Source organism: Emys orbicularis, chromosome 2 (assembly GCF_028017835.1).
Source record: "Emys orbicularis isolate rEmyOrb1 chromosome 2, rEmyOrb1.hap1, whole genome shotgun sequence".
NCBI classification, from domain to species: Eukaryota; Metazoa; Chordata; order Testudines; family Emydidae; genus Emys; species Emys orbicularis.
The window spans coordinates 258,729,501-258,785,374 of NC_088684.1; the positions used below are offsets into that span (position 1 = coordinate 258,729,501).

General features: G+C 41.2%; 1 protein-coding gene across 1 annotated transcript; it reads left to right on the top strand.

The window, feature by feature from the left end:
* The first annotated feature begins 1,833 nt into the window (after positions 1-1,833).
* On the top strand, positions 1,834-54,988 carry LOC135873635 (macrophage mannose receptor 1-like). The gene is made up of 28 exons (XM_065398277.1): positions 1,834-1,894; positions 4,541-4,702; positions 5,528-5,641; positions 8,422-8,568; positions 9,848-10,030; positions 11,319-11,473; positions 15,516-15,629; positions 16,815-16,930; positions 19,161-19,309; positions 20,430-20,629; positions 21,696-21,823; positions 23,656-23,743; positions 24,676-24,820; positions 28,433-28,468; positions 28,566-28,729; positions 29,513-29,580; positions 30,805-30,905; positions 31,099-31,241; positions 34,777-34,891; positions 35,518-35,699; positions 36,318-36,420; positions 38,657-38,886; positions 41,143-41,308; positions 43,725-43,874; positions 48,277-48,393; positions 49,955-50,122; positions 53,733-53,774; positions 54,762-54,988. The coding sequence occupies exons 1-28, from the start codon at positions 1,834-1,836 to the stop codon at positions 54,986-54,988; spliced, it is 3,774 nt and encodes a 1,257-aa protein (XP_065254349.1).
* Positions 54,989-55,874: the final 886 nt, after the last annotated feature.

A 55,874-nucleotide genomic window follows, 5' to 3' on the forward strand; every position in this document is an offset into this window, starting at 1 on the left:
TCACCTCACACATGTTTTATAATTTCATGTCCCAACTTCTCTTAACTTCAGTGAAAGGAAAGAAACTGGTGGGGTTTGTCTCGATGGAGAAATTAACTGACATAGCTATGCCAGTATCATTATATAATACCCCAGGTGGACACTAATTCTGGAAGAATAGTTCCTTTTTCCGATTTAGTTTAATATGCTTATACCGGAAATGCAATGTCAGTAAATTGCACTGTGTAGACAAGACTGTAGTTTTGTCTGACAAAAGTATTCTGGTACAAAGTCCAGTCCTCATACATGTACTATGGGAGTGGGATTGGCCTGTACAGTCAGACTCACCCCTTCTACCTCTACCACTAGGAAATGTGGTGGTAATGTTCACCAGTTCAACAATATAACGTACAGAGCTGTTGAATATTCCCACTGCAGCAGGGCCCCAGGCAAAAAAAGCCTCCGGCCGCCCCCCCCCCCCAGCGGGGGGGGGAGGGCTGCCGGAGCCCCGGGGGGAGGGCGGCTCTGCTCTCCCCCTGGTGGCCGGGGGGAGGGCGCCGGGGGGGAGGGCGGCCGGAGCCCTGGGAGGAGGGCGGCGAGCCCCGGCCGGGGCTTGGCTCTCCCCCCGGCGGCCAGAGCGCCGGGGGCAGGGCGGCGAGCCCCGGCTGGGGCTCGCCGCTCTCCACCCGGCGGCCAGGGGGAGGGCGCCGGGGGGGAGGGCCGCCAGAGCGCCGGGGGGAGGGCGGCGAGCCCGGCCGTGGCCCCGCTCTCCCCGGTGGCCGGAGCGCCGCGCCGCCCCCCTCCAGGTGCCGCCCCAAGCACAAGCTTGGTGGGCTGGTGCCTGGAGCCGGCCCTGCACTGCAGGTATTTAGATAAATGTCATGACCTTTCTTGAAGAAAGCCCTTGGAAGTGGTGTATGACAGTTGTCTAGTCCCTACACAGGAAATCTAGAAATTACCTTTGAAGTGCACTGTTTCTGAGATCCCTTTTGGCCAGATACCCAAAATGTGTATGCTGAGGCTGGCACATCTGACCATCCTAATTCACCAATCTTTGTTTTCAGAATTAAAATTCTGCTTGTCCTGCAGGGTGATTTTAACTGAATAACGCTGTAAAGTTAATTCCTTATCTTCCAGACAGGTGGAAATGTGAGCTGCTACCAATTTTACTGGAATACTGGGAGTGTTGTCTCACTATGTATCTGAGGTATACAGTTTAAATGTAGCGGCTGAGCTTTTATCTAAATAAAATAAAAAAATTATTATAAATTAATGGAGATATCCCATCTCCTAGAACTGGAAGGAACCTTGAAAGGTCTTCGAGTCCAGCCCCCTGCCTTCACTAGCAGGACCAATTTTGATTTTGCCCCAGATCCCTAAGTGGCCCCCTCAAGGATTGAACTCACAACCCTGGGTTTAGCAGGCCAATGCTCAAACCACTGAGCTATCCCTCCCACCACCACTGAGTTATCCCTGACACTGTTAGCTCCCTAATATCTTTTAGCGATTTCATTGGCCTGGAAACCCAGCAACTGACCCAACATTGTCCCAGAAAACTGCACTGAATTGTAACCACTTTGTTTATCACCTGCATTTCTATGGAAAGAGACTTTGCCCTCAGTAAAGAGCGATTCACGTACAAAAGCAAAGTTTGCTCTGTTAATTCCTGCTATTTCAAAATGCCACATGTGACAGGATAGTTCCTTATTTAGAGCCCAGAGCTTTCCCCTGATCTGTCAGCCCTTTGAAACATAGTAGGACCTGCCAGACGGCTCCTTACAGAAGGATTTTATTGACAGCAACTAATTACCATCATCACTTAGTGGAAAGGAAGAAAGGAATGAAACATTTGCCATGACATTCTCCACATTGCTTGTTTTCCTCTCTCTCATTCACAGTACTTTGCAGCTGCTGGGTAAGTCTCCATTTTGTAAAAATTGGATATTAAAGGTCTTCACCTCATGCTTTTCCTTGGGCATTTTGCTGCTCTGTTTGGTGTAGAGTCTGGCTATTCTTTCTTTGTTATTAACCGTATAGCTGTGATGGGTGGGACCCGCCTCAGGGAAAGTTGCAGATTCACATAGGATGCAGGGGAAGGCACAGGGCCTAGCAGGATATCAGAAACAGGTACAGAGGGAGAGAGGGGACAGGAACTTTAATTCTGAATGTCATGACTTGCAAATGGATGTGGCCAGCTTATTGATGGCTCTGCATGGGTGTGCAATGGGGGAAGAAGGTGTCAATAGCTTTCTCTGCCTTCCCTTGCAATTGCACCTCTTGTGCAGTGATCCCCCATAGGACAGTTGCTTTGTGGAGCCATTTCTTCATGGCAGCATTATCCAGGTCTCTACCCTCTTTGAGGAAGAGACTACAAGAGCAGGAAATTGCTTCCCTCTTCCCCCCACCTCCCCGACATTAAGCTGGAGTCTCATTTCTGATCTGGTCAGTGTGTTTACATGATGGATGAAGGATGAAGGAATGGATGTAGATGATAAAGGGAATCCCTTTATCATCTACACTGCAATCGGAGGTGTGAATTCAGCTCAGGTAGGCATACCCATTCTAACTTTAATCTAGCTAGTACTGGTAAAAATAGCAGTGAAGATGTGGCCGCTCAGGCTTCATTGCAGACTAGCAACACGAGTACATGCCTAGGGTTCCAGGCAAGCTTGTTCAGCCTGAGCAGAAGCCCATGCCACTGTGCCTTCACTGCTATTTTTAGCTGTGCTAGCTAGATTAAAGCTAACACAAGTATGCCTGCCCGAGCTGGAATCACTTCTTTGATTGCAGTGCAGACATACCCAAACATATAAAGTGTGTGTGTGCGTGCGCATAGATAGAAAGAACCTACATTTTAAAAAGTGACATGATTTTGTGTGCCTCTGTGTTTTGAGTGCCCAACTTGAGGGCTGGATTGGGGCAAAAATCACTAGTTAGATAAGAAATCTTAAGTCATATTGTAGGCTGAGCTGTTAGGCTGACCTATTATTAAGATTGCCCAACACCCTCCAATAAGACCATACTTTTAGTATGGAAAGCGCTAGCATCCCCATGCTTTGGGGAAGAGATTGTATAATTGGCAGAGGCTACCCTTTGTGTCAGGGATCTGGCTTATGCCATTCCTGTGGAAATCGGTCTGAATTTGGTCAAGTTATAAGCCTTTGGAAAATCACAGTTGGCACATATTCCATGGAGACAACGTATATTTTAGTAACTAAAATCTCTGAAGATTCTGTCTTCACAGAGCATATTTGAGCCTCTCACAGCTCCTAGTGTTGACTAAACTGTGCATGAGCCATCCCCACCAATCAGCTGAGCATGCTCCATCCTCTCTCAGCTCTTACAGCTGATCAGACTGCTCATGCACCATTCCCATAGCATAACATCATCTCACAATTCATACATGTGACCAGACTGCACATGCACCATCCACTCAGAGTGACTGTGGGGGAAGACCAGTGCATAGAATGAGACATGGGACTGGCTGGGTGAAGGTAGGCCTGGGAGCCAGGAAAGGAAACGGTTGGAGATGGAGATAGTGGATGGTGAACTGAAATTGAATGAGGAGCCAGGGGAGAGTGGGACTGACAGGGCAAGGAAACTGGCAACTGGAACCAGTTGGAGGGGGGAGGAGGTGCAGGGAGGGAATACAGATCTAATGAGGAGCCAGGTTGCATGGGGGATAACTGGGATAGGCTGGGCAAACAGACTGGGACAAGAAGCCAAGGGAGGGGAGAACAAGGAGTCTGGAGAAGGAGACTGGCACTGGAAGCCAGTGGGGACAGAGAGCATGGCCAGGGAGATAGGTGATTGGAGACTGGGGAGAGATGGTGGACACATTAGGGAGTGGTGGAGGGAACTGGGAATAGCTAGGCAGAGAGACTTGGAGCATGATGGGGGAGACATGGACTGGGAGAAACTGGTAGAGGGAGTCTGGAGTGGGAGACTAGGACTTGTACAGCAAGGAAATTGGGACTGGGAACAGTAGCCTGAGGAGTGGAGACTGGGACTAACTAGATGAGGAGAATGGGCTTGGGACTGGGAGTCAGCACTAGGACTGGGGCCGGTTGAGGGTTCAAGATTGGGGACATAGGAGTCTGTGCCATCTAGAGCACACACACCTTCAGAGCCTGAAATGGAACTCAAGATCCCTGAAGTTCACCATTCCTCTGCTGTCAGAGGCGATTGCCCGTGGGCATGGGTGAGCATGAGTGACAGCTCATCTGAATGCCCACCCTTCCCCTTTCATCTATGTTTAAGGCTATCTTAGATTTTGTGAGCAAAAACACATTTAAAATACCCACCCACCCCTAGCTCTCCCCCCTCCCTGCAAAAAAAAATTCTGAAGTTTAGAAGACTATACAAAAATATACACTAATAGAATTCAACTCCTGTTTTGATTTTAGTGTTGCTGTTGCTTTAGAATTGATGGTATTTTACAATTAATATCATATATTGATGGACTCTGACAGATTTTGCATTCCATAGAAGCACAGACTGCATAACAGAGTCTATTTGGGTCAATCATAATTAATATTACATATCTTTCTTCCCTTTCCAGGTGACACTGAAAGATTTTGGACTACAGATTCTTTGACAGGTTTCCACTACCAGATAAACTCCCAATCAGCTCTAACATGGCACCAAGCAAGGAAAAGCTGCCAGCAACAGAATGCAGAATTATTAAGCATCACAGAGATACAGGAGCAAACATACCTGAGAGGTAAACTAACAAAATAATCAAGAGTGAAAACTCAAGGTGACATCTTGGCTGCATTGAAGTTAATGGAAAAACTCGCATTGATGTCTGTGGGACCAGGGTTTCACACACAGTGATTTTTCTGTTTTTGTGTCAATTCTAAATATATCTCAATGGTCTGAGAAACCTTTTCAGTGAGGCAGCAGCATTTACGTCACCCTTTAAAAGGATAAAACACATCCCCCCACCCACTAGCCTGCAGTACAGGAAGACTGGCCATTCCCCTTTCGGGGAGCATAGTGACATTGGCCATGAAAAAACAAGAAGCAAGTCCTGGTGCAAAGGTTGTCTCCACATCATCTGCTTCCTCCCACCACTGTTCAGGAGTAGTCATAATCTGATCCATAGATTAATATGTTTCCTGTAATCTTTAGTGATTATTTATAACTCCAATATATAACTTCTGAATACATGAAGGTGGTTAGTCTCATCCTAATATAGGTGGATTTTACATGCGTCAACTTCCAATAACGCCAATGGAGTTAATGATTTAAGCTCCTTTATAAAAGTCATGAAGGAGGCTTCATAAACACCAGTTTGGAACAGGACCAGAAGAGAGCTAATGAAGCTTTCATGTGCTATGTTTGTGCTGAAATGAAAAGTTCATTTATTCCTTTTGTTAGCCAGAAATCTCTGTAACCTTTACACATATATGCTCACATGTATATTGTGTTCCTATTTTCATCTATATATTTTACTAATTGGAAAAGTGATATTTTTATTGACTGGCTCTATCTGAGAAATGTAAATTTTGGTTCAAAGTTTCATTTAATTTCTTTTGTAATTTAGAGATAACTAAAAATATGGATTCTGCTCTCTGGATTGGACTTAATAGTTTGAATTTTAACGGTGGATGGCAGTGGATGGGTAGCAGTCCTCTCAGATATTTAAACTGGGCTCCAGGTAGGTAAATCTGTTTATAATAATCAAAATAGATCTTCTGCTGGTGTAAAGTGGTATAGCTCCACTGAAGTCACTGATTTACACTAGCTGATGGTCTGCCCCATCATTTTTAAGAGTAAAATTCTCTGATGCACATTATAGATTTCAACACCAGTATTTTTTTATCACTACAAGCATGGAACTGTCTATAGAAATGAATATCATTTGGAGGTAATAATCACCAAACAGATCTGATTCGAATTTTTCCTTAAAATGTAATCCAAAAATGAAAAATATAAATCGAAGCTTCCAGAAGCAGCAAAATATTTAGGAAATAAAGGCATTGCATCTTCTTCACATATTCTAAATATTATACACCGTTAGAGTAAAACTGATGCTTCATCAAAAATCTTCAACACATTCTATTTAGAGAACAGGGGCCACTGCATCCTTTGATGACAGTGTAACTGGAATAATGCAGTAGAAATCAAGCCCATTGTTGCTTATATAGTCTATTACATATTTTCTATTTTTTATTTCTAAGGCCAGTTGCATGAAATCTTGATTGTAACTTGTATGTGTTCATCTGCTCTTGTAGCTTATTTGTTGCTGAAATCAATAATCCAATGCTTGTGACAGGGTATGATTCAGGGGGGATCATGATGGTTTCCAAGCTGCTTCCACAAAATAAACTCTGGCCATGTAAATTGGCAAATGAACAGCTGCTCATAGTAGATTGTGCAGATGTTCAAAATATGATCATGTGAACTGCTAGGCTTCTCCTCAGTAGGTCTTGAATATACCCATGGGCTCCACTGGGCTCACTAGGCTTGGCTCTTTGATTAAAGACAAAGGAAAAAAAGCGGATCTGTCTTCCAAACTCCACCCACTTGTGGCACCAAAATAAGACATCACTCACAATAACTTGTGTGGATCTATCCTTCCCTCTCCACCCTTTCTGATATGTACAATGAAGTAATCAACAATGTTGACATTTAAATTATCATTACTGGGTATCTGCATTAACACCTCACAGAAATGAACGGGGCAGTTCACACCACTCAGAGCTATTGCTCCAGGGTCTCTGCAGACACATCTCTGCAGCTTAGGCCAGGTCTGCACTACAAAGTTATGTCAACATAAGCCACCTTGTGTCGACTTAGGCCTTGGCTATACTTGCAAGCTAGAGCGCATTAAATCAGCCCTGTACACCCTAACTCCAGAGGTGTCCACACTGGCAAGGCACGTAGATCGCCCAGACTCGTGGCTGGAGCGCCCCTGGTAATCCACCTCCACGAGAAGCATAACGCTTGCTGCGCCCCGGCTGGAGCACCGCGGTGCCAATGTGGATGCCCTGGTCTGTTAATGCGCTCTGATCGGCCTCCAGAAGTGTCCCACAATGCCTATTCTAGCCACTCTGGTCATCACTTTGAACTCTATTGCCCTGCCCTCAGGTAACCAACTGTCAGACCCTCCCTTTAAATTCTCTGGGAATTTTGAAATTCCCCTTCCTGTTTGCTCAGCAAGGCGTGGAGTGCTCTCAGCACATCTTTCCAGGTGACCATGTCTCCACGCGCCAGGCGATCCCCAGTATGGAGCAATGGCGAGGTGCTGGACCTCATTAGTGTTTGGGGGGGGGGAGCTGTCCAGTCCCAGCTGCGCTCCAGCTGTAGGTATTACGATACTTACGGGCAGATATCAAGGTCCATGAGAGAAAGGGGCCATGACCAGGACGCAGTGCCGTGCAGGGTTAAAGTGAAGGAGCTGGGGAATGCCTACCACAAAGCGCGGGAGGCAAACCACCACTCCGGTACTGCCCCCATGATCTGCCGTTTCTACAAAAAGCTGGACGCAATACTTGGGGGCGACCCCACCTGCATAATGAATAAACGGGAATCTTGACTCGGAACAGAGGTTATTTTACCTTTGAATTTTGCACAGGTGTGACTGCTGCAGGAATACGGTGTCCAGTCCTGGTATCCACAATTCAGGAACGATGTTGATAAATTGGAAAGGGTTCAGAAAAGATCCATGAGAATGATTAAAGGATTAGAAAATATGCTTTATAGTGATAGATTCAAGGAGCTCACTCTGTTTAGCTTACCTAAGAGAAGGCTACGGGGTGACTGTCTATATGTATCTACATGGGGAACAAACATTTAATAATGAGCTCTTCAGTCTAGCAGAGAAAGATATAACACAATCCCATAGCTGGAAGTTGAAGCCAGACAAATTCAGACTGGAAATAAGGAGTAAATGTTTAATGGTGAGAATAATTAACTATTGGAACAATTTACCAAGAGTGATGGTAGATTCTCCATCACTGAAAATTTTAAAATCAGGATTGGCTCTTTTTCTACAAGCTCTGCTCTAGGAATTATTTTCGGGAAGTTCTGTGGCCTGTGTTATACAGGAGGTCAGGCTAGATGATCCCAAGGTTCCCTTTTGGCCTCAGAATCTATTAACTTTTTTCAGTTTGATTAATCTGTGCAGCTGATAGTGCTCTGCGTCTAGTCAGTTTAACAATCATAAAGGCAAGAGAGATCACCAAAAAATTGTTCCTTCTATTGGTGACATGATTTTTTGCAGTGATTACATGGAGATTCTGTTTTATCTGCAAAAAGAACAGGAGTACTTGTGGCACCTTAGAGACTAACAAATTTATTAGAGCTGTAGCCCACGAAAGCTTATGCTCTAATAAATTTGTTAGTCTCTAAGGTGCCACAAGTACTCTTGTTCTTTTTGCGGATACAGACTAACACGGCTGCTACTCTGAAACCTGTTTTATCTGTTTGTCAAAGGAAGCCCCATTCCAGCCCCTGGTAAACTCTGTGCCATGCTGAATCCCAGAAGAGCTTCTAAATGGGAAAACCAGGCATGTAATCAGAAACATGGCTACATTTGTAAAAGGGGAAACTCCACTTTAGAGTCTCTCAATACGCCTTCAGGTAAGTGTGTTAATTTAATAAAAGGTGATTTTTTTTTTTGTAGAAACTGCAGCCTGCAAAGATGTGCAATGGATAAAAATGAGATGCATTTTGATTGCCATGAAATTACAGTGGAAGTTATTTTTTTAGCCAAGAGCAATGCTTTAAAAACACCCGTGTGTGTATGTGCATGCCTTGTGTGTCCCCACCTGCTTGTGCACAAATTTTCTATATTGCTTGGTACAAAAGGCCATTATTCTGCCCTTATCCTATATGAACCACTCTGGGAAGAATTCCATTATTCCATTCATCTAAAGCAGGGTGGCTAAATTTTACACAACTAAAAGCCATATTGGCATTTTGACAGGAGCCAAGGATCGAATTTGCATAAACCATAATTGTAATTTCATGTCCCTAATTGCACAAAAGGCACACACCACAGCCACCCTAACCTTTAATGCAAAGAGTCAGTCTGTGATGACTACAGCATGCAACACTTCATGTCCATCTGAGCAGGACAGCAGGAGCACTAGTTTTCATTATCCACGTCTCTGTATTAAAAAGCGGCCATGGGCTACATTTTACATTTCCTTGGACTACATTTAGACTGCAGGCTGCCTTTGACCTAAAGCATACAAATGACAAGTTAATAGCAGTCATATGCTATACCTAGAAGTGATCTTCAATAGGCTGTTTCCCAGGGATGCTTTGAAAGCTGCTGTAAATGCTCAGTGACAAACTTATTAAACTAGATAGAGATTTTATTTAAGAATATTTTAACTGACAATAATAACATGAGAAAGAAATGGGTCAAGATTTTTTAAAAAGGGGACCTAAAGTTACGGTCTAAAACCTGTATTTAGTCACCTAAGTGGCCCAATGTAAAAAGGTGACAATTTAAAGACGAGACAATTAGTTGCAGTAGTTTACAAAATTATTTCTGATGGTCAGTTACTTATAAGCAGTTACTAGAGATTTAGACCATGAGTGTCAATACCTGAAATTTCTAGGGAGTTGCACTATATGACAAGTCTGGGTAGATCTGTCCAAGTCTGGGTATTTTATGATATTTAGATGTTTAAATGATAAAAAACCATATTTTATTTATATTCACATTTAACATATTTAATATTAGTCATATTTTAATTCTCATTAGAATGTTCTTGAATTTCTGACCTCAAATGTCACCTATATTCAGCTAGATCTCCTGTATTTTATGCGCAATAACAGAAAATACTGCCAGTCTCATTTACTTTGTTCTCTTTTACATTGCTCTAAAACATTTTTATTTTGATTTTAGATCACTTGGGGCCTATTAAATGCCCAGATGGGTGGCTGCCATATGCAGGTCATTGTTACATGATTCACAGAGAGCCCAAAGTATGGAAAGAAGCTTTGACTTCATGTAAGAAGCAAGATGGAAATTTGGCGAGTATGCATAATATTGCAGAGAACAGCTTTATTGTTTCTCAGCTTGGCTACAGTAAGTATTACTACAGGCAACTGTTTTGTCTGCAGTATTTATAATGAACAGTTAGCTGGTTTTTATTTTGAACACTACTGCTAACATTTATAGCCAAAGAATGGATCAGACTTAATAGGTGTTTTTTACATAAACACAGAAGAATATTTTTTGTTTACTTATGAAGTAAAAATCTAAGTATTAAAAAAAGTTGTACAGTAGGAAAGGAAAAATTCTATAGCTTGTGTGTGCCAACCTGCTTTCTTAGTACATAACGGGGGTGAATCTTGTGCCTCCAACCCCAGTCCCATGCATTGAAGGCTGACGAGTTCTGTAGTGACCAAGGTCTTCTCAGCTAGGTCTCAATCCAACATTTGAGCATGTGCTTAACTGTAAGCACTGGAGGAGTCCCATTAAAATTGACAGAACTACTCATGCTTAAAGTTGAACATGTGCTTAAATGCATTGCTGCATTGGGGCCCTAGTGAAGAACAGTTAGGAAAAAACAACTCTGCTACTTTGTACAAACAAAATATGGGCTATTGTGGTTGGTGTCAGCATAAGCTATTTCAGCTTCCTCTCTCTCTAAGAAACCACCAAGTTCCTCCTCCTGTTTGTTTCATGGACCTGCAGGAGACAGTCATGCAGAGGTGTCTCCAAAGAGTTTTTGGGCTGCCAACATTTTGCAAAAATGTATTTTTTTTTCTTGTGAACCATAATGAGGAAAATGTATTTTTTTATGAAAAGAAATAGAAAAGGTGAACAGGGTACATACAACTTCATCAACTATGTGCCAAGCCAACCACCACAACCAGTGCTGAATTGTGGGACGGCATGGGGATAGCTGGTCTGGTTCTGCAATTTTCCAGTCAATGGCAGCCCTCTGTTGTTAAGAGGGATGCTGTTGCTCAATCCCAGCACCTCTAAGGCCACTGCTGACAGAAGACAGAACAAGGCACAAACCAGCATATTTCTGCCTTTATTTTGTTGCTTTAAGTTATCAATAAAGTTTGTCAAAAATTGTTTGTATCTCTCCTCTGCCATTTGAAATGAGCATATGTCCCTTTGTTAAAGGCAAGATTTTTTGAGTGAATCTAAGACTTAGCCATGTTAAATGTAGGCCAGCTTACCTCTCACAGCAGAGAGGGATGTGAAGGAGTAACCTGCATTTTTGCTAAAGGAGAAAGACTTACCGTAACTCTCTAAGTGCTATATCCCAACATTCGTGACTGAAATCTCATTCCAGACATGGAAATTCACTCTGTTACCAGTAAAAACATCATTAACACACCAACTGCTTTTATGTTAGAGCCAACAGAAGACCTGTGGATTGGACTGAATGCCCTTAAGATTCAAATGTATTTTGAATGGAGTGATGGGACTCCTGTGACATATATTAAATGGCTACGCGGTCAACCCAGCTATTCAAAGAGACAAGAAGATTGTGTTGTTATGAAGGGACAGGTAAAATAATCCAATTATTTTTCATAGATCTATAGATTGGAAGGCCAGAAGGGACAGCTGTGATCATCTAGTCTGACCTCCTGTATAACACAGGCCATAGAACTTTCCCTAAATAATTCTAGAGCAGCTCTTTTAGAAAAATATTGAATCTTGATTTAAAAATGTGAGTGATGGAGAATCCATCACAACCCTGTGTAAATTGTTCCAAGGGTTAATTTACTCTCACTGTTAAGAATTTGTGCTTTATAGTGATGCTAATCATTACATAGTTCAGGCTTAAACTGCCATTCATTATAAGCCTGATTCTGAAATGTTCACATACCTCTCTTCTCCATAACCTTACCATAAACACATGAAACCACTTGAAATTTCACATGCCAGATCTCAGCCTAAAGTAAGTTTTCATGTAAGTTTGGGACCAATCAGACAGGGCATTTATAAGATGTGTGAGATCAAAAGTGAAGGAGTAATATTTTCCTAATGTCTTTTAGCATTTCATATCTCCTAAAGAACTCGGCCCAGAAATTCCAAAATTGTTTTGTTATTATGGTCATAGCAACAAGTAATGCCTTTGCTTTTAGAGGCTCACAGTGATTTATTTGTTATTATTATAAGTGGCTATTGCATACTCTGTTTTCTAATCCACTAGACCAGACTCCAGGGAAGTGACTCAACTTCTGAGTTTGTTTCCCCGTCTGTAAACCTAAGATATGTATATACCTTCTTAAGGCTGTGAACATCTTAAATCCTACATTACTTTTGACTGCCTGCTTTTACAACCATAAATATCTTTTAACGTGGGTTTTGTTTGTTTGTTTTGTTTTGCTTTTTTGTGTATAATGTCCTAGGTTTTAAAAAGCCAAACACTGAAAAGACATACATTTTATGATGTGGAATATTATTCACCCTCCCTCTCCCCCCAAATGGGTCATGAGCAGGATTGGAACCTCTAGTTCTAGAGCCCGGGTCTCAATCAGTTGAGCTTACCAAGTAACTGGTAGTAGTAGCAGGCTGTTGTCCTCTATGTGGACAAGCCAGAGGAGGGGTATGAGACACATATTTTGTCTCTGACTGTGAACAGCCAGTTGCTGACAGCAGAGGAATGTTGAAACTCTGGATTCCTGGAGAGTTCTGGAAGGGAGTGTTCTCTAGTAGTTACAAACACTTATTTCCTATACCTCCTCCAGCCTTTTGCCCCTGCCCCTAGCACAGCGTTTCTCAAATGTGGCCACCATGGCTGTATGCAGCCACCAGGGGCTTTTCTTGCAGCAACAGCTTCCTGGGCAATGATTTGGGGGGTGGGGGAAGAGGGGAAAACAGTGGCTCCTCCCCAGGGGCCACCAGCAGTGGTTGCACCCCACCCCCCTCTCGGGAGATACAAGCTGCAGGAGCAGGCAGTCAGTCAGTTCCCCACCTTCCCGGAGGTGGTAGGGTTGGGCTTCAGCCCTGGGGTGGCAAGTGGCAGACTCCAGCCAGGGGGCTTTGGGCTCCATTCCCTGGCTGCGCAGTGGTGGGCTCTGGCCCAGGCTCACCCCCATCATCACTTCTGGTCCCTGCTGCCTCCCACAGTGCTCCATCGCCCATGCCCCCACTGCCTCTGTACCCATCCAGGGCTTAATTTGTCTCCGAGCTTGCCAGGGCTGAGTAAGTCTGCTTTGAAAAGTGATATTAACAAACATACAAATATCACTTTTCACAGCAGACTTACTTATAGCTAGCAAGTCTTTAAAAAATAGAAGAAGAAGAAACAACAAGAATAAAGACAAGAACATTCAAAGCACCTTATTTGTGTTTCTATTCTGTTTAGGTCCAGTAAGGTCCAGGATAACTGTCCATTATTTTTATTATTGAGTCTTTAAAAAAAAAAAAAAAAACACCCTACATAGATAAATTACAATGATTTGGGCATGTATATGTGCATATTTATTTGTTTTTACTAAAGTTAATTAAGTATTTTAGGAAAAATTGTCAGAGTGGCCACCAGCAAGAGTTGGTGGCCTCACTCTGAGGCCACCAAAAAATTTGTTGTGAGAACCCCTGCCCTAGCCTCTATCTACCACCACCTTGCAGGCTGTCTCTGCTCCTGTGTGCCCGACAACCTGTCTATCCCTCCCACACAGCTTGTCTCTGCCCCACACCACTACTCACCCTCTCCATTCCACTCAGTCCCTTCAGTCCCTGGCTGGAGCATGCCCAATCCAAATGGGAACTTTGGAGAAAATAACTGCCAAATTCTAACAAGTCTGTTCTCAGCATGTGTGTCCTGATAGTTTCCCAAGGTATATAACCTGGCCAAATTTGGTGGACTTTCATGGGGATGGCAAAAGGCACATCCCTGACACCAGGGCATCTCCCTGCCAAATTACAAGTCTCTGCCCCAGTGTTACCAACTCTTGTGATTTTTATCACAAGTCTTGCTATATTTGGTGTTTTTCTTAAAGCTCCAGCTTCTGAGATTAAAAAGTTATACTAAAATCTCAGTTTTGGTTTAAATCCCCCCCACACACACACACACACTATGATTCTAGCTCTCCTGGTTTCAGAGAAAAGCTTGATAACACAAAGACATTGAACCATAATGGAAACCAACAGGCCAATAAAAAGAGCCCAATACGTATTATTTAAAAAAAAATCTCATGATTTTAAAGCCACTCTCATAATTTTAAGTGCCTCATTCATGATTACTGAGCATCTCAGGTTGGCAATACTGCTGCTCCAAAGCATGATGCTTTTGGAGTAAATGATTATAAGAATTTTTTTTAACATGGGCAAAACAACGTCTTTTTCTCTAACCTTGTTCTGAGAAGTGGCTGAACTGTTTTTGTTGAAACTTTCAAAAGAAAAGTTCAGCTTGAGGCAAACACCCAGCAGGGGAAATTTAATCTCAAACGGTTAAAGTTTGGCAAATCATAAGCAAATGAAAGCAGGGTCTTATAATGAGAAGTATTAGGCAATTTAGGTGTCACTACCAGCTTGGCCTAGGATATTTTTTGTTTCCATCAATGGTAAATATTAATCCCCTCCCACCATTAAATGGGGGGAAGAACAGAGCTACTGAAGAACAGAGTAATTAAGTAGTTTACATAGTGGGCACTGTGGTCTAATGGATTAAGCATGGACCAGGGCATCTCCGTTTTAATCCTGGTTCTGACACTAACTCTCTGTACGACATTGTGCATGTCATTTAGGGCTAAACTGAGTGTCTAGGTTCAGCCTGTGTAAAAGGCAGCATGTAGATGCACACTGGGAAGGAACTGTAACTCAGCCCCAAATCCTCTTCTCTCTCCCTCTTGCTCAGGGTGCTGCTTACTCTCCTTGCTTGAGCCTGACTAGCTCCCCTGAGGGAGGAGGGAGCTATGGCTTCATCTATTTCTTGATCCTCGCAGATTTCTCATTCATGCAGGGCAGTATGGAAAGGTAGCTAGATTTGTTAAAAATAAATAAATGGAAGGTAACAAAACACCCCAAACCACCATAAATAAAAACAAAAATCATTTCAAGTTGACTGTTTCTCAGCAAAGATCTAATGGCAGATAGCTCTTAGGTATCTTTTACAAAACATACTACAGGATTCAGACTAACACGGCTACCCCTCTGATACATACTACAGGAAAGTTCATCTAGTTCATTACAAAATAATATAATAAATAATTAAAGAGAAACATCTAACATCAAAATTAATTAACATTTTGTTGGACATTATGATTTATTTTTAGTGTGTTTTTCACTTTCTCTCTCACAAAATTCACTGGCTTTCATCGAGTCTCCTACTCATAAGTGTGACATCGTCATACTTATGGGGACACGTTCAAGCCTGCATTACTCCAGTTCTACTCCTTTCACTGGAGTTACAGCAGTGTAGAACTGGAGTAACGCTGTGATGAATCTGGCACATCACTTTTTGATGCAATCTATATTTTATCAACCAATTCATGCAACAGATTAAAAATGAGCATGAGCAAGGAGAGAGGAAATTAGCAGTTTTCTAAAGATTATGCATCCCTCTTCCTGGACATTCTTTTCTCTCCCCCATCATGTTCAGGATGGATATTGGGCAGCTAATGTTTGTGAAAAGAAACTTGGTTATATCTGCAAAAGGACACCTTTACCACAAGCTCCCAGGGAAGTGGAGATCATCGATCCAGGCTGTCAGAGAGTAAGTGTGATCTATAAAGGTCTATATTTAGCCTATTGGGTTTCATACCCTTTAAAGTACTTTCTCTTCCCCCTATTGAGTAACTACTTTTGAAGGAGCCTGGTGTTTTTTTCCCTTAGCAAGCTGCTCATGTATGTACAATTTTTATTATCATTCATTTTCAGATGCAAATCTACTCTGAATTCATTTTTCATTTATATGAATGCTTCCATCTCCTCCCTCTTCTTTATAATGAAGTCTGGTTTCCCTCTCAGTAATAGATATACATAGACCGTTTTGGTTAACAAAAAGTCTTCACAACATCCTGTGTTTATTTAAGGCTCTTAACCCAATGAAATAACAAACATAGCACCCACCATAGGCCTCTCTGTCTCAAGTCTCAGATATTCTGTCTCTTCATAGTCTTTAGCATCAGCAACTAATAAGAAAAGGAAATCAATTCAAAGCAGAGAAGAATCTCCCTTCCCAGCTGTCTGGTTCAGATTCCTTATTTGTGGGCTGCCTGGCTGGACTTTGAACATCCCCAACAGGTGATATGGTTCCTAGTCAGCAAACTTAGCAAGTCTCACCTGCCCAGAAATCCACTTGTTTACTATATGCTGGTTTGGGGTTAGACTCAGGAGGAACAAACCTAAGCTGGATCACAAAGGGTCCTTCTTTGAATTCTGAAGAGCCAGTGTAGTCAGATATTGGTAGCTCTGGTTCTATGTGAATAATTTAAATCATTTTTGTATTTCAAGGTTTTAGAGGCCACAATTCTTGAGCTACATAGACATAATTTCCCTCTGAGCCGAGCAAAGTCAGCATCTTTGTTCTTCTGGGGTGTGCATAACCAAGCCTGCAAATCAGTGTAAGGCCATCCTGATCAGGAAAGATAATCTTCCACTCCAGGAAAATCATACCAACATAAGAGGAGGAAAAGATGGGTCAGGTGCAAGCTGCCCTGGGCAGACCTCCCAGCATCATCCCCTGAGTAACAACAATACTGATTTCTGTAGAGGCAGGGAGCTTCCTTTTGTTAAATAACAGCCCTGCCTATGTGTGGTGATCACAGTCTCTTCTGTTTTCTCAACTGAGCTTCATCAGTCGATTTCACTTTAATATGTATTTATATGTTAAAGGGCAGAACAGAATCAATATGTTAATCTGTCAAGAACTCATGTGTTTGCATCATGTTTGTCACAGGGCTGGAAAAGACATGGGTTTCACTGTTATTTGGTAGGACACACATTTGTAACATTCTCAGAAGCAAATAAGACATGTGAAAGGAGCAATGGTTACCTAGCTACTGTGGAAGACAGGTATGAAAAATATATTTTTTTCTACTTTTAAATTTGTGCTAATGATGGGAAAAGCTTTGAAGGTTTTAAATTTTAAAATACTCTAGAACTTCTCTAGTGCTGAGCCAAATACAAAGGATCTACACAGAAAAAAATGAATGCCTATGTGCCTTGGGGTTTTCTATAGTCTCTGTCGTGGTAGTATCCGAGTGCTTCCCAGGTAAAATTAGATTTGCAGAGATGGTCCCTCATGGGCTAAATGGAGTCTTATGCTCTTCTTCATTTCCTGGTCATAGGAAGGCTTTATTAATTATTTATTTGCTTCTTTTTCTTTTCAGGTCTCATTCTGACTTTTGATGTTCTGTTTCTGCTTCTGTTTCTGATATTAACCATATCCTACAGCTCCATTATGACCTCACTTGCAAAGAAGAGACACTTCTGGGATTGGATTTTAATTTTCAAGTTTATATTTTGATTTGGTTTATTGAGATGAATACAGTGGTTTAAATTTGGTTTGACCATTCTTTCATATTGCTTTCATGCATGCATCTACTTCTGTGCATCTCCATACTTTTTTGGATGCTCTATCATTTCAGAAATCCCTCCTTATTCTTATCCAGGATTTTCAAATAACATTTTCTTACTGTTTACAGGTTTTCTTTCCTTCATTTCTTCTCATTGCTTAATCCAAGCATATGTAAACTATGCTTCTTGGTCCAGATTTGGCTTGTGAGGGAAATGTAGTGCACACATCTTTCAGTCTTCAAAACTGCCAGTGTCTGACATGAGCCAACAGAATGTGTGACAAATGACCAAAATGTGGAACACCTTGTGTGTTGTACATTGTGTCATAATTGACAATTCTAATGATTTAAATTAACAATTGATGGATTCTAATGACTTTTAATGGTTTATCATTTTAATTTTAATTGACAGATTGTAATAGTTATAAATCTTTCTTTAAACTATTAGTTTAATTAGTTTATATCTCCTTGAGGTGAAACATTTGAGAAAAATATCAGGGGGAAAATATTTTTTTAGTAATAGTTCCTTGTAACAGGGTCAGCACCCACCTCTCGCGAGTGCCCCCTTGTGGTCGGGTGGGAGCCTGCTGTTTCTTAGTTCTTGGAATGAGGTGGCACCCACCTCTCACAAGCAACCCCCCTGGCCAGTGGTTTCTTTGGAGGGTCTTCAGTGACTCAGCCCTCTGGCCGAATCTCACACATGTCTATAGGTGGAACAGCACGAACAAACCCCTTCTGGGGTATACAGTGTTTACTTTCCACGAAAGCTTCCTTCCTGGAGACACTGCCTTCTATACCAGTTCAACAGGGCCCAACAAGGTACCCTCCATTGGTACGTCCTTTTCGGCAGCAACCCCACCCCCACCCCGCTTAGTCTTTAACTAGACCAACAGGGCCCATCGTGCTACCCTTGCTTGGTCTGGCTAGGTTTTGGGCTCAGTCCTTGCTCGGTCCCCTCAGCCATCCAGGAGTTCCTTCTTAACTCCCCTGGTCTTCAACAGCCCTCCGTGGGCTCAGCCCTGCCCTAACTGAGCTGTCTGTGGTCCTGCTGTACTTCCAGCTGGCCACGAACCTGGTTCTCTCTCTTCCAGCTCCAGGCAGCAACTGACTGCTTTGTCTCTGCTCCTTCTTTTTATATGGCGCTCCATCAGCCCCTCTGATTGGCTGCTTCCCCTATAGCCATTGTAGGCCACCTGGAGGGCTTCTCCTCTTCTCTTTTCTGAGGCAGAGTGAGGCAGGGCTGTGAGGCCTCCAGCAGAGGACCTCTGGACATAGTCCAGCCCATCACATTCCTTTATTGAAAATCGGAGGATAAAGGTTTGTGGGGTCTCTCTCAGCATATGGCCCTCTATTTCCTAAGGCAGTGGTACCCCAAAATTTAAACAACAAAACAAAATGCCACATATAAGGAGCTAATAGACAGCAGCTCCACCATGACCATACTAGGATCTGCCTCTGCCTTCTCCCTTCTAATTCTTAGACAAATGTATAATGTCTTATATTGTGCAGGAGGAGAAGGAATCATTCCAAATTATTAATAAGCCATAATTATCATGCTTCCTTTCTGGTGTCAGCAGCTGAATTTGTTCAAAGTATAAATTAATAGATTTAAACCAACCATTCTATCAACTTTTAATTCTTTTATCAAGTTTTCCATTCTGAATGATTTCATTAAAAAGAGAAGCCATGATTAAATCTTAGTTTTGAAACATTATTTTCCTTAACAGAAATGAACAAGCCTATCTGATTAGTCTGATTGGGCTAAGGCCTGAAAAATATTTCTGGATAGGTCTTTCAGATGTAGAGGAACAAGGGACTTTCAAGTGGACCGATGGTGAAGCAGTTCTGTTCACTCATTGGAATTCAGCAATGCCTGGTATGCACTGCAGTGCTGTGCAATATGTGCTGTCTGTGGTTTTAGTATGTGTTAAGACCGAATATTGAAATTCCCATGAATTTCCACTCTCCGTCCTCTGGTGGATTAGACAGGATTCAACCATGGGACCTCCTTTGAATTCTTGCAGGGGAGTAAGGAGCAGGCTAGCCACATGAAGATTAGTGGGCTGCTACTCCCTGTCTTGTGTAGTTGTGAAAGCAAGGGCTTTGAAGGTCTAGAGACAATGCTAAGCAGGGGCTGAAGGGGCCTCAACATTTTCAGAACTTTATCACAGCATTAATGGTTGACATCGTTCATCATGCTGGCGGGGAGGGATAGCTAAGTGGTTTGAGCATTGGCCTGCTAAACCCAGGGTTGTGAGCTCAATCCTTGAGGGGGCCATTTAGGGAACTGGGGTAAAAATCTGTCTGGGGATTGGTCCTGCTTTGAGCAGGGGGTTGGACTAGATGACCTCCGGAGGTCCCTTCCAATCCTGATATTCTATGATTCTATGAAAATTAGTGCTGGACATAAGTGGCCAAACAATTAGACCTATAGGGTGCTTAGTTGAGAAATGAAGTAACGGCAAATATATAGATTATTAGACTAAAAATGGTCACACTAGGGTGGGAAAAAGTGACTATCAGTGTTCACATTTTGTGAGTTTTCTCACCATTTGGCAGAGATGGGCTCATGGGATTTGTTAACGTACCTGTGCTACTGTTCTGTGTATTCCTATGACACATGGAACCAAGACCCAGGTTTTTAAAAGTATGTAGGCATTGTTGCACTCAGTGTTGCAACACCTAACTGATTAGAAGCCTAAATCTTACTTTCAAAAGGGATTTAGGCACAGTTAATGGAATTTAGGCTCCTAAGTGCCTAAATCCCTTTTGACAATAAGACTTTGCCTTCTAGGTGAGTTATGCATTGCAATGCTGAGCACAGCAATGCCTACATACCTTTAAAAATCTGGACCCAAGTGACTTTGCATCTGCATTAGAATTTCCATCCTTTGGCTTATAAAAAACAAACCCAAATACGAATGGAAACAGAAGTTTAATTTCTTTGAGAGAAATATGTAATTTTCAATTAGGTTTTTAAAATTTCTTTCATGAAGGAGGAAAGTCAGGCTGTGTTGCCATGGGAACTGGAATTGCGGCTGGATTATGGGATGTTCTTAGTTGTGAGAACACAGCAAAATTTCTCTGCAAACAGTGGGCTGAGGGTGTAACACATCCTCCGATTCCACTAACAACTCTTGCCCCCACATGCCCTGAAGGCTGGGATTCAAGCAATTTTATTAGCTCATGCTTCAAAGTAAGTATTAAACTTTCCTGCCTCATTCACTACACACTGTCCATCCCATGCATTGAAAGTTAAGATCTGCTCTCAGTTGTTCCCTAACCTGCATTGTGTAGCGAAATGCGCACTTTTTAGAGATTCCATTTCGCAACACTATTGTCAACGCCAGGTATTGGAAAATTATGAGTCCGGGTTCCAAGAAATCATGATATTGGCTTAAAATCATGAGATTTTTTTAAAAAAAATCTTGGGTTCTTTTTTATATTGTTTTCAAGCTTTTCCCTTTAACCATGAGGGCTTGAAACATACTTTTCTCTTTTTAAATGAAAGCTGAGATTCTCAGCTAATCGAATTGTGTGGAACTTCCCCTTGTATACCTGGGCAAGCATAAAGAGTAAACAAAGCTGAGGTTAAGTTCTTGCTCTGCAGGGACTATGTAATTCTGTTATATTGTGTCACACTCAAATTCTTATTTATTTATTTGGATTACCATTTATGAGATCAAATACTTTCCTGCTGCTGAGACCTCTTCCCTTAGACTTAAATAACCTTAATTATGGGCTCAGTCCTGCAAGGTTAAGCACATGCTTAATTTCTTTGCGGAGTCAGGGCCAGAGTGCTTAGAACCTTGCAGGATGGGCCCTACATCCACATCTCCCTTTCGCTCCCATTACTTTGGGTTTTGCTACAGTCATTTTTCAGTAATCTCCTGATTTTCACCCCCCCTTGGATATTTAGATATAATCACTCTATTTTTCTTCACCAGTTTCAGTGGTCAGAGCTCCTATTAAGTTATACAAACTAGCTTTTTCCCTCTCTGTGTATTGTGACAGCTATGGGTCTTCTCAGTTCTCCCCTGTACTTTTGCTCAAACAAAGTGAAACAATGGACGCTAAGAATTAGGCATTATATAATCCATATTCCAGGTGTTATTTTCCTTCTGGATGTCCTTTTGATTTGGTTAGCTTGATTGTATGAAATCCCACTCCTGAGAAAGTAGCTGCATAGGGTGTTGTTTGATTTTATTACATAGGGAGGGTATTATTATATAGTAGCTTATTGTGAAATATGTCCTCATTAGATTTTTGTGAGAGAAGGAAACCAAAAGAAATCATGGTTTGAAGCTGAAGATTTTTGTAGAGAAATAGGAGGACACTTGATCACTATCAACAGAAAAGAAGTAAAGCATTTAATATGGCAGATGGTTATGTGAGTATTTACAAAATTATTTATTCTTTCACTTTAATGGCATGTATAAGAAGAATAACAAAAAACACTCTTGTATTCATTCTGAAAGGGTTAATTTCAAGTAAATATCTGTTCATTATATCTTTATCATTATACCCCACTTATTTTTAATTACTGTATTTAAAATAAACCCCAAGAATTTGGGTGTAACAGGAATCTCAGCATTCAGGAACTTGATGTGCAAATGTTTGTGTATGGGTTGGGGACTTCTAAAAGTGATACAGCGTTCATTTATGATGATATATCAAATTTACAAACAATTGGAAGAGCTTTATGTCCTGACTATGAAAAGTTGTTGGATGTTTTTGTTTTGTTTTGCAGATGTAAATGCTAAAATTGGGCATCTAACTGCATGACTGTGCCCACAAATCAGGTAGTTAGACCTCTAACTGCTAGCATGCGCAGGTGCCAAAATGTGTTCACAAAAATTGAGGTTGCTGTGAAACTTCTTTCAAAACTTAAGTGTGGCTGTATTCTGAAAAGTAACTCTATACAAATTATACAAAGTCTCAATATCTGGTGTTTCCCAGTGAATTCATATCAAAGGCTCTCATTGGCATATAAAAGATGGTGGTTTTGTTTGTTTTTTTTCTTGTTGTTTAAATTGCCAGGCAATGGTGTACTATAAACTTATTTTTCCAATAGATTTAAGAGTGATTTACAAGTGGGAAAGGGACTTTTTGACACTTTGTCCATTTTAGTTTTATATATAATAATATGTAGGATGTATTTGTTTTTTAATTTGCTTTTTTTCATTTTTGTTTTGCTTGGTCATCTGTCTACCAATAGATAGATTAGAGATTCAGATCTTGTCTACCCTTTTTTCCTGGAAGAATCTATGGCTTAGTGTGGCTATAAGCTCTTTGGGTCAGGAACTCTTTCCTGTGATGTGTTTATACAATACCGAGCACAGGACGCCTTGATCTCAGTCTGGGACTGTATCTGCTACTGCACTAGAAATAATAATGAGTATCATGAAAGTGAAACCTAAGCATTGAGAAAAAGATTTTTAGTTAGTTAAATTGTTTTACAATTCTTTATTTTTGTTTTAATTTTTGTTGAAATCTCTTAACCCAAACTCCTGACATACAGTTGAGAGAAAAGATCTCTGAGAAAAGCCCGCACCCCTCACCACTTTGAGAGAGGGCTGAGATAGCTCCCTCCCACTTCTCTGGTCCTTCAAGTTGTTCTCCATCAAACACAAGGATGACAAATATTTATATTCCTAGTGGGCCTGATGATCTGCTGCAGTCAAGATCTACTTGGTGTGGTAGACAGGAAGCACCATCGGGAGCTGATTATGACACTCTGATCATTGGGCCAGTTCTGTGGTGACTGCTAGTGGCTATTCTAAACTCTACCAGCTGGTAATGGTTCACAAGGAATTGTCTATCAACTCAGAATTGTCAGAGACCACCATGCCTTGACCAAACCCCTCACATGGAAACTGTGACAGGTTTAGGGTAGGAGCTGGTTCTATGTCCTCTGGAGAGATGGGGCTGTTTTTCTCCTACTGGAGTAGCACAAACAGAGTGGAATATGGGCCAATATGTCTATGATAGAAAACAAGGAGAAAACACTTTTCCGAGAGGAATACATCATTGTACATCATGAAGAAAGGCAAATGGTTGTAAACACATTTTCTTTCTTTGCAGGTTCCTTTTATGATATAATTTTATAGAGATTTCAAAATTTTTGAACTGCTATAAGTTCTAAAACGTCTTTTGTATAAAGGGCTTATATCATTGTCCTATTATATACAACCACATATCTAATCATATACTATATTTTAGGGACAAAGGATTTATCTTTCAGCATTTCTGGATGGGTTTGATTTACTTGAATCCTGATGAAGGATATACCTGGATTGATGGTTCTCCAGTGAGTATATTAGTTGTTAGACAATCATTGCCTTTCTGGCTTATATAATATCTTTTTTGTAATCTTTTCTGAGCCTTTTCTTACTCCCTTCCCATTCCCTCCTAAACTTTCATACCCAGTTCCGTAGAAGCACTCTCTGTCACTGCACTAAACAAGTGCAGTGGTTCAGTCTTCACAGAGGCTATGATGGAAGAAAAGAATCACTTCATATCTTCCGCCCCAGCCACACAATCGTAAAACAGGAGCATATGCAATCTGAATCCCATGATACATTCAAACTGGAAAATGGCTTCCATCACCCATGTTCTAGTGGCCTTCCCTGCTGCTTCATATTATATGGGCATGGATATCAATTTGGAAGGAAGATGTGGGGGAAGGGAGCCTTGATGGTTAATAGGTTGATATATGTGGATCAAAGACAGTTATAATGTCCCACTAGGTCAGCATTACCCCTCAGAGCAACCTGCTTCCAACAGGGCCTATTCGTGTCTGAGGTTGGACCATCAAAACGAGTCTGCCACCTCATGGAAGTGAAAATAGGCCCTGACCTCAGCCTGGAGATGATAAACTGACTTTGACATAGGTAAAATAGAGTGCTTCTATAGGGATGGACTATACTTCCTCTGATTTTACACCATTTTACAACCCCACCTTTGCACCCCTGAGTAATAGTTATCAACTAGTTGAAGAAGAGGAGTAGATATAATTTCTTCAGCCCATCAGGGTTGCCCTTTTCAGCTATATCAGTGTGCATATAGTACAAGGTGCTCATCTCCCTCTGTACAAGGGCTGAGCTTATTGGTTCCACAACACTTCTTGCTCCTACTGGCCTCAGAAATGAAACACTTGGAAGGATCAACCCTTGAGGCTTTTTGACAATGCAGTTCACACCTATAGAAGTAACTAGTAATAGAGCTGTGTTTCCACCATAGGTGATTTATGAAAACTGGAATGAAGAAGAACCCAATAATGACAAAGGAATTGAACATTGTGGAACATTTGAGGGAAGTCCAAAAATGCAGTGGAATGACTTGTATTGTGAACATTTACTTAATTGGATTTGTGAAATAAAAAAAGGTAGGACTACTGATCTATTTAATTAGAGCAATATAAACAAAGTACAGTCAGTTTGTTGGGCTAACTAAAATTAAAAATAGGCGTGACACTGAGAATCACTCTTTGTTTGAAAGCACAGGAAGGGAACACAGTAGATAAAGAGCAAGGACATGAATTCTGATCTCTTAACTAAATACAGGGATACAGAAGGTCAAAAAAGCTCCCTTGTATTTTATCTGTGGCCTTAGCTCACTATCCCATATATTGAAAAGGCTTGCAGTGCAAGGATGCCTCTCTCTTTAAGAGGAGTATCTCTCTTTCTTATCTCCTCCCTTTATCTGGATCCATTTTGTCCAAAGGAGAGCTGGAAGGCAGGAGGTATAGAGCTTCAATTTCCTTGAGCAAAAGTAGCTGTTTTATATTGTCTGAGAATATAATAAAAGTGAATGAACCAGTTGGTGTAAAAATCACTTGCTCTGACAAGGAGGAAAAAATAAAGGTTGATTTAGCTTACACCAACATTGTCCAAGGGGCAGGGCTCTCAGCAGTAGAAAATCCGCAAAAGGTCATTGTGGCAACATGATTGACCCCAAAGCCCACTTTGTCATGTGGCTCACAGGCTGCCCCAATGTTACTCACACTCTAGCAAAACCCAAAAGTGAGTGGTACCATGAGGTGCTGTTTCCCTGGGAATGCAGGGATTCGGAGAAATAAGGGTTATAGGAATAAATGACCGACATTGAAACAAATACTAAATAAAATAAATATTTAGCTTATTTTGACCCTCTGTCTAATTTTCCTTCCCTCCCCTCCCCAGTTGTGGGTAGAATTTCTGCCCCCTCCCCCCAGTTGAGTATTTGAGTACATAAGCAGAGGGCATGGGCACCAGAACCTGTCTGAACGAGAAGAGAGGGGCAACGTCATCCGTGGTACAGAGATATCTTCGAGGCAAGTTTGAAAGCACCTACTACCCATGTCCCTAAAATAAAAGGAAAGCTGGGGGCACACAAGAAACTGACTGAGGGTGAGGTGAGGGATGGCAGCAGCTGCCCCCAGGCAATGAAACTTCTGAACCCTTGAGGTCCATCCTGACAGACTATTCTGGAACACCAGGAGATGTACTGGACTGTCACTTTAAAAACCATTTGTCATTTGATTAATCAAAGTTATCTTTCTAGTAAATTACTCATGACTAGGATGTCATCAGAATATTGGCTTCTGTGCACCAACTGAGAAAGCACATCCTGTGCAGCTCCTTTTTAGCATTTTGAACGCTCTGTTTTGGTTGGTATCTGTTTATCTGTTCTCAACAAGGCTTGTGAGGAGGATTTGAGAAACTGTGGGTGGAAGCCCTGATCAGTTCATCTTCATCTTGGACAACCTTTCAGAAATAAAATGAAAAGAAGTAAACATTGTTATGAATAAGTAGTAGTATTCTATCACTTTTGGATCTCTGCAGAGAGAGGTTAGCAGTTCTGTTATCAGTTCCTGGATTTTGTAATGTTTAACTCTTTTGCTTGGCCTCGGTGAGACCAAGGGACTGTCTTTTGTACGATACAATATTGCTCATGCAGTGTCTTAACATACTGTTCCATAGGGAAGGGATTGTAAAAGTATATAAACTAGCGTATTGATATTATATTTTGTAAAATCACCATTATTATTTCTATTGCAGCACTGCCAGGGGAACTGAAACATAAATATAGGGTGAGCCCATAAACAGCAGAGATGTTAGAACTCTGGGACTCAGCACCCTCTTTTCACACAGTGCTATCTTCAGTAACACAGCACTCTAAACCAATGTCAGTTGTAAATTGAGAGCCAAATTCACCAGTATGCTTTAGCTGCTTTGCACTGCTTTAGCAATGTGAAGCACATGTAAACTCATCTCAATTAATCAGGAGCGCTCTGGCTATTTTGCACTGGCAAATCACCCTTAAAAGTTAAAACCAAGAAAAATTTATTTTAGGTTGCTACTGCATATCTTCAACTCAATGGAAACGTCCTCTTTGGGTTCCTTGGTTACTGTTCATGTATGAGATTCTGAGTAATTTTTAAAAATAAGACAAAAAAACCCAACTAGGTTAAGATGGAGCTAAGGATAGGAGAACTTTAGAGTAATTTAGAGAAATTAGATTTCAGGGATATTGTCATTGTGTTCAAACCAAGCATTACAAATCCAGGAAATTCAGAGTTCAGGTCACACTTAAAAGAAATCCAAATATGATAAGGTTGGAAAATGCACAATTAAGGCACCTAAACAACCTTAACTCTGTCCTGTAATGTCACCATGTGGGGAAAAATATGAAAAAATCTAAAATAATTATAAATCACTTTTATCTTTATCAATGACCACAAACAATATTGTATGCCATCACTACAGGGCAAACTTAAGGCTATTTGACTGTTAGAACCCAAATTGAAGCAATAGCCTAAAGAACGTCTGTTCCTCATTCATACTGTTTCATAAAATCTTCCCCTCAAACAAAATCAGAGAAGGAAGGAGGAAAAGTAACAACAGAAATAATGGCCTTTGCGCAAAACCCCCACAAGGCATACTGAAGAAAGAAGAATTTTCAAGGGGCCAGACCTGGGGCAAGGGACAGGATGGTTTCTTCCTCATTGTCCACTTTCTAACTAGGGCATTAGAACTGTTCTAACTGCGAGAATTTCTGTTAGAGCCAGGCTTTGGGGGTCTATGTAAAACTAGCCTGTATAACCAGTGCTTAATTTGTACCAGGGGCTTGCTTGCACTGAGCCTCGGCACCTCTAGGCTTGGCAGTTTAGTCCCGGCACCTCTGGGCTTACTGCATCAGTTATGAATGTAAAAAAATTGCTTGAGCCCCGGCACCTCTTTCATTACAAATTAAGCACTGCTTACAATCTATCCTCCTGTGTCAGGCTTTGCATCACCTCCGTCCCACTCTGCCAGTGTTCCCACCTTGTCTGCCCCCTTGTTACTTTCTCAAACAATCACCTCCATGGCTTCTTCCACACTGTCCTCTCTGCTTGGTTTGACTTCCCTGAACTCATCTGCAAGGTGCCTACCCGCTCTCTCTTTAAATTTCTCTTAAAACCCCACTTTTCTAACACAAACCAAACCATCAAGATAGCATGAGTCAGTGAGGACACGGAGAATTACTTGTAATATTTATGAAAAATCAGTGTCATGAATCCTCATGTCTGGTTTGCACCGGTGTACATGGCAGCATCACTGCTGACACAGGCCTGCAATGGCTTGCTCTGACCCCTACCATATCGTAGAATGTTAATGAAATAATTAATTTCTGTCTAAGTAGGAACATTGAGGGTCTGAACCCATGGATTTCACCTAAGGCAATATATTTTAGAGCACATTTAAAAGTAGCATACAGAGTGCATACTTATTGCAACCCAGTACTTTCTAGGGACATGTGTGTTTTCTTCAAATGTAACTATTCAATGATATTATTCTAAATGATAAATATATTTTATGTTAGTCTTGTGAAGTTAATGACAAAAACCTGTGCAGTGCATAAGATAATGCTTGATTCCTTTTTTTTCCTGCAAGTCGTTGTCATTAGCTATTGCACAAAATCAATTTCCTTGAATGAGCGTTTGAGACAAAGCTCATGCTGATATTTTGTTTTACAGGCATTCCATTAAAACCTGAACCAAGTACTAAGTTTGGTAGGTATTTTTCCCTCTTGCCAGAAAAAAAATATAACTGTATGATGAGAACGTGTACAGTACAGATACCGCATATGTCACTTTATTTATCTTTCAGATTATAAAGTGTCTGATGATGGATGGGTTATCTATGAAGACAAGCAGTACTACTTCAGCACAGAAAATGTCCATATGGAGAAAGCTTGGGATATTTGCAAGAAGAAGTTTGCAGATCTTGCTGTCATTGACAGTGAAAGTGAAAGGAAATTTCTATGGAGATATGTAAGAGCCAGACATATTGATTCAAAAATATGTTCAATATAGTGATCATAGACACCTCACGCTCTGCTTCCAAAACTTTGGAGAGAATGCAGAGAGTCCCTTCAGACCCACACCACATCTCATCAGGAGTTAATTGTACAATAGACCAGCATGGTTAATTCATTACATTTACATTTGTACCTACATTAGCTTCTTAACAGCCAAATTGCAGTGCAAAATAATAATTTCCAAACTCCGCTGCTGTTCCACTTGTTAGGTTCAAAAGTTCCAAAGATAATGGGAGTTTGGACTGAGTCAGGCATGCAGGATAGGGCCTTAATGGCCTAATGAAACACCATCTGATGTTGATGTGAGTGCTTCAGGCATGAGATGCAGCAAAACAGTTGAGAAAATAAAGGCAACAATCCAGAGAAAAACACTGGCCCACAATCTTATTTTAGGATTTTATTTACTTTTGGTGAGTAGAGAGAAAGTATGTGAATGCTGAGGAGGTAGAGAGGGAGATACTGCCCCAGGCTGTATTATCTTGTCTGTCTGAGCTCTGCAGAGCTGAGGAGCAGAGAGATGATGTGCATTCCTGCCCTGTTCTATACATGCCTCCCACCCTCACTCTTCCTGGCTTTACTTCCTATCCACAGCATGGATCCTGGATCCGTGCTCTGTGCCCCCTGGGATCCAAAGAAGGGGAAAACAGCACCGCAAAGGTGGCTGAGCCCCTTCTAGTTTTCTGCTCAGTATAAAAGATAAATGGTTTTAAATTAGTGTAATCTCTTCATGTTTTAGATTTACACTAAAAACAGAATGAATTCATATTTCATTGGCCTAACTGTCAGCTTTGATCAAAAATTTAGGTAAGTAAAGAAGCAACTTTAAAGTGTGTAATGAATGACTGCTCTTTAGCACTGCAATATTTGAGTTTCTTAGGTATTCCATTTCCAGGTTTGCTAACTTTTGTGAAAATTTACTCTAACTTAGTTTCAGCAGAAAAGTCTGTGTGAAAATGGTTTTCCAGTGTTATAAAAACAAAATCTTTTCTTTTCCAATTTCTGAATTTTGGGGGGAAATGTGAGCAAGTCAAGTCCATGTGTTAAATTTCATCAATTTATTTGTTTTGTTTGTATTATGTAAAGTTGTTCCTCCAAAAGATGCTACACTCTGCAGATTCTCATTCTTGGGATTTGTGCCCCTTGCTATGGGCATATTTAGTGTGAGAAGTGTGGTTTCCATTTTTCCAAAAAGGACAATCATATTGTCTACATCTACTCTTCATTTTATGATCGTCTCCCATCAGTTCAGCAGGAAACAAGGACAGTCTGCAGCATGGGAGCAGACAGCTCTCTGAGGATCACCAGTGGGCCACAGTTTGAGAATTACTGTTTTAGAAACATTCTTGGAAAGGGTTTTCTGGAGCAGATGGGAGCGGAGGAGAGGCATTGCCAATGCCAGCTCCCTCGCCCTCACTGGAGCATTAAGAGGAGGGGAGGTCAAAATGAGCTGCTAGAAATAAGTTAATTCTTCCACACCAGCATGCCAAGTAGAAAGAAAGCAAATGAAGACCAAATGTGCAGTGACGCTCCCACCCCAGCACTAAAATATTGAGGGAACAAGGGGATGACTGGGACGCTAGTGAGAGCTTGAGGTTTCAGGCTTTCTCAGCTTTTGGGGAAGGGCCTGAATTTTACTATATGTGGCTGTACTATTAAAATGGAGCAACAACAAGGTTGTGACCTATAAGTGATACCATGATACAAATAATAATAATAATAATAATAATAATGAATAAAGACTATGTCCGCTACTTGATGTGCAGGGCTTTCACCATGTAACTCCCACTATCGCGAATGGTATTTTTCTTAATTTTTTTGCCAAATGATTCCTGTAATGCTAAAACAATTATAAGGTTAGATATCCAGTAGCTACTGTCATACTATCAGAGGGGTAGCTGTGTTAGTCTGGATCTGTAAAAAGCAACAGAGAGTCTTGTGGCACCTTTAAGACTAACAGATGTAGTGGAGCATAAGCTTTTGTGGGTGAATACCCACTTCGTCAGACGCATGTCATACTGTTTCTTTTAGCTGGCTGGATGGAACCCCAGTGAACTATGTAGCCTGGGCCCCAAACGAACCCAACTTTGCAAATAATGATGAAAACTGTGTAGTCATGAACAAAGATTTTGGTGAGTAATGGGACAATATTTTTGGATAAATGTTAAGGAATGAGTTGTGATAGGGGTGAAGGCTGTTGCTCTGTACGCCTTCAAAGAAATCTCAATTCTGTTTAACTGACAATGTTGGAGGCTCACCATTCTGAGGGTGATACTACAAATGTCAATCTCTGAAAGTGATTTTCTCTATTTAACTTATTTTCAGGCTTTTGGAATGACATAAACTGTGGTATTAGAAATGCCTTTATCTGTGAAAGGCACAACCGTTCTACTCACTCAGAATTTGCTCCAATAGCACCTTCTCCTCTGGGAGGATGTCCTGAAACCTGGCTTTTGTTTAATAATAAGGTACAGTAACAAACATCTACAGTATTTCAGGGAAATTAAATAGGGAACAAATGAATTATTATTTTATCTTATATATCATTCTATACAGAAAGCTGCATTCTATCTGGATGGTTGGGCCATTTTGATGATGTCATACTCACATTTAAATCTCTAATGAATTAATTTAACAGAGGAGTAATTTTTGTATCTGTTAGTAGGCCTAAACCAAAGTTATCTTTCTTTTTTCTGCTATTTGGGTTTGTTTTAGACAAGTTTAGTGAATGAAAATACCAGCTGTTCTATTGAGCAGAAAGTCTAAACAGTTTTCTGAATGAGGGTGAACTGGAAAAAATGCAGTAGGTCCACTTTAAATAAATAGCAGGACATCTTAATGTTGTCATCTTAAATATCAGCAAACTAATAGCTGACAAGGAAAACAAATATTTTAACCTTCTTGTGCAAATACTACTTTGTTCCCTTGCTGTGGTAAATGGAAATACACATGACCACAAGAACATGAAAATAAGGAACTACTCCCCTTATGTAAGGGAGAAGCTGTGGATGTGGTATACCTAGACTTTAGTAAGGCATTTGATACGGTCTCGCATGATATTCTTATCGATAAACTAGGCAAATACAATTTAGATGGGGCTACTATAAGGTGGGTGCATAACTGGCTGGATAACCGTACTCAGAGAGTTGTTATTAATGGTTCCCAATCCTGCTGGAAAGGCATAACAAGTGGGGTTCCGCAGGGGTCTGTTTTGGGACCGGCTCTGTTCAATATCTTCATTACCGTCTTAGATATTGGCATAGAAAGTACGCTTATTAAATTTGCAGATGATACCAAACTGGGAGGGATTGCAACTGCTTTGGAGGATAGGGTCATAATTCAAAATGATCTGGACAAATTGGAGAAATGGTCTGAGGAAAACAGGATGAAGTTTAACAAAGACAAATGCAAAGTGCTCCACTTAGGAAGAAAAAATCAGTTTCACACCTACAGAATGGGAAGAGACTGTCTAGGAAGGAGTACGGCAGAAAGGGATCTAGGGGTTATAGTGGACCACAAGCTAAATATGAGTCAACAGTGTGATGCTGTTGCAAAAAAAGCAAACATGATTCTGGGATGTATTAACAGGTGTGTTGTGAGCAAGACACGAGAAGTCATTCTTCTGCTCTACTCTGCGCTGGTTAGGCCTCAACTGGAGTATTGTGTCCAGTTCTGGGCACCGCATTTCAAGAAAGATGTGGAGAAATTGGAGAGGGTCCAGAGAAGAGCAACAAGAATGATTAAAGGTCTTGAGAACATGACCTACGAAGGAAGGCTGAAAGAATTGGGTTTGTTTAGTTTGGAAAAGAGAAGACTGGGAGGGGACATGATAGCAGTTTTCAGGTATCTAAAAGGGTGTCATGAGGAGGAGGGAGAAAACTTGTTCACCTTAGCCTCTAAGGATAGAACAAGAAGCAATGGGCTTAAACTGCAGCAAGGGAGGTTTAGGTTGGACATTAGGAACAAGTTCCTAACTGTCAGGGTGGTTAAACACTGGAATAAATTGCCTAGGGAGGTTGTGGAATCTCCATCTCTGGAGATATTTAAGAGTAGGTTAGATAAATGTCTATCAGGGATGATCTAGACAGTATTTGGTCCTGCCATGAGGGCAGGGGACTGGACTCGATGACCTCTCGAGGTCCCTTCCAGTCCTAGAATCTATGAATCTATAAGGGCAGAAAAAGAGGGAAGTAGCAAGTTTCATTAAGAAAAATATACCTCTTCAGTCAATGAGCACTCAGACAAATCAGGGAGATCACTTTTGTATCAGCATTACAGAAAGAGAGTCAGATCTTCCTGCTAAATATATACGCACTGAATGAAAAACCTTCTTCTCATTTTATGTCTAACTGGGTCACTGCCCAAACTATCCCTGAAACCAACTGAATGGGGAGATTTAGTTGTTCATTAAACTTTACAAAAGATTGATTACCCAATGGGTCAAAGCCTCAGCAGGTGTAAATTGATACTGCTCCTTTCACTTCAAAGCTAGTTTACACTAGCTGAAATTTTTGACCTAAAGACTCTAATATGCTAATGAGAGACCCAGACTTGAGAGAGATCTGGGAAAGCGGAAATGCCAAAGGTACTGTACACAAAGTTTGCTCCAGAGCAGACCCCTTTCTTATCCCTAAAGCAAACCTCCTAGAAATACTCAAATGTAAAATCCTCTGCTTATTTCTCTTAGACCATTCTTCTATTCTTTTGCCACTCCAAACAGTCCTTAGACAATAATATTTTCAAGGGATAAATGGCATTCATAATTTTTCAGTCTAAGTGACTTTCTTTTTCTGAATTTTAGCCACATTCATGAAGACGAGAATGTGTTCCATAAGAAAGCACAGTATGTGTCTCCTCTGTTACAGGCTCCATTTGAACTGAACGCAAAGACTTTGTCTACACTTGCGGCGGTGGCACATAGGGTACATGTAGCTGTATACCACAGTGAAAAGCAGGCTATGTCTACACGGCGGTGTGTAGCTCCATGTGGCAGCGAAAGGCTCTGGCAGTGGGGAGGCAGCTGGGAAAGGTTCTGGCAAGGGGAAGTTGGGGGGAAAGGCTCTGGCAGCAGGGAGCTGCTGGAGTCTTTCCCCACTGCTTCACTCCTGGTGGAGCCTTTCCCTGCTGTTGGAGTCTTTCTCTGTGGCTGGGAAAAGCTCTGTGAACAGGAAGGCAGAGGGACACTACGCTGCTTTAAAAAAAAGCAGGGTAGGCATGGGGAGGCGCTGCTTGGGCGAGTAGAGAGCTGTGTAGGGTATATACCATAAGGTTCTGATGCGTCTTTACTCACCTAAGCAGTGCCCCACCATCTACACTGCTTTTTATACCCATGCCAGGGGGCATGCAGAGTCTGCTTTCTACAGCTCTCAAAGCGCTTTGCATGGGAAGTTAATATCATTATCCCATTCTTACAGGTCGGGAAACTAAGGCCCAGAGAGGTGAAATGATTTGCCTAAGGTCATCTAGCAGGCTAGCAGCAGAGCCAGGAATAGGTTTCCTAAATCCCAGTCCAGTGCTCTGTCCATTAGATCACAACTTTCTCCCGAATGACAAACAGCAACCACCAGGGTGCTGCCAAAACAGGCCTGGATTTAACCCAGTCTGCATCGTATTGTTCAGTTCCTTCTCCCCTTTGGACATTGATTGTTACATTTCACCTTATCCTACAATTATTGCCTAACCTCACTGATGAACTTGGACCAGACATAGTTCCTGCTTGGACGCTCTTAGAGAATTCACTCCTTCTAGCTCACCCCTGAAATCAATGTCCTTTATCAATAGACCTTCTATCTAAATCATAAGTTCTTCTCCAACACTCATCTTGGATGGCCTGTTGGGGTGGAAGTACTGCACACCCTGCTAGCTCCACCCCTTTTTATCTGGCATTACAAACATTCCCCCACTCTTTGAGCTCAGTATGTGTGTGCACTAGGACTGGGTCAAATCTCATGGTTTATTCTTTCTTGGGCACTTTACAGTAAAATGTCCCATTTGCCCCCACAGTGTTATAAAATATTCGGCTCCAGTGAAGCAGAGAGACTGACTTGGCATGCTGCACGAAACACTTGCATAAAGTTAGGAGGAATCCTGGCTTCTATACATAACGAACAAGTGCAAGGTATAATATCTGGTCCCTTTGGTACTAGATGAGACATCTACCCATTTCTAACAATCATAAACGTAGTTTATGTAGCTGTAATTTTGAGGCTGCTCCAGTAAACTATGCTGCCTTTGTCACTAATAGTTAATATAAGAATTAATGAAAACTACTTTGAGAAAAATGTATCATACCTGCCTAACTTCCAAAGTTCGATGCTAGCATGCATCACCATAGTACCTGAGTGCCTTCTGTAACACACTATGCATAGGGTACTGAACAGCAGTTCCTAGGTGGGGGGTACAAATTACCTGTGTTGTGGCTGTACTATTTCTGTGTCCTCTCCCAAGGGGCTGTGGTTAGAGTTTTTAAACTGAAAACCTTTATTTGCACTTTTCTTAATTGAATCCTCCTATCTCTTTTAAGTTACTATTTTTGTAACAGACATTCCTTTCAATCTCACCATCAGGCAATAATCTAGAGTAATAAAATGTAGCATTTGCAAGTTTTTTTAATTCAATACTTGAGCAGTAATTTTATTTTTATTATTTTTTACCATTGTTCAAGTTTTGGGTATGCTGGTGTCTTCAGAGATTGGAGAAAGGGAATCCATTTTTGTAAAACATATACCTCTGGGTTTTTTGCAGCTTTCCTCACCTTCCATTTAAAGGATGTCATGGCTGAAACCTGGATTGGACTGAACGATATTAACGAGGAGGGCAGTTATCTTTGGACAGATGGGAGTTTATTTGACTATGCAAAGTGGGCCAGGAATTTCCCATTTAGAGATAGTTACATACGAGTTGACTGGACATTTATTACACAGGAGGTAAACAGAACAAATATGACTAAACCACCGTAACCTGGGGCAGAGTCAAGCTTTATGCAACCAGTTCAACTTGTCTCTTATTGAAAACATTGACTGCCACGGAAGGCGGTACTGCAAACGGAGGGTTTAGGTTTTTTACATTGTCTCCATGTACTAGCAGTTCTGATTGCAAATCTTTTTTTGCAGAAATCCAGAACTATAGTAGCATGGTGCTTTAACAGAGTTATATTCATTGCAGATACTCAGTGTTGCCCAGTATGTTTTTTTTTTTAACTTTGCATTATTGTCTTTTACACGATAGGTTGTATGATAATAGTGTAATAGTCTGGGTGCACTGTAAGGGATTGCCAGCACTTGATGAATGCTCTTGTACCAATCAAATGCAAGCCCTGAAGTTCATTTTTGCTTTTTAAGAAAATACTTATATTTAACCCGCCTCCTCCCAGAATTTTAAATACTTGTTTCCTTTTCTTAAAAAAGTCATTTTATGTACACTGTGCCACAGAATCAAAATTAGAGCAGAAAAAGATTTATTGGGTCTGATTATTAATAAGTAACCTCTATTATTTTGCCAGCATTTTTTTCACTTTTATTAATTCATGTATCCTTTGTCCCTAGACTGACTGTATTGCAATGATGAAGAGATCGGTAGGAGAGGAAGGGAACTGGGGAAACAATGATTGTCAGCAGAACAAAAGCTATATATGCCAGATGGACAGCAGTGAGTTTAATTTGATCAGCCTTCTAATTTAAAGCACATTTAATAACCCCTCTGAGTTCTAGAGTTCCTTGTTTACTCAGATACTGTGGCTGCCAATATCTCAAGCATCTAGTGCCAAGAAGCTGCATCTTCTGTCACAGCCCAGGAATTCTAGATGGAATAGCTATCACGGATACCCTATGTTATGGCTCTGAGTTGGGGTTAGATTTCACCTCCAGTTAATTTGCACTTCACCCACAGGGTCTGAATACTCAGGATTTGAGTGAAAAGGGAAAAGTTTATTATTTCAATTTTTCCATTTGTATGTTGTGACCAAGATTTTCAGAAGTGACTAATAATTTTGGGTGCCTGAATTTTTCGGTGCCCATCTTGAGACCCCTCAAAAGGATGTGATTTTCAGAGGGCTGGTGGTCAGCACTTTCTGAAAATCAGAACCATTGAAGAGGTCTCAAGTTGAACACCCTGAAACTGAAGAACTTAAAATCACCTTTGAAAATCTTGTCCTGGAAAAATAGGTAGGGTTTATGTCAAAGTGCTGAACTATAATAAAAGCTAATAAGTAATTACTGTTTTCATAATATTGAAATGCCATACCATTGGTCATGGCATTGTTGGGTTTCTTTGCTGCAATTACAAAAATAAATTGCTGCAATTTAACTGGCACTGCATGGGAAGGTATAATGTCTGGCCTTAAAGTCTATGAGTCAATAGGCTTGTCGTCACTACTGGGGAGATCAACTTTGCTGAAATCGATGCAGTGGGTGTCAAATTAGGGGGTCTAATGAAGACCTGCTAAATCGATGGCAGAGTGCTCCCTGGTCAACTCCAGTACTTCAGCTCCCCGAGAAGAGTAAGGTAAGTTGACGGGAGAGCGTCTTCCATTGATGTAGCACAGTGAAGACAGCGGGATAAGTTGACCTAAGCTACGTCGACTCCAGTTACGTTATTCACGTAGCTGGAGTAGCATAACTTAGGTCGACTTATCCCGGTAGTGTAGACAAGGCCTCTGTAAACTTCTCTGCAAAACTCTACTTCTGTACCTCATGCCTGCAGCTGGTTTTTTCTAGTTTTGAGCCTTTCATGACCAGAGATGTCCCTCTGTACATTATTTTGTTGTAGTTTTCTATGTGCTTATTTAATTTATAAGAACAACCACAAAAAGTGCCTATCCCAGCCTCTACGTGCCCTGGCTAATATTTAAAAAGCACAAGTCCAACAGTAACCTCCACAATATAGGGTATAACTAACAAAATTGTACCCTTAAAAATCATTAACAGAGAAAAAATGTCTCTTGGGGATTAAGTTAAGGGCACAGTAACAGGTTATACTACTCATCTGGGTCTGCAAGGACTTCATGTAATTTGACTGGCATTACCCAGGTAGGGTCAAAGCTACGCAACCCAATTTTCCTCTAGATCTGCAGAGTGGGAAGTGGCTGGAGAACAGATTCATCCAAAGCTCATTTGCGCTCATAGAGTCCAGAGGAAGAGGAAAGATGTGGCTAGTTATGGGGAAATGCCGGTCTCAGCTTGATAGCAGACTGGGTGCCACAGCTGGCACTACCGGAAGAACAGAAATTTGGGTCAGAGGATGGCAGCTGAGGATTCCCTTTACATAAAGGAATCTCTGGCTGGCATAAAGTATTCCCCAGTTGCTACTAAAACTGGGTAAGCACAAAGGCAGCAGCTTTAAGCCATTTTTGCCCTACTTTTTCAGGCCCTGCACTGAGAACAACTCAGCCAAAGTCTTTGTGTCTTATTTCTGTATACCATACCATCAGAGGGAGAATGCTGGTTTGGTTTTCCGTTTGTACCCCAAACTCTTTTGATTAAACTCTGGAAAGGGAAGAATGAATATTTGTTTGTTTTGCTTGTCCATTTAGGAAGCAATTTGCCCCACCCCTGTGTACTCATATTTTGAGGATTTAAGCGGTGTCTGTGTTGGGTGAATTTCACAGTTGGCTAGAGGGAAATCCATCCTGTGACAAGCACCCAGCTGATTTTCACTTGTTACCTAGAGTAGGTGTGGATTCATAGTTCTAGATTTGAACAGCAAACACGATTCATCAAAATATATTGTTTATATTTCTTTGGGTTGTAAATGAGGAATGATTTTCACTTATTGCTTGTGCTGTCCCACTCAATTTTTGTAATACTGCATTTATTTGTGGTGCAATGGTACGACTAACCAGGCATGCAAACATTTTCATTGTTTTTTTTTCTTCCCCAAACAACAGACCCTGATTTATTTCATTCCCCAGCAATTCCAGCCTCAGACATTATTCATTATGGTAATAGTAGCTATTCAATTATCCGCTCCAAAATGAATTGGGAAGAGGCACGAAACAACTGCAAGGAAAAATCTTTAGAACTTGCCAGCATTTTGGATTACTATAGTGCTTTATTCCTGTGGTTATACATGTTGCAGTTTGGAGAGCCTGCATGGATTGGTCTCAACAGCAATGTGGTAAGAACACGAAACGGGTGAGGTTTGAATGGTACGCTGCTACTCCAAATAGAGCTTGAATTTTCCTTTAAATTTTGACCTTATCCATTTTATAGGGCTTTAATAGGTAGCCTCTTGATGGTCTCAAGCTGAGTATCAAGTTATTTAGGAATCCCTAACTCTTCTATGTCACGGTCCTTCAAAGATATCCTGAGAATGCAGCTAGAGTAGCAAGGAAGCCATACTAGGAGAAACAAGTAGTGAGTGGAAAAGGGGAGCAATAGAAATGTGGTGAGGAAAGCTGATCGGATGGTAAAGACTGTAGAAAGTTATTTTCTGTTTCTGAGGAAGCTGCTATTTAATAGATACAGTAACTCCTCAATTAAAGTAGTCCCGGTTAACGTTGTTTCATTGTTACCTTGCTGATCAATTAGGGAATATGCTTGTTTAAAGTTGTGTAATGCTCCCTTCTAACGTCATTTGGCAGCCACCCGCTTTGTCTATGGGCTTGTCTTCACTACCCGCCTGGATCGGCAGGTAGAAATCGATCTCTTGGGGATCGAATTATCGCGTCTCGTCGGGACGCGACATTCGATCCCCGAATCGACGCGCATACTCCACCAGCCCAGGTCGGAGTAAGCGCCGTCGACGGGGGAGCTGCGGCGGTTGATTTGCCGCTGTCCTCACAGCGGGGTAAGTTGGCTCGGATACGTCGAATTCAGCTACGCTATTCGCCTAGCTGAATTTGCGTATCTTAAATCGATCCCCCCCCCCAGTGTAGACCTAGCCTACTGCTTGCAGGAAGAGCAGCCTGTTGCAGCTAGATGGTGGGGGCTTGGAACCAGGGTGGACTGGCAGTCCTCCTATCAGCTCCCCGCTCCCCTAAGTTTCCTGTGCAGCAGCTGCCCAGCAGGCTAGCAATTGCAGCTGTCCCTCCCACCACTGCCATGTGCTGCTCCTGCCCTCTGCCTTGGAGCTGCTCCCCGAGACTCCTGCTTGCTGGGGGGGGGGGGAAGGAGGAAGCAGGGAGGCTAATGTCAGGGTGTCCCCCTCCCCTCTGCTCCTGCACCCCGCTTACTCCATCTTCCATATAGCAGCGGGGACACACCAGGGCTCAGGACGGAGGGAGCTTGCAGCAGCTGCGGTCTCAGCAAGCTGATCTAATTAACAAGGCAGTGTACTTAAAGGGGAAATGCACATATCTCCCTCCATTCCTGCTGCCTTGTAGAGTGAGAGAGTTAACCCTTGAGGGCTCAGCCAATTGCTAGTTCATCATTTAGCAGTAAGGGAAATATCCCACCTTCTAACTCCTCCACCTCAACCAAGCTTCACAATCATCATCACTGTGTACCAGTATTAAATTGTTTGTTTAAAACGTATACTGTGTGTGTGTGTGTGTGTGTGTGTGTGTATATATAATATAGTCTTTTGTCTGGTGAAAAAAATTTCCCTTGAACCTAACCCCCTCATTTACATTAATTCTTATGGGGAAATTGGATTCACTTAACATCATTTCGCTTAAAGTCGCATTTTTCAGGAACATAACTACAACGTTAAGTGAGGAGTTACTGTATTGCAAAAGCCTCGCTCTTTGCTTGATGGTTGTTTATCCCAGCGGTTGTGGCTGTGGTGGGTGCAAATTCTGCTAGCAAAGACCAACACATTTAGTGTGGATCGGCAGAGGGGTATGTGGTGGAACTTTTTTCTTCTATTTGAGTTTCTATCTGCTGCAGTTTTTTCAGTAACACAGTTGGGAGTATTACGGGTAGAAGCTTATGGTCTCGTGCTTTTAAATAGTGATTGTGGTGTTTTCCCAAATTAATGCTGGGTCCCTTTTCCTTTTTAATAAAAGTTTTGTTTTGTTGTACATGGACTCAGTGCTTGCGAGTGGAGAAGTATTGCCGCTGAGAGGAGCCCCAGGGTGGTTTTTAGTTTTCCCAGCTTGGTGGAGCTCAATCCGGTTCTATTTTGTGTTGTTAAGAGGAATCCCTGGATATTGAACCCGGCCCTTGTTGCTGCCAACTCCACCTGGCAGAAGGGTTACAAATGCATAAGGCACACTGTTCTACATCACCCTCAGACCTGCTCAGTACCCATTTGAATGGTGTCATAAAAACAATGGCATATGGGTGTTTCCTGCAAAAATAGGGGTGCATATATCATCAGGGGATGTGTATGAATCCTCTGATCTGAAACAGGAGGCTAGAGTGTAAACAGAGAGAATCATGTTTATGCCTATGAGCTGCCATTTGTTAATTCCATTTGTTTTGCTTTTAGACTGATGGCTATTACAAATGGACTGATAACAGGAGAATCAAATATTCTAATTGGGCGAGAGGGGAACCAAAACAGAAAATAGCCTGTGTCTATCTAGACCTTGATGGAACCTGGAAGACAGCATCCTGTGATGAAAATTACTTCTCTGTCTGTAAACAGTCTGATGGTAAGCAATTGAATGTAACAGTTTTAGTTTCGTGCCCTGGAATTTGAGAGCCTGTACTAGAGGTTGGATTTGGATTTACAACAATGTATAATATTTAACATATATTAACGGAGAGAGAATCTGTGTCTGTCAAGTACATAACCCTATTTTGCATTAATATTGCATTTTTTCAAACACGTACTCAATGACACAGATTGCTGCTGCTTTTTGGAACTCAGGAGATAGCTAATGAGTTCTATAAAATTTCAAAGTCATTCCTTAAAGCCAAACAGAACATGTGTATTTTTGGGATAAGTGTCAGTACTTTTAAAGTCTGTAAAATGGAGTCTCTATCCAGTTGAAGGAATAAATAGGAGTTTATGGGAGTAGCTCTGATCTATAAAGTCTAATTGTTGGAGGAAACACTCTGTTCCTTCAAAATAAGCAACGTGTATACAGTAGCAGAAACTTCTATGTTCTGCACGATAATGCCACTGCATTGCAACAGTTGGAGGGTAGCCTGGATAATTACATCTGGTTACTCCTATTAGCTATGGAAACAATGACTTCTAGATGGTTAATGTGCTATAGGATGCAAAAAAATCACTGGTGGGACAAGCAGAAATATTACACGTGCAGTGACTCTAAAGACTGCATATATAGGCATCATCTATGATAGAACCCAACCTCTTCTGCTTCAGAAAATCAGATCACTTGAGGTACAGGAGAATCACCATTAGCTATAGCAGCAGGAGGTTTAAAAGTGTGGAGAACTCCACATTTTTGGCTTTAAAGGGTCAGACCAAGCTTTTTGGTGTATGTTTCAGCTCATATGAGTTTGCATCCCCAAAGTTTCATTGGAATTTTAGATTTACCTGAAAATATGATTTATGTTTTCATTTTTGCAAGGTTTGCAAAGCTGTACTTATCATCCCTTTGTGAGCCAAATGATAGAATCACAAATACCAATCACATAGATTTTAGCAGTTCTGAAATTACATCCTCTAGGCTGCTCTAACCTTTGCTCGCAGCTAATTCTGTGAGCATAGCCAGAGTTTGCTGTACTCCAGCCTGTCCTGCTCCCCATGCCTCTCTGCATTGGGGGCTATGGGAAGGGCATCCTAGAGGTCATAGGAGTAGTTTATTTGTTTACATACCTGACCATTAGATGGAGGCCCCGAGCACAAGAACACAGAGCCCATTGGTCCTAAGATGGATCACTAGGCCCCTGAAGAGAGAGGAATGAAGGGATATGGGGTATCTTAAGAATGGCTACACATACAAGGGTTTTAGAACGATATGTCTTTTTGTACACTGCACAATATGCTCTGTTACTTATGTGGGATCTTTAATAGCCTAAATTTCTTGAGTGTAGGGTTCTTTTCTTTTCTTTCTCCAGGTCGTGCACTGAGCTTGATCTGCATATGCAACTCCCACTGATGTCAATGGGAGATGCATGTACAGACTGACAGGATTACTGATTTGTGGCCTGACATGATTAATTGCAGAGTATTCTGTGTAACAAGAGGCTGCAACACTAATATTTCACAAGTTTAAGGTTGTTCCATACAATGTAATGATTGGAACTGGTTGAAAATTTTCTGCTGGCAGTTTTCCTGTTAGGAAAGCTGATTCAACGAAATCTAGAGCTCCAACAGAAATGTGTCAATTTTGCCAAAATTTTGTTTTTAAAAAAAATCAAAGAATATTTGTTTCAATAAGATTAACTGTTTTATTTCAACCTTATCAAAGTTTTGTGTTTTGGCTTTTTTCTTATGAATTTGTTTATATTATATTATTATTTATTTTAAAAAAACAGAAGAAAACAAAATGTCAAAAACTCTAAATTCCCCACGGCATTGAAATTCTGAGTTTTGCTCAGCTCTAGTAATAATGAAGATTCTGATTTATATAGATTAGATTGTGCTGATGAGCTGCGATTGGGAGCTTCTGCTACTTGGTATCTTTTTTGAGCTTGTAGTATCTACTTACTAAAACATGCTTAGCAGCTTTTTAATTAACTTTTAAGAACCCTATTTTTTGAAGTCATTGAAGTCAATAGCAAAATTCCCACTGACTTCAGTTTCTTAACTGTTTCTTAACAATAACAGGAGTACTTGTGGCACCTTAGAGACTAACAAATTTATTAGAGCATAAGCTTTCGTGGGCTACAACCCACTTCTTCGGATGCATATAGAGTGAACCATATATTGAGGAGATATATATACACACACATACAGAGAGCATGCTGTATGTGTGTGTATATATATCTCCTCAATATATGGTTCACTCTATATGCATCCGAAGAAGTGGGTTGTAGCCCACGAAAGCTTATGCTCTAATAAATTTGTTAGTCTCTAAGGTGCCACAAGTACTCCTGTTATTTTTGCGGATACAGACTAACACGGCTGCTACTCTGAAACCTGTTTCTTAACAGTTATAGCTCCTACTGATCCTCCACAACTCCCTGGAAAATGTCCTAAATCAAGAAACCCCTTATCTTGGATTCCTTTTCGTGGCCATTGCTACTTCTTTAATGCCCATAGTACCAGCTGGGCTGAAACCTCTACTGAATGCACTCGATTAGGTGAGTGTTCTCTTTTATTAAAAGGTCAGACTTTAGTGTTCACATAAAATTCACATTTAAAAATCCTTAATTGTATTACTAATATGGTAAAACCTTTGCGCGTTAAAACAAAGAATTTTAACATTTAATTTACTTTCCACCATTATTGCTGTTTGCTTGCTTTTTGCATTTCACTCACCTTGGACAATGAAACTAAGCTGATCAGTTTCCCTTGTTATTTATAGTCATCTCTGCTCTTTGGTTCTAATGCATGTGTGTACTGCTACAATGCTCTTAGGTTTGAGTTTCTATCATCACATTTCATTATTTTATTTTAAAATCATAGAGCTAACTATAACAGGACTGCTTGGAAATAGTGACCATAATATAATAACATTTAACATTCCTGTGGTGGGAAGAACATCTCAACAGCCCAACACTGTGGCATTTAATTTCAGAAAGGGGAACTATGCAAAAATGAGGAGGTTAGTTAAACAGAAATTAAAAGGTACAGTGACTAGAGTGAAATCCCTGCAAGCTGCATGGACACTTTTCAAAGACACCATAATAGAGGCCCAACTTAAATGTATACCCCAAATTAAAAAACATAGTAAAAGAACTAAAAAAGAGCCACCGGGGCTTAACAACCATGTAAAAGAAGCAGTGAGAGATAAAAAGGCATCTTTTAAAACATGGAAGTCAAATCTTAGTGAGGTAAATAGAAAGGAGCATAAACACTGCCAAATTAAGTGTAAAAATTTAATAAGAAAAGCCAGAAAGGAGTTTGAAGAACAGCTAGCCAAAAACTCAAAAAGTAATAACAACATGTTTTAAAATACACCTCTACCCCGATATAATGCGACCCGATATTTGGATATAATGCGGTAAAGCAGCGCTCCGCGGGGGGGGGGGGCTGCGCACTCCGGCAGATCAAAGCAAGTTCAATATAATGCGGTTTCACCTATAACACGGTAAGATTTATTGGCTCCCGAGGACAGCGTTATATCGGGGTAGAGGTGTACATCAGAAGCAGGAAGCCTGCTAAACAACCAGTGGGACCCCTGGATGATCGAGATACAAAAGGAGCACTTAAAGACAATAAAGTCATTGCGGAGAAACTAAATGAATTCTTTGCCTCAGTCTTCATTGCTGAGGATGTTAGGAAGATTCCCAACCCTGAGCCGTCCTTTGTAGGTGACAAATCTGAGGAATTGTCACAGATTGAAGTGTCACTGGAGGAAGTTTTGGAATTAATTGATAAACTTAACAGCAACAAGTCACCGGGACCAGATGGCATTCATCCAAGAGTTCTGAAAGAACTCAAATGTGAAATTGCGGAACTATTAACTATGGTTTGTAACCTGTCCTTTAAATCAGCTTCTGTACCCAATGACTGGAAGATAGCTAATGTAACGCCAATATTTAAAAAGGGCTCTAGAGGTGATCCCGGCAATTACAGACTGGTAAGTCTAACGTCAGTACCGGGCAAATTAGTTGAAACAATAGTAAAGAATAAAATTGTCGGTCACATAGAAGAACATAAATTGTTGGGCAAAAGTCAACATGATTTCTGTAAAGGTAAATTATGTCTTACTAATCTATTAGAGTTCTTTGAAGGGGTCAACAAACATGTGGACAAGGGGGATCCAGTGGACATAGTGTACTTAGTTTTCCAGAAAGCCTTTGACAAGGTCCCTCACCAAAGGCTCTTACGTAAATTAAGTTGTCATGGGATAAAAGGGAAGATCCTTTCATGGATTGAGAACTGGTTAAAAGACAGGGAACAAAGGGTAGGAATAAATGGTAAATTTTCAGAATGGACAGGGGAAACTAGTGGTGTTCCCCAAGGGTCAGGCCTAGGACCAATCCTATTCAACTTATTTATAGATAATCTGGAGAAAGGGGTAAACAGTGAGGTGGCAAAGTTTGCAGACAATATTAAACTGCTAAAGATATTTAAGACCAAAGCAGACTGTGAAGAACTTCAAAAAGATCTCACAAAACGAAGTGATTGGGCAATAAAATGGCAAATGAAATTTAATGTGGATAAATGTAAAGTAATGCACATTGGAAAAAATAACCCCAACTATACATACAATATGATGGGGGCTAATTTAGCTACAGCTAATCAGGAAAGCGATCTTGGAGTCATCATGGATAGTTCTTTGAAGACGTCCACGCAATGTGCAGCGGCAGTCAAAAAAAGCAAACAGGATGTTAGGAATCATTAAAAAAGGGATAGAGAATAAGACGGAGAATATCTTATTGCCCTTATATAAATCCTTGGTATGCCCACATCTTAAATACTGCGTACAGATGTGGTCTCCTCATCTCAAAAAAGATATACTGGCATTAGAAAAGGTTCAGAGAAGGGCAACTAAAATGATTAGGGGGTTGGAACCGGTCCCATATGAGGAGAGATTAAAGAGGCTAGGACTTTTCATCTTGGAAAAGAGGAGACCAAGGGGGGATATGATAGAGATATATAAAATCATGAATGGTGTGGAGAAAGTGAATAAGGAAAAGTTATTTACTTGTTCCCATAATATAAGAACTAGGGGCCACCAAATGAAATTAATGGGCAGCAGGTTTAAAACACAAAGCGCACAGTCAACCTGTGGAACTCCTTGCCTGAGGAGGTTGTGAAGACTAGGACCATAACAGGGTAACAGGGTTTAAAAGAGAATTAGATAAATTCATGGAGGTTAAGTCCATTAATGGCTATTAGCCAGGATGGGTAAGGAATGGTGACCCTAACCTCTGTTTGTCAGAGGGTGGTGATGGATAGCAGGAGAGAGATCACTTGATCATTACCTGTTAGGTTCACTCCCTCTGGGACACCTGGCATTGACCACTGTTGGTAGACAGGATACTGGAGTGGATGGACCTTTGGTCTGACCCAGTATGGCCATTCTTATGTTTTTATGTTCTTTAATCATAAATTGAAAACCTCAATTTTTGTCCGAAACCATTTCAGAGTGTCCTTATAAATTTAGAAACAGGAGCACACACACAAAAATTCCCAAACTGTGGTTATATCATAGTATCTATCAACAGGTGGGGCATGGTCCAAAAGTGGGTTGCACCCATTGCCTGAAAGCTGCAAAATCCCTCATCAGTAGGACCCACCAGTAATCTAGGGAGGGGAAGGAAGAAGCAGCTCTCTCCTTTCTTCTTCCTAATGCTGTTGCCTGTGCCATGCTCCTTCATCTCTCACCTGCCAACCAATCCAAGAGCAGCTCCTCAACCTCCACACCACTCCATTCCAGGGTAGGGAAAGGGAAAGTGATGCTTCAAGGGGTGGTGGGACCATCTGCTGAGCTTCCCAACATCCAGAGCTGCATGCTGCACAGACTAGGGTAAGGAGGGAGAAGTTACCCCAGCCTGGGGGAATGAGCCCCTTCATTCCTAACCCCCATCAAGGCCCTCTTCACCCCAACACTTTTGGATCTCTAGCCCACAAAATTCCCCACAAACCAAATCCCATAACCATTTGCTGCAGGGGGTGTGGCCTCAACTGGAAAAGGCGTGGCCTCAACTGGAAGAGGCTGGGCCTTTAAATACCCAGGCCCTTTAAATCAAGTTTTAAAGGCCCCAGGGCTGCGGCTGGGAGCCCCGGGGCCTTTAAATCACACCCGGAGCTACCAGCTGCAGAGGCAGCTGGGAGCCCTGGGGCTCAAGGGCGATTTAAAGGGCCCGGGGCTCCGGCCACCGCTACCGCAGCGGAGCCCCTGGCCCTTTAAAGCGCTGCCTGAGCCCCTCTGCCGGAGCCCCAGGGTAGCTGCGGCAGGGCTCCGGCGGCGCTGTAAAGGGCCCGGGGCTCCGGCTGCTGCGGGGAGCCCCGGGCCCTTTAAATCACCGCTGGAGCCCTGCCACCACTACCCCAGGGCTCTGGCAGCTGGGCTCAGGCAGCGAGTTAAAGGGCCTGGGGCTCTGGCTGCTGCGGGGAGCCCCGGGCCCTTTAAATCACCAGCCTGGGGAAGCCTGTCTGGTCCGGCACGGCGTACTGGCTCTTGCCGGTATGCCATACCGGACCAGACCAGCTTACTTTCACCTCTGGTTCCATGACACTATTTTGGCTCACTTGCCAAACAAGAATGACAACCATCGGTATATATTGTCTATAAAAATATGCTTCCCCAATAGCCTCAAAATAATACTCTGTGTGATGTAACCTAAAGTTTTCAAATTATGTTTGCAGTGAAATCCATGTCTTTATTTTCGATTACATCACTTAGGATCCAGACTGTGCCCTCCCCTACATCCTTACCACCCTCTGTATTCTTTATTTATACACCCGCGTACACCCTATTTACTGCAGGGGCATTTATGTATTACAGAACCTTGTACTGTATCAAAAGCCATAACCTGAGACTGGTTTCTATGGCAGGATACAACTTATATGTTTCCTAATGTTTTGCAGGTGCAACTTTGGTTTCAATAGAAGATTTAGCTGAATCCAAATTTCTAACAGACATTATAGAGCCACATAAAGGAGAGACAAGTGGGTTTTGGACAGGAATATATAGAAACGTTGATGGTAATTATTTTAGTTTTGATATTTAATCATACATATTCTGTATTCAATAGACTGAAAGCTGATTAAAATATGTCATAACTTAGGCTGTAATGAATAGAAAATAGAAATTCATCTGGAAAGATTACTAAGCAGTTACAAAAAACAAATTAGACCTATGGTAACTTAATCTGAAAATCTTACTTGGAGGTGTTGGTTTCATCTAGCAAAAGTATGTCCTGTGAAATATTGTAAAAGAGAGATTTCTGACTCTTCAGTTTGGTTTCAGTTTTAGGGCCCAAGCATGTAATAAGATCAAAATGGGTGGACCCTTATGCCTGCATGGAGACCTAAGGAATTCAATGGCCTTATGCTTATTAGCTACGTTTTGTAATAAGTGTCTGAACAGCGTAACAGGATAGATTCTCATACACCTCCTGAGATGCACAACACAGTAGGTGCAGTTCATGGGAAGAGGGGACAAAGGTGCCTTTGCACTGCCCATATTCTTGGCTGTTATGGGGGCCAAAATGAGAGCTGTCCATAGAGGTCTCTCGCAGATGCCTATGGACTGTACTGCAGTCCAGAATTCACATAGCACCAAGTGCTGTGGCATGCCATCTCCCATCCCTTTGAATATCTCCTTATTCTCCCATCACTACCTCCACCATGGCCCCTACTGCTGGCCTGCAAGGGGGCAGCATATCACATCTTGCATCGCCCTACACTGCTCCTGTGCCAGGGAAATTCTCCCCATCCTCTTGTAGCTCCTTTACACCTCACTTGACTCGTGTGCAAGGAGCAGAGCCAGGGCCAAATTTGGTCCCATAGACTCTTTTTTCTTGCTGTCCTGACCTGTGCCTAAGTTCAGAAAACAATGTGAACCTGGCTAGAGGATGTCTTCTTTCCGCAGCTGCTGACTAGTTAATCAGTACTGGTCATAAGCTATAAGGAAAGAATTAGATTTACGGTTACCAGGAAAACAGGATTTTTGGAGAACAAAGAAAGAGAACGTTGGAATGGAAAGGAGCAAAATTAGCCTGAGTCTAATGTAATCAGAAGGTTTTCTCTCCCCTCCCCCCAAATACTTCCAATATCTTTAAGATCTTTGAGAAACTATGATGAAAATTTTCAAACCAGGGTACCCAAAGTGAAGTATGTAAGTGTCTATATTTAAGCACTTCAGCAAAATCAGCTTTCTTTTCAGTGGGAGTTACCGACATATGACTTTAGGTACTTAAATAAAAGTTGCCTGACTTTGTGGATTTAGGTGCCTAATCCCCAAGTTTGAAACTTTTGTCCCATATACCTGAGAAATATGGGCATATATAATGGAAAACTAGGAAAATGTAATTCTCCATATCTAAGAATCATAATTTGCAAAGATAAAGGCAGTATTTCCTTTGGAAAAGAATAAAGGGAAGTAAAAATCTATTTGCATGTCATGAAATAAGCACCACGAAGATGTTTTTTTAATTTTCCTTTTAGAAACTAAGAAAATTAAATATAAATTCAGACTGACACATATTAACCAAGATTGTCTATAGTGAGTTATCTCTACCCTTTTAATGCATTTTGTCATTAGGGTTGTGGTTATGGCTAGACAAAACTGCAGTAGATTTTGTCAACTGGAATAAAGGACAGCCTTCAAGTAACCAGTTTGAGTACTGTGTGGAAATGTCTGCATCGTCTGGGTACTGGAATACCATTCCCTGCTCTTCCCAAAAGGGGTCCATTTGTAAGAAACCAAAGAGTAAGTGATATGTTAAATCCTATGATTTGATGTTGATGGTTTTATTTTAGTAGTAATGCCACAGTACATATACTACAAAATACATACTGTTTGTGCTGTGTGAAGTACAGTGTGTCCACATTTCTCCTTTGCTGTTTGTGATTACAACATAAAGCCAAAAATGTCTGAACATTCACATAAGGTAAATACCACAGATTAAAGGCCCTACTCACAAATATCATGTGTAAATATAATCTAGAGCCAGTTTTTCTGCATTTCACATTCAAATATCAAAAACCTCAGCTCATGTTCTGTGACTGTCCATACTTAGAATGCAAGGGTACAATTTGCTCTAACATGCTGAGGTGGTAAATGGGAGGGGAAAGCAAAACTTAAGAAAGAGCAAGTAACAAAATGTATATGAGATTTTAAAAAAATATTCTAAGTTTTACAAAGTTTAATGGGCCAGTTGAGTATCCCTCCCCAATTCTTGTGCAAATTTAATGTGTGCCTCATATGGCTTACCCAAAACTAACTGCATGTAACTTCACTGGCTTTCCTTCCAGGCTTTCCTTCCACCTACTGCTGTAGATGTTCCGATATCTTATTTATTACCTAGTATCAGTGACTACTGCATAGGCACATAAGTAATATCAAGATTTGGGTACCCTCCATGATGTACTTCATACAGTTTCAGACTTTCCCACATAGTTGCACTCTGGGAGCACAGACCAAAGAATGTTCAAATAATAACTCAGGATGTTACTGAATTTGAAAATTCTTTAAACATTTCTGCATTTTTTTCTTTCCTTTTCCAACCTCCTTTAATTATTATTTTTTTTTTTTTGCCTTTGGAGAACAAGAATTGCATTTAAGTGATTTTCTTTTCTTCCTCTTGCCATGTGAAGATACATGGTGTACTGTGTTCCAGTGGTGGGGAGGAAGGCCAATTCCGGTTAAGCAATCACTAAACTGGATATTCATCCAGAACTCAAATAGAAATCTTTTAAAAGCTAGAAAAAAAATGTTTTGGTTAGCATTTATCTTATTTCTGTGCACCATCTGCCTTTGTCAGGAAGCAGATATATCAAAATATCATGAGCTATGCTACTCTTGTGGTATTTCTGACTCAACTCAAACAGCAAGTACTAGAAATATGATACAAAAGCTTGATTTCCTGTCCAATTTTGCAACCTACACAGATTGGTATAAGTTCTACATTTTGTGAGGTTCACCTATTATTAGTCTCTTCTCCTAAGTGGGTGTAATTGCCCCAGACATCAGCTTTTCATGCAAGCGGTAGCATTAGGGCCTTCCAGATGAGTGAGTGCCTGATTTGAGACAATTCTCCTATATCTTAGGCCTGGTCTACACTACCCCCCAAATTCGAACTAAGGTACGCAACTTCAGCTACGTGAATAACGTAGCTGAAGTCGACATACCTTAGTTCGAACTTACCGCGGTTCAGACGCGGTCCACACGCGGCAGGCAGGCTCCCCGTCGACTCCGCGGTACTCCTCTCGCCGAGCTGGAGTACCGCAGTCGACGGCGAGCGCTTCCGGGATCGATTTATCGCGTCCAGACCAGACGCGATAAATCGAACCCAGAACTTCAATTCCCAGCCGCCGAACTAGCGGCTGGGTGTAGACCTGGCCTTAGATCATGAGTTCATAGCATTATAGACCAATAAAGGCTTACGTTTTGTTGCCAAATATATTGGAAAGTACTAAGTCAGTGCTGACACCTGGTTAGTACTTGTGGGACTGATTATCTCCAGCCCCTATGTGGAAGCACAATGTGGGGTGAACGTGCAAGGAGCCTTCCTAACTTTTTGTTCCCCAAAACAGGGCCCAGCCACAACTGAGACTAGTGTGACCAGATGTCCCGATTTTTGGGTCTTTTTCTTACATAGGCTCCTATTACTCCCCACCCCCGTCCTGATTTTTTACATTTGGTTTCTGGTCACCCTAACTGAGACAGAAAGGGAGCATATCTGTGGTCACATGGTGGTATAGTAGGCACATTCCCTCTATTCTCCTGTATGCACTGGAAGGCACTATGCCTCCCTCCAGCATGACATTTTGGGGTGCTCCCGTTGGAGATGTGCAGGTCTGTATTGCCTCCTGCTCAGGACTGTGTCTGAAAGATACAGTCTGCCTTTTAATAGCAGTGAAACCCCATTGCCCATATTTGAAATCTGCACTTGAGTTCATAATCATCCAGTTGCCATTTAAGTATTGGTAAGTGGTATTAATTTTAAAAGCCTTGCAGACATCACACTTATTGTACAGCACAGAGAAATAGCATAAGACAACTGAGCTGGTACAAATCAAGTGTTTGAGAACTGAACCTTGTAGATGGGTGGAGGGATAGCTCAGTGGTTTGAGCATTGACTTGCTAAACCCAGGGTTGTGAGTTCAATCCTTGAGGGGGCCACTTGGGGATCTGGGGCAAAAATCAGTACTTGGTCCTGCTAGTGAAGGCAGGGGGCTGGACTCGATGACCTTTCAAGGTCCCTTCCAGTTCTAGGAGAGAGGATATCTCCATTAATTTATGCAAAATATATGAGCTGCAAATACTGGAGCATGTTAAACTAAAACCTACTATGTCTTGAATAGGCTGTGTACAGTACAGAAAATTAGGGCATTTTTTTCATGATTTGAACATGTTAGGCCAGATTCTCTCCCGTACTGAGATCTCTTCAGTGCAAGAGATTTGGGGCCATCAGGGAGCCACCTATGCCAGGGCTGAGTGGGCAGTTGGTATAGGAGCCAGCTCTGGAGTCTTTGCATCAGCAGAGCCTTCCCACAGGGAGAATTCTCCGCTAGGAAACTGTGGCCAGATCTAGTATCTTTGCACTGCCTGAGAGGTACAACAGGGAAAGTGGTCAGAACAGTGGGGGTGGGAGACTGGCCATTCTTTCAGAGTGGCAGCCATGTTAGTCTGTATCAGCAAAAACAACGAGGAGTCCTTGTGGCACCTTAGAGACTAACAGATTTATTTGGGCATAAGCTTTTGTGGGCTAAAACCCACTTCATCAGATGCATCTTATGCCCAAATAAATTTGTTAGTCTCTTAGGTGCCACAAGTACTCCTCGTTGTTTTTGGCCATTCTTTGTGGATTATCATTAAATGAGCTATAAAACGTGACTGGTGCATCACATGTTTTAAGTAATTCACCAACCTTTTTGGCAGAATGACAACTGCAAATATCTGTGTTCAGATTAGGCCACATTAGGTCATTAGGCACATGTTTCACTGTGAGCACGTGAGTAATGCCATTGAAGTCAATGGGACTACTCACATGCTTAAGTACCTTCATGAATCAGGGTCTCACTGTATTTGGATGTTATTTGATTATTAATCAAGAAGCAAGTACAGTAAGAAATTTTTATCACTGAAGTGTTTGGGTTCTGCTACAATGAATGTCAAGTTAAAGTGGGTATCACATTTTTCATCTTTGTTAGTTTCATTTAGCAAATGCATCTACAATAAATGAATAAAGCGGTATCACTAAAGCAGTAATTGTTTGTACAGTGTGTGCTTTACCGCATATATCATTTTAAGGGTAAAATGCAGATGTTTGCAGATTTTGACTAAATGTGGGGTTATTTGTTTTTGTTTTTGCAAGTGATTGAAGCTCAACCAAGTGAGAATCTAATAATTAAGAAAGGTAGGACTATTTTCCTCACAAATAACTTCAAAGATAAATCCACATAAGTTCATAACTGTTATTTATTGTGTTTTCTGACATAATTACTATAAAATGCATGTCGGTGTCCTAAAATATCCATATATCTCGTTCATGCCTAAGGGCAGGACTCTCTCCCTCCTTAAGTGGGGGTGAGTTTTGAATAACGTTGAGAGGTAAGGTTATTCTTTTTCCATATTCTCCTTTCCATGGTGTCACTTCTTTACAGTCAAAAAATATATCTGAAAACTGACAATATATTCAAACATAAAATACTGCCTTTCCGCTCCCCTGATCCTGGGCCAGCCAGGGGCTAAATGACCCCCAGATTACCCTTAGGCTACAGGCACCTATAAGGACTGTGGCACAGCCTGGGGATCAAGGAAAGTTCCATGTGCTCCGCCCCTCGGCCTGCCCTCTCCCCTCCCAAATATGCCCGTATGTGGAGGCCTCACAGGTGTAAATCAGCGATTTGACCAAATGCTCCCTACTCTATGAGCTACACTCAACATAGGACTGTAGGTGGGGTCAAGGAGGTGGGGGAAGAAAGGTGACTTTAAGTTCATCCCCAGCATGACTTAGAGCTACCTATGACCCCATGAGGCTGTTGTGGCATCTCAGGATAGCTGAAGTGCATTGGCACCCTGACTGTTTCCTCTTTATCTCAGCCATTTTCTCCATGCTCAGGGCTGGGAGGGGATTGACCTAGAGACAGTATGCTAGACTGAGAAAATTCTAGGCTGGGGAAATCATCAGTAGACTGGCTGAGCTAGCTTTCTGGTCTTTTTTTGCTGCCTGAACAGTGCACAGGGGTCATAGGATGGTTGAGGGTTCTTCAAAAGGAATTAACTCCTGATTTACATCAGTGTGAGTGAGAAGAGACTCAAGCCAATGTTTTTTCTCTAGTCTGCTGCCTAATATCTATCATAACAATTGTGTCTCTAGTAATTATTTTTCATTTATTTTCAGAAGCACCTGCCCACAGCACAGTTTGGATTCTAATTATTCTGGTCCTTATTCTAGTAGGAGCAGGACTCACTGCCTATTTCTTATTCAGGAAAAAAAGACAAAATAAATTACAAACAGATGCCAGCTTCAATAATGTGCTATTAGAACACAGAGATACTGTAACCGGAGAGAGTGACACAAAGGATTCTGTGGACAAGAAAGATCAAAATGAACACACTGTCATCTAGTGTGATAAAATAACTGAATTGCATGTCTGATTTTGAGAAAAAATGATGTAATTGGAATGAATGAAATCTTAAGCAAATTTGCATTCTCCTAGTACACTGTTTTGAGCTCTGCATGTATACCTACTAGCCGAGGCAATTATCCCTTTTATAATCTTGAAAATGTCCTAGAACAATTTCACAGGAGGAGACTTTTGAACATATACAGTGTGGCTAACTAACAAGTATTGCAAATAGACAACTGAAGAAAACTAAAATGAAACACATAGCAGTGTGAATTAACACTCAGGCATCTTTGGGTTTTAGAGTCTTGCATCGCCATAACCCATAAAGAGTGTCAAGACAGCTGAATAGTGAGAATTGTCTCAGCAAAGCAGGTATCCTATAAATATCACTCAAGAGATCCAGCTGTTTAGACTATACTTGAGTTCAACATTTAAAAGACTGTAGTGTTATTTCAGTCAAGATAACTTTGATATGTATAATTTATAATTATATAATATATTAGATATACAAAATAGATTACAATAATCTTATTTTTACACAAATTGTTTTACCCACTTTATTAGTTCAGTATTATAATCTTAGCTTGTAATCATGTGTGGATTAAAATATTTTTCTCACAATATGTGAATAGATGAAAGTCAAATGTAAATGGTTTCCCCTCATTCATTCCTTCAGTTTGAAGTTTTGTAAAATAAAAAAGGCTGTTTATTTTGCTACAGGCTTGCATCTTTATAAGATTCTATGACTATGAATGTTTTTGTATCAGCTTCAAATTAACAACATTAAATATGTAAACAAAAGGATCTGTTACTTAGATAAACAATGATGAGCTTAGCATGCAGAGATGCTGATCAAGTGAAGCATTTACTTGTGAGATGGATTG

Bases quoted from the DNA above. Each gene is read 5' to 3' on its own strand.
- LOC135873635 (XM_065398277.1), top strand. From the start codon at position 1,834: ATGACATTCTCCACATTGCTTGTTTTCCTCTCTCTCATTCACAGTACT. The intron at 10,031-11,318 runs GTAAGTATTACT...CTTTTATGTTAG, and splicing joins TGTTTCTCAGCTTGGCTACA to AGCCAACAGAAGACCTGTGG. The intron at 21,824-23,655 runs GTGAGTATTTAC...ACTATATTTTAG, and splicing joins TTAATATGGCAGATGGTTAT to GGACAAAGGATTTATCTTTC.